The sequence below is a fragment of the Pteronotus mesoamericanus genome, unplaced genomic scaffold (assembly GCF_021234165.1).
Source record: "Pteronotus mesoamericanus isolate MK-2021 breed Mesoamerican mustached bat unplaced genomic scaffold, CSHL_Meso_final scaffold_167, whole genome shotgun sequence".
Lineage (NCBI taxonomy): Eukaryota > Metazoa > Chordata > Mammalia > Chiroptera > Mormoopidae > Pteronotus > Pteronotus mesoamericanus.
The window spans coordinates 21,300,400-21,361,347 of record NW_026555308.1 but is presented as its reverse complement, the minus strand read 5'-3'; the positions used below and the strand labels follow the sequence as shown (position 1 = coordinate 21,361,347).

Below are 60,948 nucleotides of genomic sequence, written 5' to 3'. Positions count from 1 at the left end.
AGCAAAACAGCTGAGTCTAGGGCTGGGGCTGGGTGAGTAAGCATGGATCATCTTGTGACAGAAGTAAGGATGTGCTCAAGGAATGACAGGCACAGAAGCCAGCTTGGAGGAGTGCCCACTGGCCAAATCTGGGACAATCTGAGCATCAAAATAAATCATGATACAATGGATTATAACCCATTGAATAAAATCAGAATCCATGGATCCATATTGACAGAAGTAAATAAGGGAGGAGGAAAGACCCTTACAGTATAATGTTAAGTAATAAATGCAGAAGGAGTGATTGAGTTTACAAATCAGTATCTGACAATCATAATTTGATTCAGTCAAGAGCTATCAATTACTATAAGGAACAGGATATTCACATAATTTCAAATAATCTCCCCACAAGTTAGTTATTTAAAACAAAGGGGAAAATAGTAACTTTACATCAGAGAGACTTGGAGGGCATGTCCAGGACTTGGTGATCAAAATTAACATCACCAATATGGAAAAAGTCACAAATCTGCCACCTGAGGACATAGCCCTTTGGGGTATTTCTGCCATCTATTCATAACCTGAAGCTAATGAAGCATCAGACAAACCCAAATTGAGGGACAGTCTACAAAATAACTAGTCCCATCTCTTCAAAATGTCAAAGTTGAGAGGACAAAAAAAGGTAAGACTGATCCAGATGAAGGAAGGCTAAAGAGGCATGACAACTGAAATGCAACAGGGGATCTTGGATTGGATCCTGGGCCTGAAATATTACAGAGAACAAGTAGGACAAACAATAAAATCTGAATAATGTCTGTGGGTTGGATAAAAGTGTTTTATCAATATGAATTTCCTAATTTTGACACATTTGTGTTGTGGTTATATGAGAAAAAAAATTAGATTTTATTTGTTTAGAGGGGAAGGGAGAGAGAAAGAGAGGGAGAGAAACATTAATGTGTGGTTGCCCCTTGCACACCCCCTACTGGGGACCGGCCTGCAACCCAGGCATGGGCCCTGACTGAAAATCGAACAAGTGACCCTTTGGTTCACAGGCTGGTACTCAGTCCACTGAGCCACACCAACCAGGGCGAATTTTTTTTTTAAATTTTTCAAAAATCTTGTGATTGCAAACACTAACTCTGGCTAGCCACACAGTTTATTAAATGGGTGCATAAGTATGCCATTGTGTCCGTCAGGGTCTGGCTGGAGGCAGAAAGGTGCACACAAAAGAGTAATTGAGGACATTTTATAGAAGGGACTGGTCAGAGCTAAGAGAACTTACAGGGGTTGGAGCAGTCAGTACTCAGGACTAGCAGCAGCACTGCTCACTGCCAGGGCTGAGGAACAAGGGAAGAGTAACAGAAGGAGAGGGCCACCTGCCAGGAGTCTTAAGTAAAGGGAAGCTGCCAGCCCATAGCCCCAGCAGGCAGGAAACCAGGAAAATAAATACCTCAAACCCCCTCTCCTGCCCTTGGATCTCCTGCCAGTCCCTCCCATCAGCTGAGCCCAACAGGAAGCCAGTTTTGCATTCCATCGGGGACAGCCTCCCAGGACACAGAGTAGGATGAAGGTTGGAGAGTGGATATAAAGGAGCGACATTCTTCAGCCCAGTCCCGGGATTAAAGGAATGGCTGCATAACCAAAAATCAGGTCTGAAAGGTGTCAAGGATGTAGGAACCAAGACCAAGGCCTGACAGATTCAGCCAGTAAAGATACAACAAGCACAATTTGATTCCGACAGTTTATTACATAGACAGCGGAAGAAGGAAAATTAGCCAAAGCTGGTCCTTGTTGCACACACCAAAGGAGGATGACTGCAACATGAGTTGTGGGATATCCTGTTGCTTAGGACCCAATTCTAGACTCAGCTAAACTGTTTTACAGTCTGCAACTCTACTTGGAGGGAGATGGAACAGAAAATCATCAGAGCCTAGGAGGTGATGGTTCCTGAGTCTTTCATGGGATAAGCAGGTAGGTGGACATGGCCCTGAGGTAGCACCTCACAAGCCTCTTATCTTCTCCTGTTCCTGGAGGGTCACTCAGGCTGCCAGTCAAGCCTTTGCCCATATGGCCTATGTGGATACATGCCAGGGCACCATAGTGGAGCTCTTCCCCATAGAAGGCCCTCAGGTGGCTTGTCAGACCTCAATTGCACAAGGCTGGAGAGCTCTCTACAACACCAGGTCCCAGGTAACTGGGCCCCTACCATTCTCTATCTTCCAATTTTCAGATCCTTGGGAGAGAATACAGCTGTCCCATCCTTGGCCTGGATGGACACCATCATCTGTGGCCAGGGGCAGACTCACCATGAACAGACATGGGCTCTGTGCATGGCAGCTTTCAGGGATGAGTTGCACCCCGTCTGGCCCCTGACTTGCTTCTGCTTTAGAGTAGTGTCATTTCCATCTCGTCCAACAGAGGAGTGGTCTGTAAGGACAGAGCAGTGATGGAAACTGCTATATGAACCTATGTGACTCTAACCACAGACTAGTGGGCAATGGGTGGAAGCAAGCTCAAGCCCCACCAGAGGTTGGAGACCAGAGCATAAAGCGATTCTGTACAGTAATTAATGTTTGTGAATCATTTAAAGAGCAAGAAAGTGGCAAATTTATTGTCCTAAAGTTATTTTAAGTCCTAAAGTTTTTCATTAAGTGATAATGAAAAATTATGTATGGGAATGTATCCACCCTCAGTTGGAAGAGTAAGCCACGAGCATGGTTAGGAGGGATGCCCCAGGACACCAAGGCCTAGTTCTCTTGGTTAAGAAGCAGGTTAATAACCTGACAATAGATTAATAAACATGCCCTTGGCTGATGGGCAAGTGACTATGGTCCTTTTCTCCTTAATCACTAAATATTTCTAGGGAAACACAGGCATGAAGACCTTCCCAAACAGTAAAAATGTAACCTCTGCTCGCTGGACCCAAGAGAACCCCCTCAAGTCCCCATGCCCAGGGGGGAAGGGCCTGTGAGCAGGCAGCCCCTTGAACACCCCCTACAGCTTGGTGGGCTGTGCAGGGGTGAGGTGGCTGGGCCCACTGGGCGGTGGTAACACCATGGGCAGTGAGTTGCTGCTCCTTTCATGCCAGCATGTGTCCAGGATGGGGTAGAGCTTGCCCTGGAAGTCAGCCTGGAATGTGTAGAGCAGCCGCAGGTCATCAGGGCGGTCAGCATCGAAGAACGTGAGCTCTCCCTGCTCATAATGCAAATAGATGCCAATGCGGTGGGGGTGTCCAGCCACAGGCAGGGGCACCCTTGGGCAGCCAAAAGCCTCATACACCCGGCCCTCCTTCAAGCCAATGAGCCATATGCCATGCTCTGGGGACTTGCTCAGCTTGCCCTTGCGACTGGCTGTGCCTTTGATGACCCCCAGGCGCCAGTCGCTCTTGCTGCCCACCACCACTTCCCAGTAGTGGCGGCCACAGGAGAAGCCCCGGCTTGCCAGGACACAAGTACTGTAGTCGAAGCGCTCAGGCTGGCTGGCCCGTTGCTGGGGCAGGAGCCCACACTGCACCACTGTGTTGCCCTTGGAGAGCTCCAGGAGAGGATGGGCTGTGGCAGGATCCAGCTTGAGAGACTCCGGGGCTAGGGAAGATCAGAGAAGACATGTTTCCAAGCCACACAGAAGGCAGCAGACCCTGCCCCAAGGGAGGCTGATTGGAGGCCCTGAGCTCCTCAGAGGAGGAACTGCAGTGGCTCATCTCTGTGTCCTCAGGGCATAGATGGGACCAGGCGGAGGAGGCACCCCAAGGATGTTTGCTGGATATGTGAATGAGGCCTGAAGGGTGGAAAAGATAAACAGCTGTGAGCTGAGGCCTTCCAGCAAGGGACATGGTGCAGGCCTGCCTAAGGCAGAGGTGTGGATGGAGGGACCTGGCAGAAAGCTTGCCATGTGTGGTCCACAGCTAAACTCCCCAGGTTTTCTGGAGAGTCTGTAACAACTGCGGTTGTCTTCTTTGCTACCCTAGCAGCCTATTCAAGGACAAACTCCTAACTGACCTCTATGCTAGCTGCCAGCTAATCAGTTTACACCAAAATTGTGCAAACAACATTCATGGTGCAGAGAATATAGTTTTTCTCTCCCCCTTTTTCTATTATATAAATCCTGTTTTTGTCTTTGTTGGATGAAATCAGCCTATTGATTGATCTCCCTTATGTGCCAATAATGGAGTTTATTAGAAGCCTTTGAGTATTTCTTGACAGAGTAACAGGTACATTTATACACATATTTATTTGTAAATATGCAGCCTAGCAAGGTGGGCATTAATAGCCCATCTGCAAGTGAGGAAACAGAGGCCCAGAAATTATACAACTTGACCTGGTTAGTAGGAGATGGAGCTGAGCTTCACTCAAGCTGTTTGTTGGAACCCGTTCCTGTGCTCTCACCACTAGCCTCTGCAAGCCTCCCTCCCAGTTCTCCGTATCTTATACTGGCAATGCTCAGGAACTAGGATGGGCTGGGGCCTCACCTGGCAGAACCTTGCGGAAGAGCCTTTTCCACACAGTCAGCTTGATGTCAGCCTGGTGGAGACCTGGCTTGAAGGAGATGGGGCTGAATGTGCTTTCCAGAGGTCGGGCCTGCTGGAGCTCTGCTCTGGAGGCAACCGTTTGCATTAATCATGGAGCTGCCTCACCCATATGCAAGTCCAGTCAGACAATCACAGCTCAGAAGACTGCACTCAAGATGCCCATCATTTCCTCCCCTCTATTCCCCTCTCGGAGGACCTGCCTCCTTCTTGCGAGGGGAAATAGTCTATATTAGTGCTTCTCAAAGTGCAAGACCTAGACCAGTAGCATCACCTGGGAAGCTTGTTAGAATTACCAGTTTCCTTGGGTCCCACTCCAGACCTGCTGAATCAGAAACTGATCATTGGGGCGCAGTGATGGTGTTTTAATGAGCCCTCCAGGGGATTCTGATGCACAATAACATTTCAGAACCACTGCTCTGTACTGAGTGACCCTGGTACAGAAGAAATCATATTCTCTGTCCATTTATTTAAGCCAATGCTCCTAATCAAACTGTCCCTGAGACTAAAGAAAATTTGAAGCCCTGGCCAGGTAGCTCAATTGGTTAGAGCATTGTCCTGATACACGAAGGTTGTAGGTTGGATCCTCAATCATAGCACATACAAGAAACAATCAGTGAGTACATAAATAAGTGAAACAACTGATGTTTCTCTCCCTTCTCTCTAAAAGTCAGTAAATTTTTTAAAAAAGTAAAAAGAAAACTTGAGAAATTGAGGAGATTCATAAACAGGGTCTGAGGAAAGCTCAGGAACTGCATGGATTGTTCACTTCTTGGGACTAGAACATGGATCCAGTCCCTTTCCACACCAGCCCAAGTGCAGGTGTCAGGGTCTCATTCTAGCCATTGCCCACCTCTTCCACCTTATTTCCTGTTTCTTACTTCACAGTCCAGTTATACTGAACTTATTATATTCCCAAGCCCACATACAACTTTGCCCTTTCACATTATTCTCCTTGCCTGGCAAACTCCTGTTCTCTCCTTTCTCAGCTATCCCACCCATATGCTGTCTTTGCCAGTCTCCCCCGACAGTGACCTCTTCCTCTGTTACTTCTGTAGCTTGTATTGTTCTAGGTACCCACAGTGATGTAGCCGTAGTTCACTGTCCGCCTCCCACAAGTCTGCAAAACCCCTGAAGCCAGGGACATGACTTCTCTCTGTTTTTCCTGGCCCCAGTACAGAGCCAGATGTGGCCAGCTGCTCCTGAAGCACTGGTGAAACTGAAGGGAAGAACTAAGAGAGAAGAGAAGCTTATGCCTACAGCCCCCAGACCCACACTGAGAGCTCCCTCCCACAGTATTACCTGGAGGCCATGGAATGGTACTTCTGGAAGACAAAAGAGATGTAGGTTAGGGCACAGAAGAGGCTATGCAAAAGAGTTTCTTGAGGCCCCAGGCGCCTTGGCATGGGGGACATTCCCTTGTCTACTCACCCGGATGAACTCGTGGTGATTTTCATTACCAAACTGCTCCAGCACACACTTGGCTTGCACCAGCCGCTCCCGTGTGCCCTGGGCTTGCTCCAGCTGCATATCCAGGGAGGCCACGAGGCCACGGGTGTGACCTTCCACCCCTTCTAGACAGCGTGCCTTCTCCTCCTCCACCAGGTGGTGCAGTTCCTGGAACTCCCGGCGGATCACCCGGCTGAAGACATCAGACTCGTTCTAGGGACAGACAGGGCCTGTCATGGCTGGAGCCACATGGGAGTGGTGATGGCTGACCTCCATGTCTCCAGAGCCTGACAGATGACTGGGCTGGTCCTGGTACCTGAGTCCCAGGGCTGACTCCTGCCTGGAGGTCCCATGTGGTACCATGGGAGTGGGTAGCAGTGGCAGGGCAGAGGCTGGGCCCCCAGTTCCCATTTCAAAGCTCTGGCTCTACTTTTACTTGTCTTAAGTGTGCGAGTAAGACTTTGCCTTATCACAGGGTTCCACAACTGAAGAGAGTCTGAAAGACCGCAAGAGAGCAGACTTGAAAATGATACAGCCAGGATTCCCTGGTGACCCTGAGTTGTGTATCCACTGAGTGGAGCAATGCCACCTCCCCCTCAAGGGTGAAGGGTAATCAGGGGATACTGCTGCCATTTCACAGTTACCTACAGGGCCTCAGCTCCGCACCCTCCCAGCCCCAATGTGCCCTCACTGAGGAAAAGCAGACAGCCAAGGGGAGCTTCAGGCCTTCCATGCCTGTGCTGCGAGGCACTAAGCGGGCTCCACACAGACTGTCAAGGTCAAGCAGACACACGAGACGGGGCTGGCGAGTCAAACGCTTTGGGCTGTTTACTTCTGGGACTTAGGTTCTGGGTTATCTCAGTCCCAAGGACATGGGGGACACAAGCCAACTTAGAGACAGTCCTGACAACTGGGTTGAATTCCCCTGAGAAGATTTGCACCTTCCCCGCCCTCCCCTGGAATGCTTTGAATGCTGGCTTTATATGGAGGCATGGATTCCTGTGCAGGACAAATTAGCCCTGGGCTCTGTAGGGAAGGGAAGGTGGCTGATCCCAGTGTAGGGGCAGAGGAAGAAGGCACTCACGACAATCCGGGTCCTGTTGTTCACCAGCTTGGCGATATGCTCATCCACCTTCTTTTGTTCCTGCTTCAGGTCAGAGATGAGGGCCGCAAGCTCCTCCTGGAGGCAAGGTGCCATGGCCCCATGAGTAGCCGACCCCTTTACCATCTTAGCTCCTAGGGGCTCACCCTTCAAGGGAGCACCCCAATGGCCACAAGCTCTCCCAGTGGCACCAGTATAGGCACCAGAGCTACCCTGGTGCCCTTGACCTAAAACTAGTTAAGATTATTCGAGACTATTCCACATTGATGGTAGGGACTTCCCAGACAGAAAAGGAACTCCAACTCATCCCTCTCCAAGACATGGAGAGAGGTGCTAAATGTTTCACCACACAACATCCAAGATAAGTGACTGTCAGTCTGAAGCCAATACTCTCTGCATGGAATGCTGACACGTAAACTCCAGGCACCAGGAGGTCCAGAATGAGTGGCTATTTGATTGGGTCATTACAAAAGGGCTGTCCCCAAGTGAGGCCAGTGGTACATGTGTTGGCCCAGGTTATACCTGGTAAGTCCCCACACCCTATGAAGAGCTGAATCCACCCCCAGCAGGCTTGAGCCCAGCCTAGATTTAGGGGTTCCCAAGGATGAAGTAAACTCACTTCTGGGCTGCCCTAGCCCCAAATCTCACCTATTCTTAGGGATCCAAGCAGGACCACCTAGACCACCATCTAGTTGCACCTCTTGACCGGGGTCCTGTGGGTTTATGCCCATGAAGTGTACAGACTCTGGCTTAGAAAGTTCCTAAGGAGAAGTCAGCTGCAAGAGCCTTTCAGAATGGGATGTGGGTGAAGAAAAAATGGACACCGAGTCCTTGCTCTGGATAAGGAGGCATCAGATCTCACAGCAGCCCAAGAAAGGGCATTCCAATGGTAACCCTCATGAGGCAGAGAGAGAGAGGACAAATACTTTCTCAGCAACTGAGACACAGTGAGAGCAAACACAATTATGAAGATAAAGTGTCTCAAGATCTCAATCAACAGGAGTAAACAGCAATACATGTTGGGGATCTGGTAAAGAAATGTAAATTAGTCACGTCACACAGAAAAGCCTTGGGATCACACACACAAAAAAACCAAAACACAAAAAAAGATCCAAAACCAGGACCCAAGCTGAGCCCTGGCTCCTTGCCAGAAATGACAAGCTCCCAAGTGTTCCCTTCTCCCCTGGGCAGCCATCTGCTAATAAAATGTGGGCTCAGTTTCATTGTACTGCAATTGGGCTTCCTCCTTCCACACACCCCTAAAATTTCTCTTGCCAAGGAAATGAATTCTTACTGCTAAAGCTGACAGACTCTTTTCAATTCTCAGCAGGTATTTCACACAAGTAATGTTCTCACTAAAATGCTCTGTCCCTCTGATTTCCAGAAGGCTGTATTCAGCCAGTGTTCCTGCTCCCTCTGTTGATTCTTTCTGCCCTCTTTTCAAGATTCCTTCTGTACCCAAACCTTAAACCCTGGTGCTCCTTGGGGCATCATCAGGGTCTTCTCTTATCACTCTGCAGACTCTTACTCCCAATCTCTTATCTCCAGCTTCACTCTCCAATCTACCCCTTCAGCAGAGGGATAGGACTACATCCCAACTCTGCTTAAAATACTCCAGTGCCCACCGCTACACCACCATGGTTTTCTGAATAAACTACAAATCTCAACACGCATCACACAGGTCTTTCCATGACCCAGCCCCTGCTTACCTCACCTGCCCTATCTGGCTCCCACCTCACTCTCCCTTGAGTTTAATGGAACAACTTCTAAATCCTCAATGTGCCATGCTGTTTACCTCCTGGTCTTTTGCGCATGCTGTCTTTATACTTGGAATGTCTTTACCACCCTTCTTTTCCTATCAAGCCCTTCTGGTGGTTCAAGTCTTAACTTAGCAGACTGAGCAGTCTACTCCTCCAGGGAGCCTTCTCTGACCACCTGAGATGATGCAGGAGCCATGTTCCAAATAGTCTCACATGGAGACTACTTAACTTGAATGGCAGCACCCAACACATGGGACTCTGTCAGACCGCCAGACTGTAAGCTCCCCCAGGGCAGGGTGAACCTCTTGCCCACTACTGCACCATGGCACCAGCATAGCACCAGCATAGTACCTAGCACAGATTAGATGCCCAGGAAATGTCTGTGGGGGGTGAGGGGCTGGTGGGTGACCTTTTTGGCCCCCTACATGTTTCCTACTTGTCCCTCAGGATTCAAGGAACAAAGAAATGCTGCCCAAAGCACTCAGCCAGGAAACTTCTGGAACAGCTTACAGGGGCCCCCCCTGCCTGCAGATCTCCATGTTCTTTATTTTCCTGGCTGCCTCACTTTTATGTTGTCATTCCTCACATTTATGCCCCCTTTCCCTCAAATACCAGGCCACATACCCTATAATAATTCGCTTCCAAGAGTCCTTCCTGCCCTTTCTTGATCTGTTGGTGGTGGAAAGAAAACTGGGCTTGGTTTGAGTCCTTGCTCTGTCACTGACAAGCAGTATGGTCTTGGGTAAGACACTTACCTTCTCTGAGCCTCAGTTTCCTCATCTGTAAAATACAATAAAAACCCCACTCTTCTTACACCTTAGATCAACATATTAACCAAAGATGGTCTCGTTGTTAATTATTATTTATCGTAAATGATCTGCTAGACCTGAGGCAAAGGTCCAGGAGGGCAGGAATCTGTTGATTCCTCAAACACATTTTGAACATTTAGTGTGCCAGGCACAGCTCCAGACACTAAAATACCCCTGGGGACAAAACGAAATCCCTCTCCTCCTGTGCCTGAGAGTGCAGTCCCAGGAGCATTCCAAGAAAAATGAGGCAGGGGAAGAGCTAGCACGTGACGCAGGGCGCTGTCCATCTTGTCTATGGCTGTAATCCCCAGCACCTGCTCAGAACTTCTGGGACGAAGGAATGCTCCGGCGTTCTGCTCCAGGACAGGACTGGAGAGAACGCAAGTCGACCCTTATTTGCAGAGTGATGGCGCCAAAGAGCGCAGGGGCTGAACTCCATGGGTCCCCCAGGCTGCTTGGGTCCCCGCCCCCGGCAGCCTCGCTGCCCACCTTCATGCGACTGAAGACGGTGGAGACGGGAGTGATCCGGTGGTGCTGGTGGGAGCCCAGCAGGCCGCAGAGGCCGCAGATGAGCTCCTGGTCCTTTTCGCAAAAGAGGCTGAGCGGGTTCCGGTGGTGCACGCAGACGTTAGGCTCCGGGTCCCCAGGAAGCCGCAGGGCTTCGATCACCCGCGCCAGGGACACGTTGGGCGGGGAGCTGCTGCCATCCACCTCCTGCCGGCACACTGGGCAACGCAGCTCAGAGTCCAGGTGGCAGGACAGGGACACCAGACAACCTTTGCAGTAGGAGTGGCCGCACTGCAGCATTAGGGGCTCCTTGAAGACCTCAAGGCAGATGGGGCACTGAAGTCGGTCCTCCAGCTCGGTCATGCTCACCTGCCACGCCGCCATCCACGGTGCAGGCTGTAACACAGGGCGACTTCCTGAGCCTGCCTCCAACCCCCTGGAAATGGCCTCTGGAAATTAGAGGGCCTTATAGACTCCAGTCCTGGATTCCAGTCCTGAATCCCTAAGATCTTGGGCCTGTTTCCCATCTTTAAAACAAAGGGCTTAAATGGGGGGTGGGGCGGAGTCGTTTCAAGATGTATGATTCTACATGTTTGGGTTTGTTTGTTTTTCTTGTAACTCGGGTTTGAAAGTAAATATGAAATGGAACCTCTGCAATGCGACTTGTGACACAAATAATGCAAGCTCCAGCCTCAGCAGGTGTCCTGACCTAGAACTGGACAGCAAAAACAAGCAAAGGTCCTGCCCACCTTCTACATAAGAGTTCGAATTGGCGAGCAGCTGTTGGAATCATAGTTACAGTAGAGGTTCCTGAGTCATCCCTTCACACATCTCCAGTGAGACCTGGAAATCTCCACTTACAATAGACACTCCCAGATCATGCTAAAGCAGAGAGTTGTTTTAGAACAAAATTGTTCTGAAAAGTCTGGGACTTAGGAGAGCCGTATCTTAATCTCTCACCCATCCCCCTTGAAAAACTGATTGCTTCTGAGAGAGGAGGAGCACTGAGCTGGAAGCACTGAGGTAGAAGGTGGCAGCAGACCCAGCAGGCCCCCAACATGGAAATACCTGGCTCCTCAGGATCCGCTGAGCCTCCCACCAAGGCCTCAGAACAGCATTACTGACCTGAGTGGCTTGGCTTCTTCTCCCCAGGATGGAACAGCGGGAGTGGAGACCTGGGGACTACAGCTGGGTGCCTTCTCACCACCTAATCTCACCCCCTTTCCTCCTCCCATTTCCCAGCAACACCTCCATATCCTCAAGGTCACCTGGAATCACGTGGAAACCGGACCACATCACAGGACCAGGGAGGCAGCCTCTGCTGGGCCAGCTCTGATAACAGTAACATTCAGGTGTTTGCTTTGGCCATCCAAGGGGAAGGGGTGGAGACAGAGAGACCGGGTACCCATTCACACCTTACAGATCCCAAACGGAAAGGACTGGTGCTGCAACACAACCTTTCTGAATCTCTCTCTTTTTAAAAGATATTTATAAGAACATCTATGAATGACCCACGGACATGAACAATGATGTAGGGATTGACTGTGGGGGTGGGGGTGGACTGAGCAGAGGAGGGCAAAGGGGGAAAATCGGGACAACTGTAATAGAATAAACAATAATAATAATTAAAGAAAGAGGCTAAGAATAAAAAAAGGTATTTTTATTATTTAGGTTTTCAAATTGGGGTATAACTTCTAAAAAGTATGCAAATCTTAACCACACACTTAATGTACACTTTGTATATACTCACTGTCAAGATCAAGATACAGAACATTTCCAGTACCTAGAGGCCTCCCTTACGCTGTCCCCAGTCAGAACCTCGGACAAGAATAGCCACTCTCATGACCCATATCATTGTAGATTAATGGTCTCTGGTTTTGAATTTCAAATGAACTGGGCCACTTCATATGTACTCTTTTTGTGTCTAACTTCTTTATTCTATATTATTGCATTAGGAACTTTTTATATTCAGTGACATTTTATTATACAGTTAATAATATATATGCTGGATATGTAATATACAGGTCATAAGGTACTATACATATCCCAAGGGTGTGGTGGGAAATTATTGATTGGAAAGGACAGAATGGAGAGGCTCGCTGTCAGTGTTAAGAAACAAGGAGTTCTAGAGCTTTTGGTGGCAGGGTGTGGGGAAGGGGTGGCAGGCACCATGACCTGCCTCAAAGGTGGCAAGAAGGTGGCAAAGGACCAAGAAGCAGGCCAAGGGGATGTACAAGGAAGATAAGGCATCAAGCAAAAGCAAAAAGAGGAGCAGAAGAAACTCAAGGAACTAAAAGTGAAGGCTGTAGGGAAGGAGCCCCTTGGCCATAGGTGGAAAGAACAAATCTGGCAAAAAGTGAGCTGTTCTTTGTGCCTGGAGCAATGGTGACCCTTAATTCCATTCTTGCTTTAAGATCTGGATTCCCTGTCATACTATCAGTTGCCCTGTATAGCTAGAATGAAGTGTTGTCTTGGAGCCTGTTGCTACATTTTAGAATTAACTTTTGTAAATAATAATAATAAAAAAAAGTAATCATGCAGTGGCTCATAGCTTTAGTTCCTCTCAGCCATTTCAATCTTAAGTATGAGGTAAGAGTAAACCAAGCCCAGAATCCTGCCAAACAGCAGATTTACCTAGAGATCTTTGTTGTATCCCAAATTCTGTATCACCTGGAATTGAATCAACTCACCTGAAAATGAAGAGAATAAGAGAGGGAGGAGGGAGGGAGAACAGACAAGCTCTAGAAAAGCAGGCCACAACTCCCACAGGCCTAAGCACCTATGTCTGCCAACAGGGGAGGTCTCCACCCCAGTGACAGGCAAGACCAAGGTCTGGTATAGACAGACAGACAGCTAATTTTATTTGTTAATTCAAGAAATATTTATTGAAAACCTGCCATGTGTCAAACATTGAGCTGGGTATTATGAATATATTAAAGAACAAGAGAGACAAGGTTTCTGTGCTTTTGGAGTATGGGGGTGGGAATGGCGTAAGGTCATAAATAAACAAGTTAATACAGTGTTAAATGGTATGCGGGAAGTAAACAGTGTGATGAGAAAGGGGACCGGGACGACAGGTTGCATGATGTGCACTTCAGTAAGCTGCAGGGCAATGACTTTGAGAAGAGACGGTTGAGCTGAGATGGGAAGGATACACAGGAACCAACCACCTGAAAGGATTCATGAGGGTAGACAAGACAGTGGGGCAGCAAGTGCAAAGGACCTGAGGCTGGAAAGCACCAGAGAGGAGACCTGGGTAGTTGGAGTGCAGTAAAGGAGAGGAAACATCAGAAGATGAGGCCAGAGAGGTTGACAAGGAGGCCTGTGTAAACTAGGGCAAAGGTTTGGATTTCATTTCAAGGACAGCGGGAGCTATCGGAGGGTTTTAAGGCAAGGGAATAGCATCTCATTCATATTTTTAAAACATCATTCTGGCTGCTGTGGATATAATGGATAACAGTAGCGTGAGCACTTGGGTGGGTGGGTGGTGAAGGCAAATGACTGATACAGAGAAGAATGATGTAAACAAAGTAAAAAGGGGATCCAGAGTCGGAAGCCCCGGGACATCCAGGTGAAAGAACTGAGTAGCCCAACTGGTCTGCAGACTTCAGCAAACAACAGAATCACCCAGAGCCCTTGTTAAAACACAAATCTCTAGGCCCTGGTCCCAGAGTTTCTGATTCAGGAGTACATGGATGGGCTCAAGAATTTGCTTTTGTAACAAGCACTGATGCTGCTGGTCTGGGGACTGAGTACTCTTTGAGAACCACTGAAAAAGGCAGTTGGACTCTGGCACCTGTTTCTAGCACATATTTAAATCTGTGGGAATGGTTGGGATCTCTCAGGGATTGAAAATGGAGATGGGCAGGGGTCCAAGGACAGCCCTAGGATGCTAACGTTTAGAGGTCAGGAGATGGAGGATGATTGAGAAGGGACAACCAGAGAGATAAGGGAAACATCAGGGGAGTGTGGCTGTAGGAAGCTGTGGGAGGCAGCCCTCATTCCTGGACTCTGTGTATATGTTACCGACATGGTAGAAGGGACTTGGAAGATGCAATCACAGTCACCGGCCTGATTTATCCAGGTGGGTCCAATTTAATCATATGAGGACAGCAGAGGACTTTCTCTGCCTAGAGTCAGAGAGAGATGGTACAGAAGAAGCAGCAGCAGGACTCCAACCATGAGGAGGATTCCGCGCTGCTGCTGACACTGAGGTGTGGGCCCCATGTGCAAGGATGGGAGAGAAGCCTCTGAGGGCTAAGGGTGGCTCCCGGCTGACAGCCAGGAAGGCCATGGGGACCTCAGGACTAGAGCTTCAAGGATCTGGATTTGTCAACAACCCGAATGAGTTTTGAAGTAGATTCTTTGCCAAAAGCCTCCAGTCGAGCTAATGCCTTCATTTGAGCAGAGAGACTGACGTCAGACTTCTAACCTACAGAACTGTGAGAAAATAAATACGTGTTGCTTTAAACAGCTAGGTTTGTGGTAATCTGTTGTGACAGTGGTAGAAAACAAATATAGAAGCCAAGAGAAGAGAGTATTTAGTGGTCGGAGAAGTCAGCTTCATCAAATGCTGACAAGGGTCCAGGAATTTGAGGACAAAAGGTGTCTGATGAATTTGGCAACAAGAACAGCCTCCGTGGCATGGAGCAGGGAAAAGTGGCTATATTGGAGTGGGTTGAACAGAAAAAGCAAATGAGAAAAAAAGAAGGTGGAAATAATGCATTGCGGGGTGGTGGGGGGGCTAAGCCTTCCAGCTGTAGGCCGTTTCTGCGGCCTCGCGCTCACCAGGGCGCTCCACCCACGTGACCCGCTGAACATTCCCGCCCCCATCACGTGCCCCACCACGCACGGCCTCACCACGTGCTGCACAGTGTTCTGCAAGCCCCCCCACCGCGTGCCCCATCGTGCTCTGCGCACACTTGTCACGTGCCTTGCCATGCCCTCCATGGCCTGAGAGCCGTTGGCTGCAGTTTGAACGAAACTATGGGCTCCCCCTCGCAGCCCCTGAACGGAATGCCCGGGTCCAGTGCAGAAGGCCAGGTATAAAGGAGCGGCCGGTTTGCAGCTTTTGGGAGTCTTCCGGCATCACCAGTACAGGGTGGGTGGCTGGGCTTGTCTGTGTGGCCATGGTGGGGAACGCCCGAACTCCTGGGGTCTGGCGAGGGGACGGCGCCCGAGGCCAGGTGGGGGCCCTGGCGTTGGCCAGTCAGGGTTGGAGTTGGGGTGCAGCCTGAGGGCTCTGAAGCCTGTGTTTTGTTCTCCACAAGTCTCCTTACCAGAGGTTAAGTCGGTGGATGCTGGACATTTCCGGGGACCGGGGTGTGCTGAAGGATGTCATCCGAGAGGGTGCTGGTGAGCTGGTGACACCGGATGCTTCCGTGCTAGGTACAGCCTGGGGGTCCCGGTGCCATCTCGCCTCGAGAAGCTGGGAATACGAGAGGAATGGCGGTTTCATGGCGCTTTCCTTTGAGGGGAGGCACTTTACGTTTTGTTAAAAAATTAGCATTTTTATGGGGTAGAACATTGTTTGTTAGAATTCAAATTTTTAAGGGACAACGAGGGGACCCCCATATCTCCCACTGTGAACAAGGGATATGCCAAAGCTCACAAGCCTATTTTCTGAACCTCAGAGCCAAAGGGCAGGCATCCGAACCCTAGGGAAAGATTTATTCCTGTCACTCGGGGAGTGGGGCGGTTCAAGGGCATCAACTCTATTGTTTTTGTGTGGTAATTAAAGAGATGTGACGTTATAGAGGTGAGGGTATTGGTCCATTTTTCTTTGTCTGTTTCCTCTGTCCTAGTGAAATATTCTGGATACCTGGAGCACATGGACAAGCCTTTTGATTCTAACTGCTTTAGAAGAACTCATCGGCTCATGAAGCTTGGAGAAGGTGAGTTCACATTAGGAGCTGGAAAAGAAAGGGTTGTGCAGGGAAATTAATGAGCGGCAATACCCTAGGATTGGAAAACTGTCCAGGACATAGACTCTTGGAGGTGGTTTTTCTGAGGCTGGGTTTTGCTAACCAGCCAGTTCCCTCCTCAAGAGCTAGGTCTTTGGGACATGTCCTACTGGCAAGGTTATCTTTACATCCTGGCTGAACCATTGGATATTGTGGGGTTTTTGTTTATTGAGTAAACATCTGTTGAATGCTTACTACCCACAATGCATGATGAAAAGAGAGAATGTACCCAGATGATTAGAACATCTCTGCCAGTGTGGTGGGGAAGATTGACTTGTGTTCAGACAACTAACCTGGTAGAATCAGATAAGTTCCTGGGAAGTACAAGGAGTGTTATAGGAGTACTTTATGAAGGAACAGTTAATTCCAGCTGGGAAGATCAGGGAAGGCTTCATGGAAGAGTGTGCATTTGAAATGAGTCCTGAAGTCTGAGTAAGATTTAAGTCAGGGCAGAAGCTGGGCATGAGGGGAGGAGGAAGATGTTGCAGGAAGAAAGAATTGTGTGAACAAAAATGTAAAGGCTAGAATGCTGCAGAACCTAGAGAAGTTAGAGTTGGAATGGTGATGGTAGTGGGAAACAAAGCTGAAAAGTGAGTTGGGACCACAATGCAGAAGACCTGGCATATCATGTGGAAATATCTAGACATAAAGAGAATAATTTGATAACATTGGAACAGGGTATTGGGCAAGCTTCAACCAAGTTTTTGTCCATTCTTCCAGATATTACACTTTGGGGCATGGAGTTGGGCATTCTGAGCATGCGGAGGGGAGAGCTGGCCAGGTTTCTGTTCAAACCAACCTATGCCTATGGAACGCTGGGCTGCCCACCCTTGATCCCCGCAAACAGCACCGTCTTATTTGAGATTGAGCTACTTGACTTCCTGGATTCTGCTGAATCAGACAAATTTTGTGCCCTGTCAGCTGTAAGTTCTGGAGCACAAATGTCAGCACGTCACTGAAAGAGGGTTGGGTTCATGTGTTTGGTAATTAATCATGCTCCGCTGCTGGTCCTCTGGCCCAGGCTCCACCCATGAGGCTCCTGTGTGGTGGCGGTGGTGTTCCCCACTTCCTAGTACTGTCCATCTTCATATTGGCTCTTGTGCGTGTGTAACTGTGCTAGGCCAAGGTCAGGCGGTGGATTTGGTATGGACGCCAACATTTTGAATTGATCTTTTAGTTGTCCTTTGCCTACTTCTCTGTACTAGACCGTGAATATTTGCTTCTCAACATTAAGTTTGATTTCCAGCAAGTCAAGCATTGGTAGCTTATAACTAGGGTGACCATATAATTTTTGTTCAGCCCAAGACACTTTAGAGTGAAAGGGATTATTAACTGGATAGGATACCAGGACATTAGATGTTAACTGGGATAATCCCAGGCAAAGAGGAACATAATGGTCTCTTTTCTCATAATTTGAGTGTTACCATTTCTTTATTGCCTTTACTTAACCCTTTGTATAAAGATAGGGCTTCTAATCTCAGTAGTATGCACTCTTTGTCATTCTATCTCACACTGACTGTATATGTGACCTTAGATACCCACCTCAGGATTATATCTGTATATGATGTTTACCCTGCTAAACTGTCAGCACCTCAAGTGAGGGATCTTATCTTTTTTCATCTTTACCCAAAACAAGAGTTTCTTGCAGATGCCTGAGTCACACCTCTGGTGTACTTAATTAAAATTTCTGGGGTCACTTTATTTTCCTTCTTGCTATATCGAATGGTATTTTTTTCTCTGATTTCTTCTTCTTCTATTGCATTGCCGGTGCAATAAAGTACCTAGGCATAAATTTAACCAAAGATGTAAAAGACCTGTATGCAGAAAACTATATAACATTGAAAAAAGAAATTAAGGAAGACACAAATAAATGGAAGCATATACTGTGCTCATGGATTGGAAGAATTAATATCATCAAAATGTCCATACTACCCAAAGCAATTTATAGATTCAATGCAATCCCTATTAAGATACCAATGACATATTTCACAGAAATAGAACAGACATTTCAAAAATTTATATGGAACCATAAACGACCCCTAATAGCCGCAGCAATTTTGAGAAAGAAACACAAAGTAGGAGGGATTACAATACCAGACATCAAACTCTACTACAAAGCCAATATACTCAAAACAATTTGGTACTGGCACAAGAACAGACCCATAGACCAGTGGAACAGAATAGAAAGCCCAGAAATAAGCCCAGGTCTCTATGGGCATCTAATATTTTACAAAGGGGACAGAAGCATAAAATGGAGCCATAATAGCCTCTTCAACAAATGGTGTTGGGAGAGCTGGATGGCTACATGCAAAAAATTGAAATTGGATCATCAGCTGACACCATACACAAAAATAAACTCAAGATGAATAAAAGACTTAAATATAAGTCACAACACCATCAAAGTCCTAGAGGAGAACATTGGCAGGAAACTCTCAGATATCCCACGCAGCAATTTTTTCACTGATATGTCTCCTAAAGCAAGGGACATAAAGGAAAGAATAAACAAGTGGGACCTCATCAAAATAAGAAGCTTCTGCACGGCTAAAGAAAACATCAGCAAAATGAAAAGGGAGCCAACCCTATGGGAAAATATATTCACTAATGATACATCAGACAGAGGTTTGATCTCCAAGATATATAAAGAACTCACTCGACTCCACTCCAAGAAGACAAACGATCCAGTCAAAAAATGGGCAAAGGACCTGGGCAGATGCTTTTCCAAGGAGGAGATAGAGAGGGCCCAGAGGCATTTGAAAGGATGCTCAGCATCACTAGCCATCAGAGAAATGCAGATCAAAACCACCATGAGGTATCACCTCACACTGGTCAGAATGGCCATCATAAACAGATCAACAAACAACAGGTGCTGGTGAGGCTGTGGAGGAAAGGGAACCCTAGTACACTGTTGGTGGGAATGCAGACTGGTACAGCCACTGTGGAAGGTGGTGTGGAGTTTCCTCAAAAAGCTGAAAATGGAACTGCCTTTTGATCCAGTGATTCCCCTGCTGGGACTATACCCTAAGAACACCAAAACGCCAATACAAAAGAACCTATGCACCCAAATGTTCATAGCAGCACAATTTACAATAGCCAAGTGTTGAAAGCAACCTAGATGCCCATCAGTAGATGATTGGATCAAAAAATTGTGGTACATATACACAATGGAATACTACGCAGCAGAAAGGAAAAAGGTACTAAACTTCGCAACAGCATGGATGGAACTGGAGAGCATTATGCTAAGCGAAATAAGCCAGGGGGCGAAAGACAAATACCATATGATCTCGCCTATAAGCGGAACCTAACCAACAATACAAAGATGCAAGGAAAATAAGACCAGCAACACTGAAAGGAAAAGAAATCAACAGAGACAAGAGGGAAGGAGGAAGGGGCGGGCAGGGAAAGGGAAGGGAAGGGGAAAGTCAAGGAACATATAGCAAGAACTCATGGACAAAACCAAAGGGGAAGAGCTGAGGGAGGGAAGGAGGGAGGGGGCAAGGGAAAGTGGTGGGGGGAAGGCAGAGACAAATGTATTTAAAAATAACTAAAGAAAGAAAAAATTTAAAAAATAAAATTTCTGGGGTCAGGGCAAGGGTGGGGGGAGGATAGTACATGTATGTAAAAAGAGGCTCTATGGGTGATTTTTTTTAATTGATTCTATAGAGAAGGGAGGGGAGGGGAGAGAGAGGGGGAGAGAAACATCAATTGGTTGCCTCTTGCATGTTCCCCAATAGGGGACCGAACCTGTAACCCAGGCATGTGCCCTTAGTGGGAATTGAACCTGTGACCTTTTACTTTGCAGGATGATGCCCAACCTACTGAGCCACACCAGCCAGGTTCTATGGGTGATTTTGACATGTACTCCAGGTAGTGCATTATAGCTACAAAGATCAGTACAGCCCTGGATGGACCAAGACCTGTTAAATTATGGTGAATAAATGGTCCTGATTTTTGTGCTTAACAAGTTCCATCAGTTTCTAATTCCATGGAAACTGCTGCTTTAGCAAACATCTCTAGGAGGACTGTAGAAGTAGATCTACCTTTGGCTATAGGCTATAAAGTGGGGACAGTGATAGCATCGAACTGCCATGGCTTCTGTTGGGATTCACAGAGATGACCTCTTCAGAGGCACATAGCCCAAAGCTTGGCACACATACATCAGTGAACAAAAGTGCATACTCTAAAGGAGAAAGACGGAACAGGTGTAACACTTGCATTGGGGTATTGTGGTTTTCAGTTTTTCTTGCTGGGTGTCCTTGTCTTTGGTCTTCAGGATCAACAAGATCGATTTCCACTTCAGAAGGTCCTAAAAGTGGCAGCTACTGAACGAGAGTTTGGCAACTACCTCTTCCGCCAAAATCGTTTCTACGATGCCAAAGTGAGATATAAACGGGTAAGAATGCTTAAGAAGTATGTTTAGACCCTGAAATAGTCTTTGTTTGAAAGAAATAGACCTTGTCTCTTTCCCTACTATTTATATACAGCCATTAAAAAAAAATCTCATTAAACCTCTTCATGCTAGATAGCTGCAAGAGGGGCAAGGTATTTGGGGGAGCCTGGTGTTCTGTGTCTGGTACTTGATGCCGATTACATGGGCGTGTTCAGGTTATGAAAATTCATTGAGCTGTACACTTATTTTTGTACTTAATGTGTATGTATTTCAGTAAAAAGGTTTTTAAAATTCTCATCTTAGTGTTAGCTTCTCTACTGATTTTTCCACCCCTTTGTAAAGTTTGCCATCTTCATTTCCTATCTGACAGAGACTCATCAAACTGAGCTGACTCCCTTCTACTAGCCTTCTGATTGTGATCTGTCCTCTTGTGTAGGTTATGCTGACAGGAATTCACTGTGCTCTGTAGCTCAGTAAATATTTTGAGCACTTCGTGAAAAACCAGACAGAGTTTAGAGTCTAGGGGTAGTCTGATTTTACATCTCATTTGCATTCTGAGCCTAAATCAGTCCAGATTTGCACTCAACTGCAAGCAATAAAACCCTGAAAAACTGGCCTTTAAGTAAACTAGGTATTTAATTTGTTCTCACATAAAAAGGGAAGCATTCCAAGGCTGCGTGGCAGTTCCATGAAGCCACCAGGTATCCAGGTTCCTTCTTTCTGCTCCACTACCCTTAAATGTGACCTTGTTTTTCCCCCTCCATAGTGGGGGGGTCATTCAGCTTGTAGCATCACATGATTATGTGGGCAGAAAGAAGAAAGGGGAGAAGAGTTCGGTGTGTGTATTACTTCCTGTTTATATTTCATTGAGCATGTTAAATGTACACCCTTAACTGTATAGGAAGCTGGAAAATGTACTTTTTAAATTAATACATTGCTGTTTTAAATGAAATGGAAGTAATTAGGAGACAGGGAGGGGAGTAGATACTGGGTAAGCAGCTAACAGTATCTGCCCCATTTGGCTTATATGAATATGCTGCAGAGAAAAGAGGAGAGCATTCTGATAAAATCAGGTTCTTAACTTGGATAGTACAGATTTTGGCTCACAATTAGGTTGTATCATGGATACTATTTGTTTCTTGAGAGCCTGTTTACTTAAAAAACATTTTTTCTTGTTAAAAACAGGCCAATTTTTCCATCACTTATTTCCTAGGTCTAATTTCATGAGCAGTCACTTTTTAACTATATCTGCTGTTTTTCTGGTATTCTGAATTTATAAATGATGTGCTTTAGTTGCTCTTTTTGACATTTTCGATTTCTCATTATAGCAAGTGAGGCTTTAGTTCTTGCTTCTGCTTTCCCAGTATTTTAAAAATCAGTATTCAGTCTTACATAATTGAGATTATATAATGTTATACCTGCTGAGCCAAGCTCTTCACCATGCCTAACTTGTGCAACAGCCCCCATCTGCCCCTTGAATTGCCTCTTTTTTGCCTTGTTTTCTGTATACCTACTACTGTTTTTTCCTAATTCTCACAGCAATAGAAAGCCTCTTTCAGTGCTGCTTTCCATGTGATCATGCCTCTCACTGTCCAGCAGTTCATATTTTCTCAGGATGTCCCCAGTGGAACTCCACGTCAAACTGAAGCTCTTTGGGCCTGCTGCACAGCCCTTGTCCCAGGGCTGCCCTGAGATTGGTGGATTTCCTGTTGTTTTTCTTAGTTTACTCCCTTGTTTTGATAGAGTACATCTTTGCATATCTAAAAATATTCTTAGGAGGTTTGTCCAGAAGGTATCCAGCCATGTAATTTTCTTTTTTTAAAGAGAAACATTTATTGAAGAAGATACAAGATACAAGAAACATTGTACATAGGACAATAACACTTTGGTCCCCTTCACACAGTTCCCCTAATCACCATCAGCTGCCCCATCATATTTTCCTGAATCTCATCAGTGCTCTGAAATCTTGCCCCTTTCAAAGGTGATTTTAGTTTTGGGAAAAGCTAGAAGTCATGGGGTGCCAAATTTGGGCTGTTGTGGGCCTGAGTCACCTGGGTGATTTGATGTTTCGCCAAAATACTCTGCATGAGATGTAATGCATGAGTGGGCACACTGTCATGATGAAGCTGCCAATCACCAGTTGCCCATAGCTGTGGCCTTCTGAATTATCTGAATAGTTTCCATGGAGGAATGTTCAAACTTAATGCAAAATTTGATGCAAATGTGGTGTTCTACTCAGTCATTTTGAATGAAACGGCTACAGAGTACACATGCTCACTCAATGGCATCTACTGACATCACTGACTAGTACAGTGAAGTCACCATTGTTCATGCATGTGCATTCCAGTCCACTCTCCTTGGCTGCTCGAACTTGCACAAACTGTTCTTGTTATATTAACAATAGCTGGGCTTTTTTCCAGACAGATCTCATATAGTTTATACTTCACACATAACACGTAACATAACTGAGGATAGAATTCTAGGATGCAGAATGTCACCGTTCCTCAGATTTTGAAGAATATTGTTCCATTTTTTAGACTTGTCTGATACCAGTTAGGTTCCTATTCCTTTATATGCAACTAATTTGTTTTTCTTACAGAGATTTAAGGATCTTTTCCCCTGTGTTATTTTTAAATTTTAAAGTGATGTGCTTAAGTGTGCCTGTGTTTGTATTCTTAAATTTTTTATATTGAGCTTTTGGCGTATCACTTTACTCAGAAATTTGTCCTCAGCTCTGGGAAACTTTTGAGCTCTTGCTTTGATAATTTATTCTTGTTTTTATCATCTCTCATTTCCTGGAACTTCTTGTTAATTGACTATATGACTTCTGGACTGAGCTTCTAGATTTCCTTTTTTATTTTCTTTCTCCCAATTTCTATCTTTTCTCCTTTTTATTCCATTGTCTGGGAGCTTTTCTTGACTTTATTTACCCTTTCTTCTAGTAAGTTCTTCATTTTCTTAACTTTCAAGAGCTCTTAATTTTTCCAGCATTTGTTTTTGTTTCATGCATATAATCTTCTCATCTCTTTAGACTATTGATTGTAATTTTCAAGGTGTTTTTTTTTCCATCTTCTGTTTGCATCTGAATTTTTCTTAAAACCTCAGTTCTTTTTCTATTTGTTGGGTTTTCTGTCCATCAGAGACTGTCCATTTGCATTAGGTTTGGCTGCAAGTCACAGAGACTCATAATAAGTGACCAAAGGATAGATATTCCTTACTCATGTGAAAGGAGGGCTTCTTAGTCGCTATGCTCCACAGCGTTCTCAGGTTCCCAAGCTTCTTCCATATCACCGTCTCCCCATTTCTAGGGGCTCTGGGCCTTGTGGTCCAGGGTGATGGCCTCTAAGTTCTAGGCAGTAGGAGGGAAATGAGGGCTTTGGGTATATACCTATGACACTTTCACTAAATTGTTTTCCAGGACCTATTCTCCTGGCCATAACCAGATATAAGGAAGGCTAGCAAATATCTATATTCTGGCTGTACATGTTCCCAGAAAAAAATCCTATTGCTATGGAAAAGAGAGAACAGCCTCTGGGAGATAGGAGGCCACCTCTCCCCCTCTCCCACAGAGGCTTTCCCCAAATGTTTGGTGATCTTTGGCTGTCCATTATGATTTGAAAGAGGCATCAAAAGCTGACTGGAAACTCCCAAGTCTTTGGTGGGGTAGATTGCATTTTGATCGGATGGACTCCCACATACATACCAGTGTGCAGGCATTTTCTCTGGGGACATTTAGTTCTCTATCTTCTGCCCATTGTAAATGCCTAGTTACCAGTGTAGTAAGAACTGAACAGGGAAACAGGACAGAATTTTTTACTGGTTATTATTGAGACTGTCCTCTAATACTCCTGTTAACCATTATACCTTCCTCCGCTTTGTATGTTCTCCCTGAATCAAGAGCCTCTTCAGTTCCATTTCTCTAGAAAATAGACCTGATTCCTGAGGGAGTAGGAAGGGGTTGGGCATCTGGACCCATAGGGACAGGGAGTGGGAGGAAACGGTCAATGTGTCGTCCTTTATCCACCCCACTTCTACACTCTGATGGCCGTGATTCCTAGTTCTGCTTGCTCCCAGGGCTCTCAGGGCTCTGAAACGCAGACCAGACCCTTATATATTGGTTCTCCTCTCTGCCAAGTCAGTCACAACACTGCCATCCATTCTTGACACATTGGGTTTGTCACTGATCCTCTTCCTGTTCTTTGTTTTTTTGTACTCTTCCTTTCTACTGCTTAGGCAGGAGAGCAGACGATGTGTGACATCATCCTCACTCAGCCAGAGGCTTTGCATACCTGTTTCTCTTATAAATCTTCTCAGTCTTTAGAGCAGCAGCATTTATTAGCGCCACTGTGTTTTCAGTCTTTTGCTCAGCCTTGTGTGGGACACACTGATATATCAGGCAGGGTCCTTGCTCTTGAATTTTACCTGGCTATGGTACCTAGTACTAGAATATCTGGTATTGGCTTCTTGGAAGAAATGATGCTTTAGCTGAGTCTAGAGGATGAAATGGCAGGGAAAATAGGGACAGGGTAAACTCTGGACAAGAGAAAAGTATGAGCAAAGATACAGAAGCAAAGAGACTATTCAGGGGTCAGTTGGTGGATACCTAGCCTCTAAAACACAGGCTACATTTGAAAAATAACAGGGAAATAGAGACAAGGAATCAGATTCAGGAAGATGCTTAAATGTATAGAGATATGTATAAATGAGGAAGAGAATGGAAGGGATCCATTGGGGAAGAGTGAATTGATAAAAATAATATTTGGGAAAGAGGCAATGATTAGTAGTATGCCGGTAATGATGTGCTGGAGCTCACAAGAACCAATTATAAAGTTTTTGCAAACTTGAATCAGCCATGGTGGGAATAATTACACCACAGGAATAGGTAAACACTAGGGGGCTCCTCCTGCTAAGTGAGCTGGTTGTTAAAAACTTAGAAGCACACCACTCTATGTTGAAGGGACAGACTTTCATTAATGAATATTTGTTCCATGTTAGGCAATGAACTAGGCATTTTACAGCTAACCCTGTTACAGGTATCCAGGAATATGTTTAAGGAAGTGTGAATTGTACAAATAAAGAAAAAGTTCTAGAAATGTACTTTTAAAAAATGAATTATTAAACTTGAAGTTTTATATGTAAGTGATGAAGGAAATAAAGAATGTTATTACTTAAAGCTTTCTGGCCTGAGAAATACCTAAAACAAGAATACCTAGGAAAGAAGAGATTTGTTAACTTCAGTTTTGACCACTTATAAGAATAGCCAGGTAAAGGTGGCCTGTAGGAGACTGTTTCTAGGTGACAAATTTAGGTATGGGGCCAGAGTTCAGGTGAGCAATCCAGGTTGGTGGTATGAAGGTAGGAGAGCAGTGGCCAGTAACTTGTGTAATGAATGACCAGGACTTAGAAAAGGGAAGGCAAAGGAAGACTTGTGGCTTTCTACCTAAAACACCATCTTCTCTGACGTAGTATGCATTTCTTCATTCTGCTAGCATGTTCCAATGGAGTCTTCTCTGTTAGTCACACTGGACGCTATTCAGGTTTTGCCTTCATCACTTTTTTCTTTACTATTGTTGTGATATAGTTCACATACCATTCAATTCACCCTTATGAAGTGTATAGTTCATTGATTTTTTAATATAGTCACAAAGTTGTGCAACTATCATCACTATCTAATTCCAGAACATGCCATCACCCCAAAAAGAAGCCCCGTACCTGTTAGCAGTTAACCATTCTTCCCACACCCCTTGGTAACCCTATTTTACTTTTTATTTCTATGGATTTGCCTATTCTGGGCATTACCTGAAAAATGGAGTCCTTGAATATATTGTCCTTTGTGTCTGGCTTGCTTAGCAAAATGTTTTCAAGATTCATCTATGTTGTAGCATATGTGAGTATTTTATTCCTTTTAAAAATAATTATTTCATTTTTAAACTGTACTTACCAATTTCATCATTTTTAGGTGTATAATCCAATGGCATTAAGTACATTCACAAAGTTGTGCAACCATCTGCACTACCCATTTCCAAAACTTTTCCATCGTCCCAAAGGGAAATTCTCGACCCATTAAGCAATAACTCCCATTCCCACTTCTCCCTTCCCCCAAACCCCTGGTAACCTCTATTCTACTTTATGTCTCTATGATTTTTCCAGTTAGGGATACTCATAAGTGGAATCATACAATATTCTTTTGTTACTGGCTTCTTTCACTTAGCATAATGTTTTCAAGGTTCATCGATGTTGTAGCATACATTGATGAACCAAACATCATTCCTTTTTAAAGCTGAATATTCTATTGTATATAAACCCTACCAACTTTTGTTTGTCCTTTCATTAATTGGTAAACATTCAGGTTGTTTCCACTTTTTGGTTATTATGAATAATGTTGCTATGGACATTTGCATACAGGTTTCTGTTTAGACTTATGGGTTGTTTTTTGTTTTAAAGATCTTATTTTCAGACAGAGGGGAAGGGAGGGAGGAAGAAAGGGAGAGAAACATCAACATGTCGTTGCCTCTCATGCATCCCCTACTGGGGACTTGGCCCACAACCCAGGCATGTGCCCCGTCTGAGAATCGAACCAGTGACCCTTTGGTTTGCAGGCCAGCACTCAATCTACCTAGCCACACCAGCCAGGGCTAGATTTATGTTTTCATTTTTCTTGGATATGTACCTAGGAGTGCAGTTGCTGGGTCATATGGTAAATCTGTGTTTAACTTTTTGAAAAACTGCTGTACTATTTTCATTAGTGGCTACAACATTTCACGTTCCCACCAATAATACAAGGGCTTCTTATCAACACTTATTTTCCATTTGTAAAATTACAGCCTCATCACAGCAGCACATATACTAAAATTGGAACAATAGACAAGATTAACATAGCCCTTACACAAGGATGACCCACAGATTAGTGAAGCTTCCATATTTTATGCAGTGCCCCAGCGGGCCTCCTCGCACCCTTTGATCAGCTTGGAAGAAATACAAGTCAAAGCATAATGTGTATACTTAATAGCGAAATCATGACTTTTCACTATTAAAATATATATATATATTTTATACAGGTTCCTACAGAAGTAATGTCTGTTTGAGTGGTTGGTAGGATAATAATATGAGTGTAATTTATAGTTTTAATTTGAACACATCACTTAAAATGTCATATGGTATATCTGAGTGTGATAGTGTTATGTTATAGAATCGCATGCTTATGATTTTGTAATAAAAGATTTTGTAATAAGAAGGGGTGTTATTTGCGCCAGACCCTTTTTATATATCGCCTTCCTAGTGGGCATAGAGAGGCATCTCATTATGATTTTGACTTGCATTTCCCTGATGATTAATGATGTTGAATATTTTTCATGTGCCTATTGGCCATTTGTATATCTTCTTTGGAGAAATATCTATTCAACTCTTTGCCCATTTTTTAATTGGGTTGTCTTTTTTATTGTTGAGTTGTAAAAGTTCTTTATATATCTTGGATACTAAGCCTTTATCAAATATGATTTGCAGATACTTTCTTCCAATCTGTAGATTATTTAACTCTTTTTATCTTTTCAGGAATGTATGACTTTTTATTAAAAACCACAAAATAAATTATTTGCAGGCATAGATAATGATAGTAGGAAACCATTATATGTTGTCAGCTTAAACCAGTAACTGAGGATTATAGTGATTTTTCTTAAACATCAGCCAGCCTCTTCATTTTCTTCATTCACTTTTTTGATAGTGTCCTTGGAAGCACAAAAGTTTTTAATTTTGATGAAGTCCAATTTATATATTTATTCTTTGGTTATTCTTTTAGTGTCATATCTAAAAAACCATTGTCTAATCTAAGATTATAAAGGTTTACATCTATACTTTCTCTTAAGAGTCTTACAGTTGTAGTTCCTACATTTAGGTCTGTGGTCCATTTTGAGTTAATTTTTGTACCTAGTGTGAGGTAGGAATCCAGCTTCATTCTTTTACATGGTGCTATCCAGTCATCTCAGCACCATTTATTGAAAAGGCCACTTTCCTCCATTGAATGGTGTTGGCACCCTGTTGAAAATCAGTTGACTATAGATATATAGGTTTGTTTTTCTGGACTTTCAGTCTGCACTGTCAGTTCTGCTCCGTTGATCTGTGTCTCTGTCCTTATGCTAGTACCACACTGGCTTGGTTACTTTCGTTTTGTAATAAGTTTTGAAATTAGAAAGTTTTTCTAATTTCAACTTGCAATTTGAAGTTAGAAGGGTGAGTTTTCCACCTCCCTTTTCAATATTGTTTTGCTATTCAGGTTACCTCAAAGTTTTATATGAATTTTTGGATCAACTTGACCATTTCCGGAAAAAAAAAAAAAAAACCTGCTGAAATTTTGGTATGGTTGCATTAAAATCTGTAGTCCAATTTGGGAATACTGCCATCTTACCAATATTAAGTCTTCTGATCCATGAAGATGAGTTGCCTTTCCAATTCTTTGAGTCATCTTTCATTTCCTCCAACAGTGTTTTGTAGTTTTCATTGTACAAAACTTGCACTTTGAAGTTATTGCTACTTATTTTATTTTTTTGATACTGTAAGTTGAGTTGTTTATTGGTAGAGTGTAGAAATATAACTAACTCGTATATTGATCTTATGTTTTGAAACTTTGCAGAACTAGTATTTTAGCTTTAAGGGTATGTGGGAGGGAGGGAAATCCTAGGGTTTTCTATGTATAAGATTATGTCACTCCTCTTGACCACCTGTCTTTCCTCTCCACAGGCCTTGTTGCTTCTCCGCAGGCGCTCAGCACCCCCTGAAGAGCAGCACCTGGTGGAAGCTGCCAAGCTTCTTGTTCTCCTTAACCTCTCCTTTACATACTTGAAACTGGAACAGCCCACCAGGGCTCTGCACTATGGAGAGCAGGCTCTGATTATTGACCAAAAGAATGCCAAAGCCCTCTTCCGGTGCGGACAGGTGAGTTGATGGTGACTTGGGAACGAACACCTAAGAAAAGTTGGCAGTGGTGTTGAACTTGGGCACCGCAAAAATGCTTTCTCCTAAGTATGCTTTTAAAATTCTGTCCTTGGACAGGCCTGTCTCCTCATGACTGAGTATCAGAAGGCTCGGGATTTTCTAGTCCGAGCCCAAAAGGAACAGCCCTTCAACCATGACATCAATAACGAGCTGAAGAAACTGGCCAGGTGAGGTCTGTGTTTGCACTTCTGTTGAGGAAATGTGGGATGCACCTACACTTCTGTTCTCGCCACCTGAGTATGTCCTCCAGCACATGTTATGAGGCAGCGCCCCCTAGAGCTAGTTTTATGAAGTGCTCAGTACCCTAAACCAGCAGCTCCCAGTGGCAGGGGGAGGGGCACGACAAACCTCTAAACTACACCTGTCTGGATCATTTTCCACCTCCTTATTTCATCCCTCCCCTTGAAAATAAGCACCCCCAAAGAGGAGGGCTAATGTAATTTTTCAAAAGGGATTGGGTTTCTATTTGCTGCCAACGGAGAACCACTGTTCTCAACTGACTGCAGAAAGGCGCCTTATAGACCCTGGTTTGGTCTGAAATTGATGTTTCAGGTCTGATTCATACCCACAGGGTGACTTTCTCATTAAACAAGTGATATATGTACTTGTGTCAGTCTTTCAGAAATATAACTTTTTATGATTGTAGAAGTTTCATGCTCATTGTAGAAAACTTTGAAAATATCAATATATAAATAGAAATCACCCATAATTCCATCATCTCATAATATATCTATTGTTTAAGGGTTTTTCTTTATTCTTCTCTACTGGTGAACTTCTCTACTCCTGTTAACATTAAATATTTAACCAAATTGCTTAGTTAAAGCTTTCTTGACATTAAAAATATCTGGAGTGCCCTGGCTGGTGTGGCTCAGTGGATTGAGCACTGACCTGTGAACCAAAGTGTTGCTGGTTTGATTCCCAGTCAGGTCACATGCCTGGGTTGCAGGCCAGGTCCTCATTGGGGAGTGCGTGAGAAGCAAGCACATATTGATGTTTCTCTCCCTCTCTTTCTCCCTCCTTTCGCCTCTATCTAAAAATAAATAAAATATTTTTTTTAAAATGTCTGAAGCTAGGCATGCCTTCTATATTTAGATCAAGTTGCATTTTGAGCCTTTTATTTATAAGTACAGGTTAGATGTAGAAATTTTGGAATCTAATCATTCTTTATCAAGAAAATGTCAAGATAAGTTAATGGCTATTGAATGTGAGGTATCCTTTGACAAGACCCCCCCGGAAGCTTCACTGACAGTGGCTTCTGACATTCAGGCAGCCATCTTTTCAGAAATGGTGAGCTTTTTGTCCAAGGGCTTCTTTAACAACTCATGGGAACCTCTGCTTGTCTCCCTTACCTCTCCAGCATTGCTTCCACTCCCTCCTAATTCAGTGAATTAGAGTGGAGAATTCCAGCCACCAGATGTCACCTCCTACAAAGACAGATCTTCTCTAACTACTGTGTATTTCCCTTTACAGCTATTACAGGGACTACACAGATAAAGAGAAAGAAATGTGCCATCGAATGTTTGCTCCTTATGATAACAGTGCTACAGTAGGAGAAAATTAAAGGTAATCAAAGAACTAAAGCATAAAAGTCTTCAGGATTTTGTCAAGCATATATAAAAATGTGGTTGTTCTTCTTGGCCCACCAGTGGGTACTGACTGTCTCCAGTTGAGGATGGAGGGGAGGAGTAAGAGAATTCACATCGAAGCTAATGATACAAGTCTAGTGCAGGATGCCCACTGTGGGCCTTCTCATAGAGAAGATCATAGAAAAGATTGAAAAGTCCATGAAGAGCTGCTGGGTAAATTTATAGGTCTACAAAGCCTTAGGCTTTAAAATGAAAATATATTTTTTTTCGTATTTTATGTTAACCTCTCCCTCACAGTAGCTTAGAACATGAAACTCTGATAATCATTAATGTGATGGTTTATCTGAGCTTTGAAATGAATAGTAATGCTTCTCTTATCTGGTTTCTCCTGAAGGCCTCCAACTTCACTTTATACCTAACACATTATTAAAGAAGACAAAATTCAGATGTCGGCGGGGAGGGATGGGCAGTGACTCTCAAGTTCTGCTTACTAGTAGAATTAGAGGTGGGAAGACTTTAGAATCAACAGAGAGCAGAAGCTGTCATTCCTGCCACAGTATACACCTTGTGATTTAGCAGGCGCAGGGTTAAGGTTTCCCATGAGTACAGGAGATAACTCTCTAGTCTGGTTTACTATTACTTAAGAAAATTAATGGAAACAAAATCACCTGCCTTAAACACCTGCTTAGCTGGGTAGATAACTCTGCTCTCTGGAGAGAAGTTAAACAAGGGACAACAAGAAAACAGCTGCCCAATGGGCTCCTGGTGATAAATCTCTCCTTTGTTGCTACCTACATCCCTCTACAAAAGAGGCTTGAGAGAGGAAGGCAGTGAAAAGGCCTATTCATCCCAGACATTTTCACAGGTGATCTACAGACTGCTGCTGTCTGCTGTCAGAAACAACCTGCCAGTATCAGAAGTAAATGTAGCCTCCATCACTGACCCCGACCCTGTGACCCTGGCCTTCAGGTCTTTCAGGGACATAGAGTATTTGAACTGAGATGTGAGCCAGAGGACTTATTTGGCTGCTATTAATGTCCAGTACAATTGGAGGCCTGGTGGCTTTTTGCCAGACATTTTAGACTGTGACCTGATAAATCCTGCCATTTAATGAATATCCAGTTCTTCCAGGGTCTGTCCTAGAAACAGATCTTGGAAAACCCATCAGGGCAACAAGTTCCCCTTCCACCACCTTTAACTCCCAGCTTTCTCAGTCTGTCAGATTTTTTGGAGCCTAATGATTTTTAGATGGTTTCCCATTATTTCTAAATCTTGAGTGTTTGTCTTATCACAGGAATCACTGTATTGGGGTCTAAAGTGGCCATGATTGTCGTACTCCTGTGCTGTTGCAGTTGTAACATATTTCGGCTTTTGTGTCTTTGGTATTCTCCCTGCTCCCCTTTTTCTTCTGTTGTACTTGTTCTGAGTTAGTCACTTAAAATGTCCAGGTTTTAAGTTCTTTTAACAACCTAGTTTTGACTACGTAGGACCATTTAAAATATATTTTTCTCAGATGTTAGATACTCCTGACTTGTCTTCTTCTTGTCTTCTAAGATGTTAGACACTTACTTCTGGTGGGATGAGTGTTCTAAGCCTCCGACTGTAGGAGGCTGAATTCTTTGAGATCAAAGTCCATGCCTTTTTCATCTTTGTATTTTCTGGCATCTGGAACCATGCCTGGCACATAATTAGTGCTCAGTAAATGTTGGTTGGATCAAGTGTAAAATAGCCGAAATGCTAGACCAGTCTCTTTGAAACCATACCCTCCAGGCTGGCTCTTGTATTGGCTGTCAGGACTGTTGTTAGTGCCAGTGAGAGAAACCCATCTTTATCTAACGTCAGCTAAAAGAGAGATTTACAGAAGGGATCCTGGGGTAGCTCACTGAATCAAAGGAGACACTGAACAATCAGCAGTCGGGTACCTGCAGTTCTGAAGGCCTCGGGGTCTTGGTCTCATTGCTGCTTTATAACTCTCCCACTATAAGGAGTGCCCCAGCATCCATTTGCACAGCCTTTCTATATGAGAGAGGGTTCTTCCTTATCTGACATCTCCCTCCTCTTCCTTGTACCAAGCATAGCTCTAATTTGAAAAACCCTAAGGCAGGAATCTGGCCTGGTTTGGGGTACGTGGAGTCCATGAGTGGCACCCTTCCTAGCGCCATGAATTAGGAACTAGAGGACTAGTGATTATACAAAGTAAGAAGGCTGCTGTTCCCCAAAAGCAAGGGGATGGAGACAATGAGCAAACAGAAAGGCCCATCAAAAGGTATTTTGCTGTTGCAACCACTCACTGTTCTGCTGAGTTGTGACCTTTAGTCTTGTTATGACAGAGCTGTGGGCCATCTGCTAATTTGGTGAATTAAGACTCTCTTGCAGCTCCTGCTGCCAGGAGCTCAATGGTGGGAAAAGCAAATACATTCATAGTTCTGCCACACCGTCTTTTTCATTAGTGTGGATTTTCAGAGGGCATGACAGAAACACGTACCTCTGGACGAGAGTATTCTTGGGGATAATCTGAAAATTCACTGCGGAGATCAATGTTTTTACTCATGTACATCTGCAGACCTAAAGACTTATAGCTAATATGTGATAAGCTTCTTTGAAACTACTTTCCCTGTGGTTTAAGATGCAGTGGAAGCAGTATTCTTGTGCTTGTATATACTACATTCAAACTTTCATAAATGGACATTTTCTAACTACCTACTTGGTTAAGACCTCCCATAGCTCCATACATGGTAGTAGCGATTTTACCAGGGGCACCAAAGAACTTTTATAACAAATGCCGTCATGGTTTGAAACACTTAGAATAGTGTTCTAACATTTTTGTTAATTCTGTTTTCATACCATTCGTTGTATTCTTTGGTTAGAGTTTAAGTTATGTCCTTCTTATCCTAACCTGCTAGTATTTGAGGCCCTTGCCATACTTTGTGTCTGGAAAAGAGATGTGAAGTGAGTGCTATAGCTATTCTCCACTATTTAAATGGTTAACATACACCAGGTGATTTTATTCTGTGGTTTCTAACAAGTGGACATAATAGGAAGATAAAACTTGGCTTGATATGAAAGATTAAGTAATTGCCCTACCATAGGTGACATTAAGCTCTTCCAACATGGGGAGCACACACAGAAAAGTGCCACTGTTAACTGCTTTTTTAGAATAGCCTGGTGTGGAGCTTCCGCTCCCAGGCCACACTTTTCTACTGTGTGAGTCGTCTTGGGAGCTAGTGCATTTCCTGTTATGGTCTGTCTGAGCAGACCTAGAGGGCCTCTTGGAGGTGGAAAAGGGACTCATGAAATTAGATGATTTTTCTGGGCCTTCCAATTCTAATGTTTTACCATCAGGCACTTGCAAACTTATAGAAGGTGACAGCTTCCATCCTTAAAGCACTTTTAGTGAAGATGGAATACGAAGTCCTGCAGTCAGTATCAGAAAAACTACACAAAGACAGGAAGTGGGAGAGACCTGGTTCTGTTCAAGAGCAAAGATGTTTTCTATTGCTTCAGAATGTACCAAATGTTAGGCATGGCTGCCAAAGAAAACAGCATTCTAAATGAGGGAAGAAAAGGGTCCCACTGCACCACTACCAACAGCCTCCCTTCATTACTCACCCCTTCCCCAAGCAGCTTTTGAGAACTAATGGGTTTTCAGGCACTGTGGTAGGTGCTTTGCGGCAAGGGAGGAGAAATCCAGTCCTGCTCCTGCAGTACTGGTCCGCAGGGGTGGCGCTCGACAGGGATGGCAGGACAAATCAGTTGAACCACAGAGTACACAAAAAGAGTGTTACATGCCATGAAGGAAACATCCTGATTAGAGAAAAGCTTTGCTGAGATGATCCTGAAGCTTCGAAGGGCAGCACTGGGCACAAGGAGGGGGGAGAGGGGAGAGGGGTGAACAGAGAAGACAAGGAATTCAGTACTGGGGTCAGCTGTGGGCCAGGTATTGTCCTGGTATTTCAGTCTTCTTTGGAGTGTGGGCTGTGTTCTGTAGCATCAGAGGAGGAGAAAGATGTGATTGGAGCCAAGATGACCCGACAGGCTCGTGTAGGAAGGGGCCAAAGAGGCATGGTGGAGGGCACATTGGGGTGCCAGGTCTGGCAAGTAGATGATGTCTGAGAGGTGATAATAGCCTGAAGTTAAATGTGCCTGCAGAAATGGAAAGGAGACAGGAGCATGAGGCCTACCCTCTGGAATGGATGGAGGGTGCTTTCAGTCAAATAATTCAAGTGGCACATTAGAACTTAGCTAATAGAGGCTGACCATAATGCCAACGGGTGTACAAGATGACCTGTGGGCAATGGTAGAAGGAACTAAAGCTATTTATTCTGCAGAAGAGAAGCTTTAAGTGGTATGTGTTAGTCATGTGCCAATGGAAAGAAGTGGCTTGGAGTGGAGAGGATGCAGAATAAGGAGTTAGGGATGGTTACTGTGTACCAGGAGTGATAGAGAAGTCTTCCTGGAGGAGAAGGCACAACTTGAGTTCACGAGGCTAATTGGTAGGGGACTCACCCACATATGGTCATCTTACCTAGACAGAGTTGTAATGATTTTGCTCTTGGTTTGTCATATTTTATGTTCTTCTAGAGCATTTCTTACAATTTATTCATTTAATTTTTATCCAAAAATTTATTAAACCTATTTTTTAATATATGCCAGGATTTTACATGTTGTACGTGGATAGTTTTTAATATAATCTCTTTATAATATAGATATTATCTCCATTTTATAGATGATGAATTAGACATTAAGATGCTAAGTAACTTGCCAATGTTACAAAGCTAGTAAGTGAGAGAGTCAGGAATTCCAACCCTGGCAGTCTGGCCCAGAACCAACAAGTTGAAAAAACAATCCATACAAAAGGGTTCATCAGAAGAAATCAATTTTAACTTCTGCACCTTCTGGGGATTCTTCCATGTAGCTGGATATCTCATTCCATATAGCCAGATATCCTGCTTGTATTGATATTTCTTGATTTTTATCAGTTTGGGACATGTACTTGTTGACTTCCTGCTGTAATATGATAGAGTACCATCTCTTTCCTCACTTTATAGTTCTATTATTACTTTTAGACCCTTTATTAGATTATTGTAATGAAAAATTATACTCATTGATGTTTCTGATTTCATAAGCTAAAGACAGTATTTTCTGTTCTCCACTTTGTACAACATAACGAGAAAATTATTAACTGAAAAGCCAGTGCAATGCTTTTTAAAATTATTTTGTGCTTTTACTTTTTTCTTTCAATTTCTAATTGCATTTCTTTTTTTCCTTAATATATTTTTTAAGATTTATTTATTTTTGGAGAGGGGAAGGGAGGGAGAAAGAGAGGGAAAGAAACATCAATGTGTGGTTGCCTACCGCACACCCCCTTCTGGGGACATGGCCCACAACCCAGGCGTGTGCCTTGGACTGGGAATCAAACTGGCGACCCTTTGGTTCACAGGCTGGCACTCAATCCACTGAGCCACACCAGCCAGGGCTTTCTTTCTCCTTAATCTTTTTTGGCTTGATTCTTTTAAAAACTCTGTGGTACCATATAGTCTGAATCTTTCTTCTTGGGAACCTCCCTCTTGGAAATCTTCATATTGGTGTAACAGTCTACACAGATTATCCTACAGGCCTGATGAACAGCTGCCATTCTGGGACTTCTTTTATCTCCTGGGTTGAATCCACTATATCCTGGACCCCTTTTATTGGTTTACTTCCTTGTTCCGATATTTTTGAATAATATCCAAAAATCGGATGTATAAGAGAATTTCCAATTCCTCTTATGTTCAATTCACATTTGATTAAGAATACGTAGTTATAGCCCTGGCTGGTGTGGCTCAGTGGATTGAGCATCGGCCTGCAAACTGAAAAGGTTGCTGGTTCGATCCCCGGTTTGGGCACATGCCTGGGTTGTGGGTCAGGCCCCCAGCTGGTGGCATGCAAGAGGCAAATGATAGAGGTATTTCTTACACATTGATGTTTCCCTCCCTTTCTTTCTCCCTCTGTTCCCCTCTCTCTAAAAGTAAATAAATAAAACCTTTAAAAATGAAAAAAGAATAAAGATATAATTAGCCATGGCTGGTGTGGCTCAATGGATTGAGTGCCAGCCTGCCAACTGAAAGGTCACCAGTTTGATTCCCAATCAGGGGATATGCCTGGGTTGCAGGCCAGGTCCCCAGTTGGCGGTATATGAGAGGTAACCAGTCAACGTTTCTCTCTCACATCAATGTTTCTCCCTCTCTTTCTCTCTCTCTAAGAAGTGAATAAAGTAAATAAATAATACATAAATATATATTAAAAGATTTCAGACAGAAAGGAAAAAACAGGTTTCTTAGAAGTGACCATCCAAGAAACTGTTCCTACAGTTTGTCCTCAGCCTTTAGCATCTGGTGCTGATGATTGTAAGTTCTAAAAGGGTGGGGGAGCGGAGGTGCATGCAACGAGGTGAAATGTCTTACCAGGAGATAGTCTGAGGCGGGAGGCTGTGAGGTGGGAGGTCTAAAAGAAAGGCAAGATATGAGAGGGGTGAAGATCTTCTAAAGGGTCGGGGACAACTATTAAATGACGGATAGTTAAGGTTCTTTTCATTCATATATCTGTATGTATAACTACATATTCCTTTTTTAAAAGATTTTATTTATTTGAGAGAGGGAGAGGGAAAAAGAAAGGGAGAAAAACATCAGTATGTGAGAGATGCATCTATTGGCTGCCTCTCACACGTCGCCAACTGGGGACCTGGCCGGCAACCTAGGCATGTGCCCTGATTGGGAATCAAACTGGTGACCTTTTAGTTCGCAGGCCAGTGCCCAATCCACTAAGCCATACCAGCCAGGCTATATCTTTGTTCTTGATTTATCTAAAATTTCATAGCAACACGTCAGGGCACCCGCAGATACTCAAGTCCTTTAGATGGGCACCTCAATTCTAGAGGCTCAAGATATTAAGACGTAAGGAATTCTTCTGTACTATTTCTTTAAAGACACCTTTCCCTTCTTTTTTCCCTGCCATCTTGTTCTGGGACCTCCTATTGGTTGGATGTTGGACCTCCTGCAGGAATCTTGTATAGTCTTTATGTCTCTTGAAAATTTTCTCTTCCCACCCTTGCGCCAACCCCTGAGTTTATTTTTTAACTCTTCTACTGGCTTTTTTCATTGCACCAATCATATATTTTAATCCATGAGCTCTTCTTTTATCTCCATTTTTCATAATATCCCACTCTTTCCCTCCTCTTTATATAATTAAAAAAAATCTCAAACTTATACAAATAAAGGATAGTATAATGATTCCCTCATGTACTAAATATTTATCTTTAACAATTATAACATAAAGCCAGTGTTCTCATCTGCAGCCCCACTCATTTCTTCCTCACCCCCAGCACTGCTGGATTAATTTGAAGTAAATCCCAGTAAGTATATCATTTCACCTACAAGTATTTTCCTATGTATCTCTAAAAGAAAGGACCATTCTTGCACATTTCCATTCATCCCCTGAGATGTGTATTTTTTTGTTTATTTGCTTTTACCTTTCCCTTTTCCATGTTGTAGATTTCCACAAATGGTTGGTATTTCTTGGTTGCCTATTCACATTAAGAATGAAAGGGCTGAGCAGATGGCAACCTCCTAAAATACTTTGGGATCCTTAAATACCAGAAAGGAGAAACTTCACACTGAGTACCAACTCTTACACCAGCTTTCCAAATGTTCCTCAGGTGGATTGCTTTTCCCTAAAATAGTGGATACAAGTGCTGTATTATTTCAACCTCTAGTTCCCTAATTTCTAGTGAAGTTGAGCATCTTTTTGTTGGACATGTATATTCTTTATGCAAATTGTCTATTGATATCCTTTGCTCACTCCTGTATTGGGTCTTTTTTTGTGGATTTATAAGAACCCTTTTCTATGTGAAGGTAAATTAAATGTCTGTTACGTGTTTAAAATTTTTCTTCGAGTTGTTAGTTTTGTGTATTTATATAGCTACACATGTCACTGTGTTGTGTATGGTCTCTGGAATTCACGTTATGATTACATTTGATCTATCTATGGGAGTAAACAGGTGGTCTCAAATGGATGCAAAGGAGTGCTCAGGGTACATAGTTTCTGAACAGTTCTCCTAGAACCTGAGCATCATTTCGTGTCTGTAGTGCATGCTTCGTGATGTCCATAAACTTGTTTAATCTCCCCAATATTCATTTGAAGGAGAAAAAATTATTTCCATTTTACAGATTGGGGGATGGAATAAAAAGCTCAGAGAATTAGACCCTTTTACTGTGGAGGTATTTATGCCTTTGTGTAAACAACTGACCATTTTCATTTGGTTTGAAATGTAAACCCCAGATGACATCTGAAGCTTTCAATATATTCATCTTCTTTCTCAGTTAGTGTTACCTGTTGGGTGGCTATGTGTTTTTATCCCTCTCTTAGATGTTTTGAAATTTACTCCCTCTTCTCTGCTTTCCAGCCTAAGAGAAGCTGAAGCCTTTGAGCTATAAAATTAAGAAGATAGAGCCATGTTGCTTGACCAGCCTCAGGGAAAGAGTATCTTAACAGACTTTTAAAAAATGTTTTCTGGGAAATCAAAGGAGCTCCCAGGAGGCTTAGGGGAAATAAAGGCCAGGCTATGGAGAGTGCACTCCTATAGTTGAGATTCTGGGGTTTAGCCCTGCTTCAAAGAGTTGGCCCGGGGTGAATCCCAGAGCAGCAGGACCCATGGAGGTTGGTGCCAATGCTAAGGCTGGTGGTGTCCTCTGGGGTCAGGAGTTCCTGTGTTCTAAAACAGCCTTCCTGTTTCTGGGCCCAGCTGGTTAGTTGCCAGGAAACTCTAGGGAAGCAGATCATCATTTCTCATTGTATGTGCCCGGATCTAGATGTAGAATCTATTTGATCCTCTTCTTCCCAAAGAGATAAAGAAGAAACTGTTAGATTGGCTGTTGAGTCTATAAAGATATTTTATGCTTCCAGTTAGACTCATCTAAGTCCTGAACAAGTAATAATTTAATTGTATTTTTAAAATTTTACATATTTTCAATTCTTCTGATTTTCTTTCCTTGCATCTTCACTTTTTTTTTTCTCCTCAAAATGGAGTTGTATTTTCTGAAGGGTTAACTAGGCCAGGAAGGCATTCTCTTGTTGTCAGATGAGGTCCATGTCATTTTCCAGGCAAACTTTTAGGCACAGCCTCTTGATCTGGATATCTGTGAAATGCCTTTTCTCCCAGCTCAGGAGGTGTCATTGAAGTCATCCCTTTGTTATGTGACTATAAATAACTGTACTTTGGGTTGGCACTTTTTCATTATACCCCTTCCTAGGAAAGCATTTCCCCTGGTAGAGTTTCTTTGGCCCCTTCACCTCTCTCTGCATTCTTACTTGGTAGCCATAATGAGCCCCAAACCTGCTTCCTACTAAGGTTTACTTTAGTGGATTCTGTGTTCTTTGTGGGTGAGCTATCAGGAAGGGCTACATAATTAAATTTCAGGAGATAACTAGGTTCCTTTTTCTAAATTTCAAAATCAGTGATTACTGAAGTGTCTTTTACCATTTATTACAGGGTTGAAATACGGGTAATTTGTCTTCCCAGCCTTAGCTCTCTAGCTGTGACTTTAGCCAAGTCATTTAACCCCTCTGGGTCTCCATTTCATCATCTGTGGGATGAAGTGGATGAAGCGATCAGATCTTTAAGGTTGCTGTGTACTTAATTAAGTTCCATCAGATGTTCTCTTATTCTCTTTTTAATTTCTTGGGTTCATAATTAGGTGCATAAGCCCTGCCTCCAAGCATATGTAATCCCAGACAATGACTTTGGTAAATAGGGAACAGGCAAATGGTGAAAAAAGCGAGCTTAAGTGATGGGTAATTAATATCAAGTGAGTGTTTTAGTGCCTTGAGACACATGAGGGAAAAGATAAGGAGTCATAGCCTGGCTTTCCTGACTTCACTCCGTATCGTTCTGCCAGAGAATTCATAGGCCCAGGATGAAGCTGAAGTGAACTGTGATAAGCGTAAGAGTTTCAAGAACCCAGAGAAAGGTTTTCCAATTTCTTAGGCAAAGAGAGCGAACAGGAGTGAGCAAAAGCTGTCTCTGGCACAGAGGACAAGGATGACTGGTTTTCCCTGTTGTGACAGCATCTACAGTGGTCACTGCCACAGTTTGAACAGAAAAGGCTGTGAAAGACATGCAGGCCTTGGTTTTGTAATTCTTTTTAACATTGTGATATATGGGCAAGCTGAAATGATGGGTATGAAGGTAAGCAATCCCCTTCGTACTGGTCCTATTGCTGCTGTAATAAATAGCCTGCAGAGGCTGCTTGGGTTCCTTGGCTGGTGGCCCCTTCCATCCTCCATTTTTAAGGCCAGCAGATAGCATCTTCAAATTCTCCCCTGCTCTCCTGCCTCCAATATTTCTCTCTCAATTCCTCCTTTTCCCTCTGCTTCTGACATCATTTTTCCTTCTCTTTCTCTGATCTTCCTGCCACCTTTTTATAAGGACGCTTCTGAGTGCATTGGGCCCACCTAAATAATTGAGGGTAACCTCCCATCTCAAGATCCTTAATTTAATCACAAAGTCTCTTTTGCCATGTATGGTAACGTAGTCACAGGTTCCAGGAATTAAAACATCTTTGGGTAGGTCCATTATTCTATCATATGTTCTTATATATCAATATCTATGGGCACTAAAATCTCTTTAATTAAAGAGAACTCAGAACCATACGTTTTAAAAGTTCTCCACTTAATCCTTTCTATCCCAAATAAGATAATCATAACAGCCTTCTTTGGAATATTTCCTCTCTCGTTATAATCCCTTCTGGTGGCTGGAAAAATAATTGGGTATGAGGGGAAAGGACTGGAACCAGGAGACTACCACGTACAATAGATGAGAGCCTGAACACAGATGCAGAGTGAGGGGAAAGGAGGGGAAAACTCAGGGACCATTTTAGATGGCAGAATCATGCAATTTGGGGTTGGGATGAAAAGAAGAATCAAGAATAATACCCAGATTTCCAGATTTGATAGCTGGGTCCATGGAGGTATTTCCAACTAAGAGGTTTGGGACAGGTGTTTTAAGTTTTGGGCTTGAGAATGTGAGATGCCTACAGGACACCTAAGTGGAGATGGCTAGCAGACAGATACGAGTCTGAGGGTCAGCAGACAGGCCCATTTGGAGATCATGTAGCAGCCCTGCGTAAATGGAGGGCAGTGACATCCAGGGATGTGAATGGAGTCGCCCAGGAGGAGGTGCAGAAAGAGGAAGACAGTGGACCATGAGAACACCAACATGGAACTAAAAAAAAAAGGTCAGGAATCAGGAGAATTAGACACCATGAAAACAAGGAAAGTAGAATGGGGGCTTTAATTGGGAGTCAGTGGTGGGTGTCAGGTATCCATGAACCCCTGAATAGTAGTGTATATATACAGATAGCATGGCTGCCATCACCTTCCCAAGTGGGGTCGCTGGCACCAGAAGAGGTAAAGAACCTCTAGAGGGTCGAATTTCAAAGATAACCAGCAGTGTCGAATCTGGCAGCACCAAGGATTTGAAAGAAAAGGTCTGAATAGTATTCACTGGACTTGCCATTGTGCATCTCACAGTGACCTGTGACAACAGTAGAGCGGTGAGAACAAAGACAAGGCTGCCCTGGATGAGCAGTGAGCAGGAAGTAAGAAATAGGAAGTATAAGGCAGGGCTGCTAGAACCTCAGCCTCATCAGAATCTCCTGGAGGGCTTGTTAGAACTCAGCTTCCAGGGTATCTCCCCATAGATTCAGACTGAGCAGGAGCCCAAGAATTTATATTTCTAATAAACTCTCAGGTGATATAGACATAGCTAATCTGTGGACCAAAATAATGTAGGCTAATTTATCAAGATGTTTTCATGATAAGAAGAGGCATGGTTGGATGTAACTAGAAATATATTAAATAAAGTAAACCTTGTTCTGAAATAGGGTGGCAAGTGGGGGGCACTTTTATCCGCTCTGATAATATACATTTCCTGCTGCCTTGACTGTGGCGCTGTGGCAACTGACAATCGTAAGCTGACAGTTGTCATCAGAGGAAGTTCAGAAAAGCTGTGCTGTGAGTCCTGCCTACCCCCTAGTAGGGACAGAGGCCTGGAGTGCTCTCTTATTCACTTTCAGCCTAAAAAGAGGTAGTTTCAGGGGACCACTCAGAGAGCTTCATGTATGTTCTCAGCAGGTGGGGAACACCACTGTGTGACTCCTGATACGTGCCCACAGAAGAGCCAGGGAGGGACAGGTTGCAGGGAGGCTGAGTCAGTATGGAGCAGGCCGCCAGAGAAACAAGGCCTAGCTGGAGAGAGGCAGGTGAAGGGAGAGACTCACAAGTGAGAGTCTCTTTGAACAGTGGCCTGGCAGGAGTGGGAGGAACAGGATGGAGGACCGGATCAGCCAGAGGACACAGCTGACTGGGGCGGGGGTGTGGGGGCCAGAACATCACATCATAGAGTGCAGATGGGCTAGGGCTCCTTCTAGAATTCTCCTTTAGTTGGAATTATGTGATTCTCAGACTAGGTTCTTCCAATCGAATAATGCATTTTGAGAAAGGGAACCAGTTAAATGCTTTGGGTCGGGTCTATGAATCTTTGCCTTTATGTGCAATGTTTGTGCATTTTCTGGGATTAGAAAGCAGGATTCCTAGGTTTCATCAGTGTTTTCAAAGGGCTGTATGACCATAAAAGGTTAAGACCCACTATTGCTGGAACCGATCTGAGAGTTCATTCTGGTAGGACTGGAGGAAAGGGCTGTAGGACGGGCTGCGAGGCGGGACAGGGCTGGTACATGACGCCCGTGGGAACTCTGCTTACCCTACCCTGATTCTCAGCTCTTTGTCCTCGGATTTCCAACATAAACATCCTGGGCTCTGCTGCCTCCGGCTCATGGTTCCAGGATTACATCACTTCTCTGTCTTCTCTGTTACATTTTCACACTCTTCTTTGATTACTGCTCATTATTGTGGACATTGATCATATCATTGCTTGAGTTTCTATTTCACATTGACTGTGCCTTTTCCCCAGGCTGGGGGTTTGATCTCATTGGAAGCAGCTTGTTTAGTATTAATATATTCAGCTGGCATCTGCCCTGTTGGACATTTGTCTGTATTCCCGGCCTAAGTCTGACTGCTTTTGTCTTTGTAGGTCTTCAGGCTTATCTTTCCTTGAGCCATGGATACATGACAGCTTTTTTTTTTTCCCCTCTGACTTTGCACTTCAATGTGCTAAGATTGTTGGATTTTCAAAATGAAGTGTAAACCTTTTCTATTTTGACACATTTTCACTTATGCTAATGTATTACTTTTTATTGGTTCCAGTTTGAAAATTCAACTAACTGAACCTCATAAAATTCCAGTGTCTGATCTTGGAGGTTATCTCTGCCCATCTGCCTTCCTGGGAACATGTTCAAGCTGAATGAATATTGATTACAGGATTTATTTCTAAAGTCATTTCATGGGACACAGACTAGATTGAAACAGTTTTTCTCTTCTCACTTGGCTATTATTAAACTTTTCAATATGGACCTTTTTAAACCTCTCTAAAGGTAGAACAGCATGACGACCTGCCCTTGTCCTCATTACCCATCTTTGACCATTATCAGCATTCTGCTGCTCTATTTCCTCTATTCCCCACTGCAACTTTTTGTCAGTATTTAAATTTAAACTCTGAAATTGCTATGTGCAGAATGTTTTAAAAAGTAAAATGCTACACACTTAAAATTTACACAAGGAAGGTAAAAGTAAACGCTCCCAGTTCCCAAGCCCACTTCCTGAGGGGCCAGCCGCTGTTGCCGTTTCATGTGTGTCCTTCCTGAAGGGTGTTTTGGTGAATGTTTGAGAATGTGAGTGTAGATGTAATCTTACCCATAAATTATATATTTTGTACTATAATATATTTAAATACATTTGGGGTATTTTCTAAGTCAGTACACAAAGACTGACTGAGTCTTTTAAAAACTGAGTAACAGTCCATCCTAGGAGGGCACCATAATATGCATTCTTAACAGTGATGTATAGATAGGAGGTGATATAGTTATTATTGCCACACCTGAATTCTCTGTGATATTTATTTACATGTCATGTCACTGGGTGATGATCTGTATACCTTCAACTGAACTACGTATTGCTAAATTGATCTCGCAAGTGGCTATACCGATTTACGTCTCCTTTGGTAGTGTCAGATTTTGTTACATGCTTTACCATTATTGTACTGTTAGATTTTTTTAGTCCTTGCCTGTTTGGTGTATCTGAAATGGAATCTCATTAGAATTACACTGTTCCTGAACAGTCATCTTTTCACACCCTTACAGAGTCAGGTCTTCTTTCTGTAAGCCTGATGGTTTCTCTATAGCAAAACCATCTGAATATTTTAGTCTTTGATAGTTATGTCATGAAGTTACATTAGTTATGTTAGTTACTTCCCTGGACATTCTAGACACATGGTTATCATATGCAAGTAATGGTAAATTTGCCTTCTCCTTTCCACCATTTAATATCTCAATTTATTTAGAACCCATCTAATTATGTGGGCTTGTGCTTCCAGAACACTGTTACCTACTGGCAGTGACTGAGCACCTGCACCTTTCATGACTGTAATGGAACTGCCACTGTTACACCCTTAACATGATGCTGATTTTTATTGAGATATATCCTTTTTTTATCATGTTAAGGAATTTATTTTTTTAACTAAAGCCTTTTATCAAGAATGATTGTTATGCCTTCCTGTCACAAAGATAAGCTTTTATTTTTAACCCTTGACCCAGCATTATGGTTGGTAATACTGAACCTTTGATGTGGCAGGAATAGAAATAGCGTGCATCTTTAATTGGTTGCTTTGGGAGAGCAGCAGAGTTCCTCTTACACAAAAGCACAGCTCCTTCCCTGAGGAAATGTGTTGATGGCACATTTTGTAATGAAAGACCTTTAAACTGAGTAGGAGAATTTCAGGCAAAAGGGAACCAAAGTTGTTCTTCATTGTAGGTTAACAGGAATTTTTGTTTTCCTCAGGCTTCTTGGTACTTGAGAGGGAAGAGTTTGGAGGGACTTTGGACTTGGGACGAAAGCAAAGGAGGCAAGCCCATGAGCTCCATGACAAGAGGCTGAGGGTCCAGGGCACAGCCATCGAGCTGGCGGGAAAGACCTCCCAGCAATTTGCATTTTTCCTTCTTAACTGACCATAGTGTCTTGTTTCCTTCTAGTACTTCTACAGTTTTTTTTTTATGTTTAGATTTTTAAGCTATCTGCAGTTTATGTCCTTAATTTGAAGTAGGGATCTAACTTTTATTCAAATGTCTAAGCATTTGCACCAAAATGTTCTGTTTACTGGCTTAATATATATAATACCCTGAACAAAGGATTAAAATTTATATAGGGTAAATTGATTCATTTTTCACTTCAATGATAGAATGAGTATTGCATGTTTGTGTAACAAAAAGTTGGCATGAGTAGTGGAATAATTGAATCCCATCACTAGTAGCATGATTATTCCACACCGTCTTCTCCCTTTACTGACTGTGTGGCTTGAGCTCTGCCTTGGTTCACCAGTAGGTTCTGGGCCTCAACGCTGCAAGTCTTGTTGGAACTCGTGTTGGAAAGCTGTTTCAAGGGATCAGAGGGAATATCAAATTGGGTTTGGCCCCAAGGTTGGACATTTCTCGGTATGATTGTATCAGAGATCATCATGAAATTATTTCCAGCACATTGTTTCTCCATGAGTTTGTTTGGGGTTAGACAGGAAGGTGTTTCTGATGTTTCTACCCTCATGCATTCTGTGTGGCTGTGCCCTCATCCCCTTCTCTTCTGGATGCTCAACAGAATACAGCAAATGCTTCCCACTTCAGTGACTGGGTGACCCTCATTCTAGTCAGGCATGTGAATGGACCGTCTATTGGAGCCCACACATAGCCTCTCTAATGTGAAGGTCTTAGAGTAGTTGAGCTTATGTGGTAGCTTGGGTTTGCAGAAAAACGGAAATGAGGTGCTACAAAATGAAAAGTGAGGTGCCAGTCTCCAAAAGCCTGGGCCGGGAAGCTGGCACAGCATCACGACTTAGTGTTTTGGGCAAAGCAACCTATGAACCAGCCCGGGTTAAAGGGGCTGCTTTTGCTGCTGCTGTTATTATGCCCCTGCAATTTCTTTTTCACAAAGCAGCCAGAAAAAAATCTTGTTTTAAAAATTCATTTCTCTGTTCAGAAATGAATGAAGCCTCCAGTGGCTTCCATTGCACTCCAAGTATAATCTCCTTCTTCATGCCTCTGTGGCCCTGTGTGACTCGATGCCTTGCTGTCGCTCTACCGTTGTTTCCTACCTTCCCAGTCCACCTCAGCCACACTGACTTCCACACACACTGTTTCTCACATACTCTGATTGTGTTCCTGACTCTTAACCTTTGCCTCAATATTTCTACAGCCTGGTAAGCCCTTCTGATTATTCACAGAACCCAGTCTACTTAAATATCTCCTCCTCAGAGAGGTCTTTCCAGTTACTTTATGTGAAACAGAAACCTATGTCATTCTAGTGTTCCCATAGCCTGCTTGTTTTTTCTTCAGGGCATGTGTATTTTTTTGTTTACTCATCTCTTTATCCCACTAAAAAGAGTTCCATAAGGGTGGTGACTTTGAGATCTGTAAATTGAATTTCACCAGTACTGTATTTTTCTATAATTTGCTATAAAGGCCAGCCAACAAAGGCTTAATCAGCACAGCACCATTGTATTTACTGGCAGAAAAAAAGCACCCTTCACACTAGATTTAAATGGACCATGGACAACTTGAGGAGGAAGCATTGACCTACTGCCCCTGCCCTGTGCCCTTGCCCACCTGCTGCTGCTCAAGGGGCAGGGAATGGGGAGTGTCACAGGGCAAGTTTCTCTCCTTACCTCAGAAACTATTCTGCAAGAAGGGGATGAAGGAAGTATTCTTACTTAGATCCCCAGGCCCCAGGATGGCCCGGACAGCTGCCCACACCAGTCCCCCAGTGCTGAGGAGGCTCATCCAGCCAGTATCCTCTGTGTGTCGGTATTTTACATGGCTCTGTGGCCAGCAGTGGGCTCCAGAGGAACTGAGTAGAAGAGGTGGTAAGCAGACAATAGCTACAGAACTATCAACAGGCCATTATATAGCTTCCATTATGTACCCTTCTTCAGATAACTGTCACACTGGTCTTATAACAGCTCCGTGAAGTACATATCATGCACATTTCATAGATGAGGAAACAAAGGACACGTGACTCACCCAGGATCACAGAACAGGACATAGTAGGACCTAGAAGACCCAGGTCTTCTGGTTTTAGATAAACTACCATACTGTCTGTCATCAACAGGGATGTGTTGTCTGTCCATGTGGTAAGATTCCAGTTGTATATGGAGCTGCCCATGAAAGGTTTGTCCAGGTTTCTCACTTGGTTACATCCTGAGTGCCTTGTGCTGCCTCAGTGTTTGTTACAGCTATTTGTAGGAGCCCATTGAAAAGCAGCTGCTTACATGTTTGGCTCTTTGGGGGTTGTTCTTCACATACTTAAATGGTTAAGGAAGTCACACCTTGTGGAACAGTTGAGAAAGACTGATAAATACAGCTCTATCTGCATTCAGAAATTAGTCACATGTCAGGGCCTCACCTGAAAAATGAAATTGAATTGGATGATTTTAGGGTCCTTTCTGTTCTGACTTCCTGCAACTGTGTCCTGTGTTCTTGATTTGAAGTTTCAAAACCACCATGTTAATTGGTAACAATTTCCCAGAACCCATCCAGTAGGGGATGTAGAGTGATAGCATCTGTCCCCAGTTCCCTTCGAGTGTTGTCACTGCAGACCTCGGACTGGCTTTGGCTCCCTTTAATGCACAACTGTGACAACAGGCAGCATCTTCAGATTGCAGTTGCCCCACTTTGGGATGACTAAGTCCTGTTATGTTTCTAATTGCTGTATTTGATTCCTAGATTCTTCAACTGAAAGCAAAAGAGTGAAGCTGCTGGAGTTCTCCATCGGTATTAGTGGGAGTTGGCAGGGAGAAAGATCTCCCCAGGGCACAGGGTGTCACAGTGGCCTGCTTGGAAGAGAGGCTGGAGTTCCACAGCCCTGGGCATTGCCTCATCTCTGAAGCTGCTGAACTGTGTTTTCACAGGTGCTGTTTTCTGTTTCACATTTTCATACACGTAGTAGGGAAAGTGTCGCTACTGACAAGAAGAAAAATGCTATTCCTTTTAAGGTAGTTGCTTTCTTTCTTTTCTTTTTTTTTTTTAATGGAATTAGTCCTTGGCTTTTCTCCCAGTCCCAACCCTCCTTCCAGCTGCTAAATGGCCCTGGGTAAATACAAATAGAGATTGCTGTGTGTATTTTATAGGGTTCTCTGTTTTGAAGAGGGAGAATTATGTTACAAATGTTTTTGTTGTAAATAAATAAAATACTTCCTTGTCCTTGCAAGATCCAGTATAAATTTAATTGTGTGACTTCAACTGAACTTGTAAAGTCAGTAGGTGGGGTGAGGAACAGCTATTCATTGAGACCAGTTGGGTCAGCAAGAGGGATATTGGGTGGCTTTCTAGAGCCAGAATAATTCTCTTCTATTTACCTAATAATAAAATGCTTGTGCACTTGGATTTGGGTTCCCTTGAAACCAGCTCTCTTCTGTGGGGAGCTGTTTCAAGAGAGTTACTGGGAAACCTTGGAGCCAGTCAGTCTTCCTGCACTTGAACACCCCAGGGCTTCCCACGACACCTCTCGGGGCTGGGGCCTGACTCCTGGCTGGGCAGCCTCGGTGCCTCCCCTCTGCTGCTTGCCCTTCTCCCCGGCCGGCCCCCACGCCCCTGTCATCTCTGCTTCTGCCCCGACTATCCACCCCACAGTTGTGTGTTCCCATCAGCTGGTACACTGGTGGGAACCATAACACCCACTCTCCCCTTGGATCCTTTTATCAACCCCACGTCCTCCCTCTTTACCCTCCCTGACCCTTGTCTTCCCTTCCTGGCCAACCTTCGTCAAGAGTGTTGTCTACACTGGCTTCCTCCACTCTCTCACTGCCAGTTATTCCTCAGACCACTGCCTTTGCACCGTCTCACCCCGACCCCTTTGGCAGTCTAGTCCAGTGGGCATTTCTCTGACTTTACAATACTTGATGTTTTTCTACTTTGAAGCTTCCTCCTTCCCTGAATGCTGTCTTCCCTGAATTTCTAGCCTTCCACACTCTTGGATTTCCTGCCCCTTGGGCCACCCTTTTGTTTTACCCGTCTCATTGCAACCCCTCCTACATTTGTAATTTAGGCAATCAATGGCCAAGGTTTAGACAAGTGAGACCCAGCCAGAGCCTGGGCTTTGCTGGAAGCCTGGGCATATTCCCTGACTGGGGAGGAACCTACTTGCCTCTGCCTCTGCCTTGCAGTGCCTCACTTTCTGACAGGATCTGCTTGGAGAGCAGAAACCAATCCCTCTGGAGCAGGCTGGGCGCTGCCTCTCTGCTGGAGGAAGGAGAGCGAGGGTAGTGCTGCCCAGGAGACTCCTGCCCTTCCTGGGTACTTCCCTCACCTCGGGTTGCTGAAACAATAGCTTCAGAAGAGTGGTTTTCTTTAGAGGTTATGAGAGCCTTGCTGATGGTTCCCAAATGTGCACCTCCAGACCTCCTAATCATGGCTTGGGTTCACCTAGGGTCAGATGTCCCTCAGTCCCTCTAGGCTCAGAGGACCCAGATCAGAACATCTCCTTACCCCACACTCCATCCAGTCATCTCTGCCAAGCCCTGCTCCAGCAACCAGCAAGGTCATTCACCCAATGGCTGGCTCTCTTCTGTCTTTAGCCTCTGATGTGGCTGTACAGCCAAACCAGTCTAAGAGTCAGCCCTGCGTCCTTATGTGGCACTCTGGCATCTTCACTTCTTAGCCTTCACCGACCTTCTCTGTCTCAGATCTTTCCACTCGACTCACTCCCCCAGCCTGGCCTCCAGCAGCGGCAGGAGCTTACCCCACACTGCCCAGCCTCTGTTCGGCCTCCTTTCCAGGCTTTATCTTGGTGAAGAGTTGCTGAAAGAACTTAAGCAGAGGAATGTCATGAGATTGGTGTTTCTAGAGGATTACTCTGGGGTAAAAGCTTTTGGGAAGGCACTTGGAAAGTATTGAAAGTTTAAGAATATATACCTTTCAACCCAGCAATCCCACTTGTAGGACTCAGTCCTTGAGAGCCACTTACACTGTGAACTACAAGCATTGTGCCACTGTTGGTGACATGGCACAACTGGAAACAACTGTGAGCCCTTTAAAGGGGAGTGATGAGAGAAACCACAGTACAGCTATCCTCGGGACACTTGGTGGCTTTAAAGTCTAAACGAGAACCTGGAAAATAAATAATACATGGAATCTGAGTGCACTGACGTGCATAAATAGAGAAAGGACTGGAAGAATGGGCTCCAAACTTAACAGTGGCCACCTCTGGCACATGCAGCATGGGAGATAAAGGAGATGTCCATGTGTTGTTCTGAGGGTTTCTCTATGATGTTTAAGAGGTATCTGTGTGCTATTGGTGCAATTTAAAACTTGGAAAAGTAACTGGCTGCCATATAAACCATGAGGATGAATTGGAGAAGACGGGGCGGGGCCTGCAGGAATGTGGTGGGCAGCACGTATGGGGAACGTTTTAGGGAAGGCCAGCTGGCTACCCCTAACCTACCCCATGTGTGTCTGAGTGGAACAGTAGTGTCTTCTACTTCAGCCAGGAAGACGTGGCTCCTGAAGAACAAGGAAACCAGCTTTTTGGGGGGATTTCAAAAAAAGAATTTCTGAAAGGACTCCCCACTCAGCTGGGCAGCATGTGGCACTTAAGGTGGCTTTCAGGTGGCACTGATTTTATCCACATCACACGGTTTGCTTTCAGTAAACCATTTTTCACCCTAGTTGGGTTTTGGTGTTTGTTCTCCCTTTTTAACCACCTTTGTCTCCCATGCTGCACTCACCAGAAGTTCCACTGCTAAGTTTAGAGCCCGTTCTTCCTGTCCTTTATTTATACACATCAGTGCATTCAGATTCCAGGTTCTATCTTAGACTTTAGAAGTCACCAAGTGTCCCCAGGATAGCTGTACTGCAGAGACTGGAGTTAATATGCTCCCCAGTCGTGGCACATTATCACCACCAACCTGTGCAAGGCCCTCCTATTTTATTTGCTTATTCTCTTGTATCCCTACATCTTCTCCATAGGCAACCATGCTGATGTGTTTCATGTATGTCTTTGTCTTGGGTGCATTTTTGCAAAATGTTTGTCATGAAGTGCCATGAAGCCAGCCTCCCCCTGGCATCCCAGGCAGAGTGTCAGGGTGGTGTCAGCTGCCATCTGTGGGGCCTGCCCGGTCCCTTCACAGCATTGCTTCAGTTCACTCTCTGGACAACTCTGAGGCGAGCGGCAGCACCTGCACTTACCGAGGTAGGAAGAGGCTGGCTTTGGGGGTGAAGAAACTGACGTGGAGCCACTGGTTTGGATGGGACCTTTGGCTCTCCAAAGGACTTGTCATCCTTACCACACAGCCTGGTGCTCAGCCTCTCCTCTGGGAACCTCGGTTTTCCTACTCTAACCCTCTCTTCCCTGGAATCTACCAGCAGCACTGAGAACTTACCATCTCGTTTGATAGAAGGTGGTTGCCCAGTGGAGGAAGAATGGCCCCAGGTCATGCAGTTAGAGCTGAGTTAGGACTTGGGAACATGGCTCTTTCCCCCGAGTCCTCAGTGGCCTCCCCGCTCTCTCTCCACTTAAGGCCCACTGGTGTCTTTAAGATGATTTGAGCTTTTCCCTCCCCACAAAGGCCAGAAGGCCCTGGCTGGTTTTTGCTGAGCAATCTGAGCAATAGGTGGCGACATAACCCACTTTTTGATTCTGGGTAAGCCAGGTGGTCCCAGAGAAACTATAGCTCACCTGTGCCACAGCAAGTGACCAGGCGCTCATGCGTGTGCGCGCTCGTGCTCTCTCTGCCCCCACCCCTCCCCTCCACTTGCTCAACATGGTCACTCAGTAAAGACCGATCGGTGCTGGGTGTTGAGCTTCAGCTCCGAGAGTCAGGCCCTTGTACTCAAAGAGGAAGAAAAGGCAGCAAGTGTAGTCAGTCATAAGTACAAAGCTGGCGGGGGCTGGAAAGTCTCTGCAGAGAGGTGACTTGAGCAGAGTTGGAACATCGGGGTCCGAAGGGTCTGCTGCAGGTGGAGAGGGCAGAGGGAGGAGAGGTCTGAAGCACGACCCCACCTGCGCATTTGAGAAAATGGTCTTTTCAGATGGAGGGCATGTGGGCAGGGGCAACCGGGTTCCAGAAGGCTGTGTGTGTCAGGCTGAGGAATCAGACCCTGCTGTCAACCTTGGGGCACCCTGAAGGCTCTTCTTCCCCGGGGGAAAATGAGTCCTGGGGACTCCTCTCCTGTCAGGCTCAGGAGCCAGGCTGGCTGCAGAGACAGGCTGCGCTTTTTCCTGGGTTCGCTCTCTCTCCTGGCCTCTCTGATTGCTTTGGTTGACTCAGTTGTGATCGTGACATAATAATGGTGAGCAGCTGGACTTAATCCAAAGCACAGGCTAAGCAAAATACCTGTGCATGTTTGCGCGCGCACACACGTTTTTTGGCCTAGGAGGCAAACATTCTAGAGAAATACCAGCAGATAACAATACATTGTAAATATTGTAATAAACCAAAAAAAACAAAAAAAGGTTTCCTTTGGATAAATGTGATATTCCTAACTCATAACCCTTCAAACTAAAAGTGCAGGTGAGGGGAGACATCTTCATTTTCCCATCCTGCTCCCTTTTCCCAGCTCCTTCCTGCTGAGCTTGCCCATATCTCTCAGATCAAGAAAGAAATGCCCTTCTAGGGAGGAGAAACAGTCAGACTCAGAAAATTCACCATCCACAAAGGGAAAAAACTTGGTGGGTGAGTGTGGCTTTGTGGCTGCCCTTTGAGAAATCCCAGGAAGCAAGAATAGCACTGGGAGGCAGACTCTAGACAAATGGCTACTTTGAAAAGAAGGCCACATGGCCCAGGAAGGGCCCCAAAACTTACTCTGGCCGAGAGACTGGGCCTCCCTGCAGGGACCTGATTGGGTGCTTGTGCCAGGAGGCGTGGCCCACTTGGTGATAGGTGTCACTGCATGCTGGCTGAAGCCAAACCCACATTCCTGCTGCAAAATGTCACATTGGTTTCTAAGAACATTTTGAGGTAAATTGTGAAATAGATAAGTAGGTGGGGATGCACTGGAGTCATCTGTTCTTGAAGAACAGGCTTGCCAAACTCATTTGTGTTAGTTTGGTTTGCTTTGTACTGGAAGGATTCCCAAGTAGCACGTGAGACTCCCACACATGCACTGTGCCTCAGTATCCTCCCCAGAGAAAGTGAAAGCCACATCCCTCGAGCTACAGCTGCTCCTGTGCCCCTGAGCAGTCCCTCCTCCCACTGAGCCTCACCCCATCAGTCACCAAGGCTCAGGGTTTTGCCACCTTAATGCCCCTTGTATTATACTCCTGCCTCAACTCTTTATCTGTCTTCTCTTCCTGGGTCACACACTAAAGCACTTCTCACCTTGATCACTGCCACACCTTCCCGGCCAGCCTCCCCAGTCCCCGTGTGGGCTCCATCGGCCCTCCTCCAACAACCAGCCCTGTCCTGCCCTGGCTTCCATAGCTCCCGGTAGCCTTTGGAGATAAAGTTCAAACTCCCTAATTTAGCACAGAAGGCCTGGCTCCCCTCCAGCCACTCTTTGCCAGGCTCCCTGCTTTCCAGCCACACTGAGCCACTTGCAGTCCTTGAATGCTCACACCATTCCACGCCTCTGCGCCTCCTCAGGTGCTGTCCTCAGGCGGCATTTCCATTCCTTTTCCAAAGCTTAGCTTAAGACAGGATCCTGAGCAGAAGTCCCCAAGGCTCAAGCCTACAGTGGCAGGACCAGGAGTCAAGACGCGCATGTGTCCCCAGCTATCGGCTGCCCCAACCATGGAAAAGGGGCCACTTAGCCCAAGAGTGAACTCTCTGTCTCCAATCCGATAAACAAAATCACAGAAGATTTCCTCTTTCTTTGGTATTAAAATATTTTTCTCATTTTAAAAATCATTTAAATTTCTTTATATAGAAAACCCACATGTAAGGTAGTTTAAAATGCATGCATAAACTGGAAAGAGGGAAAAACACTTCAGTCCTACTCCCTCCAGGCAGCCTTCCCTGACCACCTTGACAAAGCTGCCTCTGAGAGGCCCAGGCCCTGGTTCCCATCACACTGCAGCAGCTGGATGGTCTGGCCTGACTTCCCCAAGGCTGTGAGGTGCTTAAGGGCATGGACAATATTTTACCTGACTTTGCTTCTTTATTCCCAGCACAGACAGGAGCCAGTTCGTTGAAGGAATGAATGGATCTCATTTATGAAATATGTCCACACAGCTCATGACATCCTATGGACGAGTCAGATAATGCAGAATTGGAGGCTTAGAATGAGGGCCACCTTTGTTGCTGTGTCATGGAAACCCGGTTTAAGGACCCTTGATAAAAAAAGAAAAGACAAACCCAGGGTGACTGTGAGCTCAGTGTGAGCCGTGGGGTGCAGTGACTGCTGAAAAGGGCAGGGAAAGTGGTGGTGCAGACAGGCTGGGGGATGGCATCCATCAAGACCGGGGGGGCCCATGGTTCGTGCTGGCTCACACGCCAGTCACAGGACCCCAAGAAGCCTGCAGGCTGAAGATCTGAGGATGGTCACTGACCCAGAGAAGGACTGAGGGCGTGTGGATAAAGTTGCGCTGTGTGCCTCACTCCTCAGCCTTAACGATGAGGCTTCCTCTCTCCATGCTGGTTGTGAAAGCCAAATCCGATCCTCGGGGCCAGGCGAGCCCTAGGGGCCAAAGCAGATGCAACCAGTTTGCTGGAAACGCAATGAGGGTTTCAAACATAGTTGTGAACAGTTGTCGGAAAACTTGGGACGACTGAAGATCACTGTGGTGTCAGCTACCTCTTCTTATGGTCCCGTTCCCTTGGATACCTTCACATTGTGCTGCTCCGCCAGGGCTGTGCACCTCCACTCCCACTTGTCATGCACCCCTGCAAGGGGCCCAGCGCCACAGGGGTCCTCCCCGCTGTGAACATTGGAAGGCGCACTTCCCCCACCACACTTGGCATTTGGAGTGTAAAGCAGACACCAAGGTGGGCTGGCCCTGTATGGGCACAGCCGATAGCTACCAGCCATCAATAGCACAGTGTCCCCCAGCACACAAAGAGCCTTACTCAGGCTCTATGGAATGGATGTGAAAATCACCAAGGTGCGTTTCCAACCTCAGAATTACTCAGCAGCCCTTTCCTGCGTCACTGGTTCCTTTTTTGATTCCATGAGGAGGCCCTTCCTAACCTCACCCCCTTTCCCTCCTAAGCAACCCCAACACACACACACACACACACACACACACACACGCATGCACGCGCTTCTCTCTCCAGGCCCAGTGATCTGGCCTCTGCCACAGAGAAAACAAAGGCCATTGGGCGTGAAGTAAGGCCCCCCTCTCCTCTCACCACTACCTCTTCTGTATCTGCCCACCTCACTTCCTCCCTGGGTCCCTTGGGGGTATAAATGCCCACCCCCACCATGTTCTGTGCAACTGATCCTGGCCCATCAGGTTAATTGGCCATCCTCTATGACAGGCTTCATCCCTTCTGCCTCCAAACATGGCCCAGTCTGTCCTTCCTCCTTTCCCCCAGAGCCAGACTCTTTCATTTTAGTCTATTTATTTCCTGAAAATGTAACCCATTCAATCAGTCCTTGCTCCTCACCCTATTCCTTGTCCCTCCTCACTGTTGGCAGTTTCCCAGTTATCCTTCCAGGAGAGTTAAAATTTTTACAAGAGGATATCTTCATATATTCTTTCTCTTTTAAAAACATTGAGATATAATTCACATACAATGAATTTCACTCTTTTAAGGTATATAATTCAGTGAATTTTGGTTTTAGCATGTTCACAAAGTTGCAGAAACATCACTAATTTGAGAATACAAGTGCTGTCTGGAAAAAGTCCAGCCAACATTAATGTAACAAGAACAGTTTGTTCGACATTGATGTAATGTAACCTGGCAGCCAAGGAAAGTGCAATGTGCATGTGTGAACAATGACGACTTCACTGTACCAGTGAGTGGTGGCAATAGATGTCATTGAGTGAGCATGTGTTCTGTGAGGTTGTCGCATTTAAAATGACAGCTCATAAAGCAACAAATCTGCATCAAATTTTGCATTAGGCTTGAACATTCCTCCGTGGAAGCTATTAGGATGATTCAGAAGGCCGCAGCCATGGGCAGCTGGTGATTGGCACCTTCATCATGACAACTCACCCGCTCATGCATCACATCTCGTGCAGAATTTTTTGGCAAAATATCACATCGCCCAGGTGACTCAGCCCCTCTACAGCCCAGATTTGGTGACCTGCAACTGAGCTTTTCCTACAACTGAAATCACCTTTGAAAGGGAAGAGATTTCAGAGCATTGTTGAGATTCAGGAAAATACGATAGGGCAGCTGATGGTGATTGGGAGAACTGTGTGAGGTCCCAAGGTGCCTACTTTGAAGGGGATTGAGGCATCATTATCCTAAGTACAATGTTCCTTGTATCTTGTGTCTTCCTCATTAAATGTCTCTCGTTTTCATACTGCATGGCTGGATGCCTTCTGGACAGACCTCGTATTTTGATCACCCCAAAAAGAAATGCTGTACTCATTAGCAGTTACTCCCCAGTCTTCACTTCCCTCAGGCTCTGATAACCGCTAATCAACTTTCTCTCTGGATTTGCATATTCTCAGTATTTCATATAAATAGAACCATACAATATTTGTTCTTTTGTGTCTGCTTTTGCTTAGCATAACGTTCATCCATGTTGTAGTATGTGTCAGTGCTTCATCCCTTCTTATGACTGAATACATCCCATTGTATGGAGACCACCTTTTGTTTATCCATCAGTCAATAGACATTTGGTTTGGTTCCACTCTTTGGCTATTATGGATAATGCTACCATGAACATTCATGTATATTTTTGTTCAAACACCTGTTTTCAATTCTTTGGAGTATATACCTAGGAAAGGAATTGCTGGGTCATATGGTAATTCCATGTGTAATTTTTTGAGGACCTGCCATACTGTTTTCCATAGCAGCTTTACAAACATTTTACATTCCCACAAACCATGTATGAGTGTTCTAATTTCTCCACATCCTCACTAACTTTTTTTATTATAACTGTCCTGGTGCATGTAAAATGGTATCTCATTGTGGTTTTGATTTGTATTTCCCTATTGACAGTTGAAGTCAAGCATCTTTTCATTGCTAGCTGTTTGTATATCTTCTTTAAAAAAAATGTCTAGTTGGATCCTTTGACCTTTTTTAAATCAGGTCATTGTCTTTTTATTGTGCAATTATAAGAGTTCTTTATATATTCTGGAACTAGTTCCATATCAGATTTGTTATTCACAAAAATTTTCCCCCATTCTTTAGATTGCCTTTTTACTTTCTTGATGTTGTCCTTTGGAGCACAAAAGTTTTGATGCCATCCAAAAGTACTTTTTTGTTGTTGCTTATACATACTATTGGTGTCATGTGTAAGAAACCATTGCCAAATCCAAGGTCATGAAGATTTACCGCTATTTTTTCTTTTTAAGAATTGTACAGCTTTAGCTTTTTATATTTAGTTTGTTGATCCATTTTGAGTTAATTTCTGCATGTGGTATGAAGTAAGAGTCCAACTACATTTTTGCATGTGGATACCTAGCTTCCCAGCACCATTTGTACAATAGACTATTCAAGGCCCATGGAATGGTCTCGGCAGCCTTGTCAAAAATCAGTCGACCTTAGATGTATGGACTTATTTCTGGACTCTCAATTCTGTTTCTCCAATCTATGTGTCAATCCTTATGTCACTACCACAGAATCTTGATTACTATAGACTTGTAGTAAGTTTTGTAATCAGGAATTGTGAGTTCTCCAACTTTGTCCTTTTTTTCCCCATTTTGTTTTAACTATTCTAGGTTCCTTGCATTTTTTTTATCTGAGTTTTAGGATCAGCTTGTCAATTTCTGCCAAAAAAAAAAGGTGGAACAATATTAATTCTTATTACTGAATGTGAATGTCTTTCTATTTAGATCTTCTTTAATTTCTTTCAGTGATATTGTGTAGTTGTCAGTGCGTCTTGCTCCTTTGTGTTAAGCTCACATTTGCCAGGCTTTAGCTGAGGTGTCTGCATTAGCTTTCTCAGCTTTTTCGCCATCAGTTGCCCCTGGGACCACTATCATCACCACTCCATGGACACTACTCTGACCTAGGTCCTCAGTGACCCCTTAGTTGACTGTCCAGTGAGCACTTCCTTCTGGAGAGAAATCTTCCTCTCATGGACCTCTGAGATCATTTGACACTTATGAATATTTCTTTCTTAAAAATCCCTCTTGTGTCTCTTTCACAAACCACTCCCCTTGCTCTGTCTGTACCCTTCATTGACCCTACTCCTCCTTTCCTCTTCCTCCTCTTCCTCCTCTCCCTCACCTTCCTTCAGTCCCTTAAATGTTGAACTTCTGTTCTTGATTATCTCCATTTCCACATGAATGGGTTCATCATTGGTAAGCTCATTGACTCCCAAAGCCTCAGCCTCCATCTTTACCTCAGAGCCTTCCAAACCTCCTCCTCGAGTTCCACCCTCTCTGGACCTTCAGTGCTGTAACCACAGGGGCAGGAGACCACCCCTCCATGTACTCCCTCACCTCAGTAACCTGGGCCTCTTCTCATGTCCCTGAAGTTGGTTAGTGACAACACCCAGCCAGAAGCAAACCTAGGGGTCACCATGCTTGACTGCCCTCTCTTGCCCTCACTTCCCAAATCTCATGAGTTGTCACATCCTTTTGCTTTTGCCCCCTAAATATTCCAAAGAGATTTTTAAACTGGCCTAGGGCAGAATCCTGCCTTCAGCCACTGACTCCATGCATGGGGAGCGAGGTGGGAGTGCAGCAACCCAGCCTGCAGCATCCAAAGCACAAATGGCCAGTGAACAACACAGACTGCAGGTTCAGAGCAGGGGCAGAGGGAAGTGGCACACACTGAGCTGTGAAGGACTGCGGTCAGCAGAGAGCAGGAGGGTGGACCAGAACCACGCTGTGCCACAGAGACACCTGAGTGTGAGGTTCAGGAGCAGTCAGTCCTAGCCAAGGTGGGAGGGAGGGTGCAGGCCGGCAATGGGAGTATGACTGGGTGCAGTTGGGATTCTAGCTGGTATCTGAGATGACTTAGCTGCATTTCATTCACATCCCTTATGTCTTTGTGACCTCAGATACAGCACTTAATACGGAAGCCTCAGTTTCCTAATCTGACACCTAGGTTACCACATAGATCACCTGTGGTCATGGCTGTAGAAGTCCTTTGTAAATGAACAAGTGCTGCATAAGCTTAAGGCAGCCCAAGGCCAAAAAGGAAGCAGGCTGCACATTGTGAAAGCCACGAACACCAAGGACAAAAGCTCAGGTTTTACTTTCTGGGTACGGTGAGGGTGTTAGGTCAGACTCTTTCAATTTCAATGGGCAGAGGCCCAACTCGGACTGGCCCAAACCAAAAGAGAATGGATTGGCTGTTGTCCTGAGTGATCCAAAGGTGGCTCTGTCTGTACTACAGCTCGATCTGGGGACCCGGGATGATTTCCCGGTCTCTGTCTCTCTGGGTTTTCCTCTTTCTTGCTTGGCCCTCAGCCACTGCATCTTTCACCTCTGCTTCCCTCTTGGATCCAAGGAATTCCCCTTAACCTCACCCCTCCAGCTACCAAGACTCAGCGCTTCACTGATGGTTTTCACACAGAAAGCTTTGATTGGCTTAGGGTGGGTCACTGTCCATCCCTGAACCAATTGGGAAGGTGGATGTAGCCTCTAATTGGCCAGCCAGGTTAGTGCTCTCCTCTGCATTGAGGTGGGAGCAAAGGGATGA

The 60,948-nt window shown here is 44.5% G+C and overlaps 2 protein-coding genes and 1 non-coding gene across 4 annotated transcripts; 2 read left to right on the top strand and 1 right to left on the bottom strand.

The window, feature by feature from the left end:
- Nucleotides 1-2,970: 2,970 nt before the first annotated feature.
- TRIM50 (tripartite motif containing 50) lies at nt 2,971-10,655 on the bottom strand. Its single transcript, XM_054589737.1, is given in 7 exon segments — nt 2,971-3,560; nt 4,445-4,569; nt 5,804-5,826; nt 5,933-6,163; nt 7,035-7,130; nt 10,111-10,578; nt 10,581-10,655. Coding segments are annotated over 7 exon segments (1,608 nt in total).
- A 4,459-nt stretch (nt 10,656-15,114) lies between these two features.
- Nucleotides 15,115-31,027, top strand: FKBP6 (FKBP prolyl isomerase family member 6 (inactive)). 2 transcript variants are annotated; one of them, XM_054589739.1, is made up of 8 exons: nt 15,115-15,171; nt 15,399-15,516; nt 15,933-16,022; nt 16,812-17,014; nt 20,362-20,481; nt 29,212-29,406; nt 29,524-29,633; nt 30,937-31,027. In XM_054589739.1, exons 1-8 carry the CDS (start codon nt 15,115-15,117, stop codon nt 31,025-31,027), a joined length of 984 nt encoding a protein of 327 aa, XP_054445714.1. The 2 variants fall into 2 exon arrangements, with proteins under 2 accessions (XP_054445714.1, XP_054445713.1); XM_054589738.1 differs by lacking the exon at nt 15,115-15,171 and adding an exon at nt 15,258-15,314.
- LOC129083983 (U6 spliceosomal RNA) lies at nt 27,302-27,405 on the top strand. Its single transcript, XR_008530547.1, has one exon. It is a non-coding gene; the product is annotated as a U6 spliceosomal RNA (small nuclear RNA).
- Nucleotides 31,028-60,948: the final 29,921 nt, after the last annotated feature.

Bases quoted from the DNA above. Each gene is read 5' to 3' on its own strand.
- FKBP6 (XM_054589739.1), top strand. From the start codon at position 15,115: ATGGGCTCCCCCTCGCAGCCCCTGAACGGAATGCCCGGGTCCAGTGCA. The intron at 15,517-15,932 runs GTACAGCCTGGG...CCTCTGTCCTAG, and splicing joins ACCGGATGCTTCCGTGCTAG to TGAAATATTCTGGATACCTG. The intron at 29,634-30,936 runs GTGAGGTCTGTG...TTCCCTTTACAG, and splicing joins GAGCTGAAGAAACTGGCCAG to CTATTACAGGGACTACACAG.